Source organism: Sorex fumeus, unplaced genomic scaffold (assembly GCF_029834395.1).
Source record: "Sorex fumeus unplaced genomic scaffold, SorFum_2.1 ptg000037l, whole genome shotgun sequence".
NCBI classification, from domain to species: Eukaryota; Metazoa; Chordata; class Mammalia; order Eulipotyphla; family Soricidae; genus Sorex; species Sorex fumeus.
The window spans coordinates 58,619,326-58,691,043 of NW_026606094.1; the positions used below are offsets into that span (position 1 = coordinate 58,619,326).

At 40.6% G+C, this 71,718-nt stretch overlaps 3 protein-coding genes across 3 annotated transcripts; 2 read left to right on the forward strand and 1 right to left on the reverse strand.

Moving 5' to 3' along the window:
* The first annotated feature begins 7,435 nt into the window (after nucleotides 1-7,435).
* TSPAN13 (tetraspanin 13) lies at nucleotides 7,436-43,248 on the forward strand. The gene is made up of 6 exons (XM_056118297.1): nucleotides 7,436-7,615; nucleotides 34,892-35,059; nucleotides 35,876-35,956; nucleotides 37,430-37,543; nucleotides 39,246-39,359; nucleotides 42,183-43,248. The coding sequence occupies exons 1-6, from the start codon at nucleotides 7,553-7,555 to the stop codon at nucleotides 42,255-42,257; spliced, it is 615 nt and encodes a 204-aa protein (XP_055974272.1). The 5' UTR covers nucleotides 7,436-7,552; the 3' UTR covers nucleotides 42,258-43,248.
* Nucleotides 43,249-54,586: 11,338 nt separating this feature from the next.
* Nucleotides 54,587-54,855, forward strand: LOC130027489 (60S ribosomal protein L39-like). Its single transcript, XM_056118299.1, has one exon. It carries the CDS (start codon nucleotides 54,644-54,646, stop codon nucleotides 54,797-54,799), a length of 156 nt encoding a protein of 51 aa, XP_055974274.1. The 5' UTR covers nucleotides 54,587-54,643; the 3' UTR covers nucleotides 54,800-54,855.
* A 1,812-nt stretch (nucleotides 54,856-56,667) lies between these two features.
* AGR2 (anterior gradient 2, protein disulphide isomerase family member) lies at nucleotides 56,668-69,770 on the reverse strand. Its single transcript, XM_056118298.1, has 8 exons — nucleotides 69,750-69,770; nucleotides 65,446-65,591; nucleotides 65,176-65,239; nucleotides 65,008-65,060; nucleotides 62,818-62,891; nucleotides 60,249-60,312; nucleotides 58,636-58,719; nucleotides 56,668-56,895 (listed from the first exon to the last, which is right to left on the reverse strand). Exons 2-8 carry the CDS (start codon nucleotides 65,582-65,584, stop codon nucleotides 56,846-56,848), a joined length of 528 nt encoding a protein of 175 aa, XP_055974273.1. The 5' UTR covers nucleotides 65,585-65,591; nucleotides 69,750-69,770; the 3' UTR covers nucleotides 56,668-56,845.
* Nucleotides 69,771-71,718: the final 1,948 nt, after the last annotated feature.

A 71,718-nucleotide genomic window follows, 5' to 3' on the forward strand; every position in this document is an offset into this window, starting at 1 on the left:
GTCTTATATTCACTCAGAGATTCCTGTTGCCATTACCAAAATTTTAAAACAGCACTGCCATCTAAAAACAAGTTCTTACTTTTTTTTAAATTTTTATTAGTGAAACATTATGAGGTACAGTTGTAGACTTACAAATTTTTGTGTTTGTGTTTCAGTTATACAATGATCGAGTACCCATCCCTCCACCAGTGCCCATTCTCCACCACCACTGATCCCAGTACCCCTCCCACCCCCCATCCCCCCATCCCTCCCTGCCTCTGTGGCAGGGCATTCCCTTTTGTTCTCTCTCTCCTTTTGGGTGCTGTGGTTTGCAAAAGTGGCATTGAGTGGCAATCATGTTCGGTCTATAGTCTACTTTCATCATGCATCTTCCATCCTGGGAGGATCCTCCTAACACCCTTTATTTGGTGCTCCCTTCTCTATCTGAGCTGCCTTTTCCCCCAGCATATGAGGCTGGGCTCCAAGCCATGGAGTAAACCTCCTGGTACTTATCTCGGCTATTCTTGGGTGTTAATCTCCTATTTTGTTACTTTATGTTCCCCAGATGAATGCGATCTTTCTATGTCTGTCCCTTTCTTTCTGACTCATTTCACTTAGCATGATACTTTCCATGTAGTACCACTTGTATGTAAATTTCATGACTTCATCTTTTCTAACAGCTACATAGTACTCCATTGTGTAGATGTACCAAAGTTTCTTTAACCAGTCATCTGTTCTTGGGTACCCTCCCTCCATCCCTCCCTCCCTTCCTTCCTTCTCTTCCCTCTCTCCTTTTTCTCGTTTCTTCCTTATCTATCTCCCATTTTCCATCTTCCCAGACCTAAGTCGTGTTTCTCCCAGCCCCTGACAGCTTCCCCTATTTTCCCTCAGAGTCACTTGTACAAAATGCCTTGTACAATCATTCTGTCTTGATGTCTGCTTCTGAGAGGATGTGGACTAATGAGCATGAATTGCTACTGAACTTGCTCAAAATATATTTAAAATAGAGGACATGAGAAGGAGAAGGAGAAAGAAGTAAAGCAATCTCCTAAGTAAAGTAAAGTAAAGGCCCTCCCGTTGATCATCGATTTGCTCGAGCGGGCCCAGTAACGTCTCCATTGGAGACTTTGTTGTTACTGTATTTGGCATATTGAATACGTCACGGGGAGCTTGCCAGGCTCTGCCGTGCGGGCGAGATACTCTCGGTAGCTTGCCGGGCTCTCCTAAAGGGTTAGAAAATCATTTCACTGTAAATATTTATTCAGGGACTAAAAATTTAATATGAAACTGATTAGATTTAATTGCCCTTTGTTATTCCTTTTTGAAAATTAAAAAAAATTTACTCAGTAGATTCAGATTTAAAAAAATAATTTTTTCATATAAAACTCTCACTTCCAACCATTAAAAAGTCTCTTAGTCCTAATATAAGTTTCTAAAGAACCACAGAACAACATCTAATTTTTTTTAATAGACAAAATACTAGAGGTAGGTCTCTGTGCCCATTTTGATCCCTGGAACCGGTATGGCCCCTGGGAGCACCACTAGGAGTGACCCCTGAGTGAGTATTGTTCAGTCTGGCCCCCAAACAAAACAAAACAAATGAAAAACAAAACCCACGGAAAGTTGCTACAAGTGAGGTATTATAGAGGCATATTATGGGAAAAGAACATTATACATAACAGTTTATTTTTCAAAGATATACTATTGTAGGGCTGGAGCGATAGCACAGTGGGTAGGGCTTTTGCCTTGCATGTGGCCCACCCAGGTTTGATTCCTCCACCCCTCTTGGAGATTCTGGAAATCTACTAAGAGTATCCCGTCCACAAGGCAGAGCCTGGCAAGCTCCCCATGGCATATTCAATATGCCAAAAACAGTAACAAAAAGTATCACAATGGAGACGTTACTGGTGACGGCTGGAGCAAATCGATGAACAACGGGAGGACAGTATTACAGTGCTACAGTACTACCGCACTTCACACCTTTCTTATTCTATGGTGCTGTTGGCTAGCAACCTAGTCATCAGGAGGTGGAATTTATGTTCTCTTCACCTTAGACCAGGGCAGGCTTGCACTACTTTCCACCCTTAGAGAGTGGTGAGGGTCACCATTCTGTCATCTGAGAATTGCTTTCTCTTATTAGCTATGCAAAACTCCTGAATAATATCCAATCACATATTTCTCTGTACCATTTTCTCTTTTCTCCTCCTGGAATGCCAATCATACACTACTTGATTTTGTCTCATAAATAGCAGATATGCTGATTCATTTTTCACAGTTTTTATTTTCGTATTTTAGCTTGCATAATTTATCTTTCTAGCTTCAAGTTGATTTTCCCTTCTGTTGCAGCCAGTAAGTTGTCACATTTTAAAATTTGTGAGAGTACATTTCATTTTATTATAATAATTTTTCTAAAAATATATCTCTCTTTTGAATTTCCTCATATATTCCTTTATGTTTTTCATAAAAACCTTTAACATATATGTGTTAATATATATACCTGTATATAAATATATGTACATATATATATATATTTAGGACCTCTAACTTTGCTTCTGATGACTTTTTTTTTGACCATAAGTCAAATTTTCTTAATCATCCAAATATTTCAATTATTTAAAATTGTGTGTCAGTGTGCATAAAAAATAAAAGAGACAACTAAATAATGGGTACATTCTTTATCTGACAGACTGTTAATCATAAGTACCTCTGCAAGTATAATTTTAAGGGGCTGGAGCGATAGCACAGCGTTAGGGCATTTGCCTTGCACGCAGCCAACATGGCTGACCCGAGTTCGATTCCTCCGCCCCTCTCGGAGAGCCTGGCAAGCTACCGAGAGTATCTCGCCCGCACGGCAGAGCCTGGCAAGCTCCCCGTGACGTATTCGATATGCCAAACACAGTAACAACAAAAGTCTCCAATGGAGACGTTACTGGGCCTGCTTGAGCAAATTGATGATCAACGGGAGGGCCTTTACTTTACTTTACTTAATTTTCATTGTGGTTGAACTAGATTTGTATTCTTATCTGTAATATTAGATGTATTGTTATCTGTTCAGCATTGGCTTCAAATATCTTGGAGGTTAAAGGCTTTTCTTCTATAGAAGGAGGTCTGAAATTTTATTTTATTTGTGCTTTTTAAAAGCTCATTCACTGGTATTTCAGGCCTTGGAACTCTCTGTGTATTACAGTATTTTTAATTTTCTGGGAATTTATGTATTATATATGCTGTGTAGTGTGTGTGTGTGTGTGTGTGTGTGTGTGTGTGCGTGTGTGTGTGTGGGTGGGTGGGTGTGTGTGTGTGGGTGTGTGTGTGTGTGTGTGTGAAGCAAGGGAGTTTTTATTGACACTTATTTAGAAAGATGTAAGGTGAGAGAAAGAGAGAAGTATGTGTTTAAAAGAGAACACAGGCTTTTCCTGAGTGGAAATAGGAAAGCAAACAGATGAGCAAGCAAGATAGGTGTCCAAGGGAGAACACAGTTTTGCAAAGCAAGACTTGCTGGGGATATTCTTTGCTCTTGAGTTATGGCTTTGTGCAATCTCTCCCTATTCTAGATTTGGAGGACTCTTGCAGTACACCCTAGAGACGTTTCTCTTTTCTGTTTTTCCCTACCATTGGCAATCACCATCTTGGATTAGGTTAAGATTCAGATAGTTACTCTGGAGTGATATTATAGCAAGTAAGGCGCTGGCCTTACACGCGGTTGACCGGGGTTTGGTCTCTGGCACCCCCAGTAGACTCTTAAACCTTGCCAGGAGTGCTTTCTGAGTGCAGAGCCAGGAGGGAGCCCAGACCTCCTCTGGGTGTGGACCTCTCCCCACCCCCACACCTCCCAAACAAAAACAAACAAAACCCAAACCAAAGAAGATCCAGATAGTATTGTAGATGTTTTCTCAACTTCTTGTCCTGAACTCAGCTATCTTTAGTCACTGTCATGTACCCAGGGAAGGCATGTGAACCTTGAGATAACTGGAGAGGGAACAACCTTTTCTGACCACAATCTTTGGGACTAATGGTCCTGTACTGAGTAAAGTGCTCAGGCTTACCCCTGAATTTATGCTCAGGGATCAGACCTTATAGTCTTAGTGCACCATATGCAGTGCTGAAGATTCGAACTGAAGCCAGTCCAGTTACAAGGCAAGCGAAGACCTTACCTCCTGTACTCTCTCTGGCCTGATTTTTTGTTTTATTTCTCATTTTGTAGTCGCTCCTCTGTGACCCCCCCAGTGAAGTTCATGATTCCTTTCAGACAGCCATCATACAATTACAGTTCTTTCCTGACTCTGTAGATCCTCCTTTAAATTGCTCCTGAGACTGAAGGGAAATCATAATTGCCTGCTCTTGCTAATTCTGCACTGTGCTACCACATTTATTGGCTCTTTTCATTGAGTCCACACTTTTGAAAACAGGGTCTACTAAAGTTTTCTCATTTATGTTTTTTGAAGGTACTATCTTCCTCTGACTGGGCACACAATAGGTGATGCTTCTCAGAATAAAAGAAAAGGGGTCAAACTATAGGGAGAGTCAGTGTGTTGTTAGCAAGTAACTAATTGTAGAGTTGATATAATTGGTTGAGTAATACTGAAATAGTAACAATGTTACTACTTGAATGAGACAAGGAAGAATAGATTTTCCTATTGATTCTTAAATAATTCTCTGATTTTAAGAATATGAGCAGCCATGTATTATTTGAATGTAAGAGTAATCTTTCTTTTTTTTAATTTTTGGGTCACACCTGGCTATGCACAGGGGTTACTCCTGGCTCTGCACTCAGGAGTTACTCCTGGCAGTGCTCAGGGGACCATATGGGATGCTGGGAATCGAACCCTGGTCGGCCACGTGCAAGGCAAACGCCCTACCCGCTGTGCTCTCTCTCCAGCCCCTGTAAGGGTAATTTTCTAGATTGATTTTTTTTTTTAACACATCTGGGTGTAGATAAAAGGTTAATGTGGAATACAGAAGCTAAAGAATCAATGGGATTTTCTTGGTGACCTGAGGTGAGGTTTAGTAGGTGAGTAAATATTAGAAAAGGAAACACAGGTTTCCAAAAAGACAAATTATTTTAATTAGCTGCAATGCATTATTTAACATATATTTGGTATATGCCATCATATAATTTTTAAAATCAGCTTTATTGAGGTAAAATACAGGCTCACCGTTTTCATAGATCTAACCATTAAAAATTTACTGCTAACTCTTTTCAGCATAAATTTCTGTGATTTTTCTTTTCAGGGTCTATGACACATTTTATTTATTTATTTGTTTGAAGCACTGTAATTTTGATGTTTTTAATGATAAGTTTTTATGTATACAATACTCTAACATCTCACTCTCCATCATTTAAACACAAAGATGTGTAACCACATAATAAGAGTCACGGTCACTGTCCTCCCGTTGTTCATCGATTTGCTCGAGTGGGCCCAGTAACGTCTCCATTGTGACATTTGTTACTGTGTTTGGCATATCGAATACATCACGGGTAACTTGCCAGGCTCTGCCGTGCGGGCGAGATACTCTCAGTAGCTTGCTAGGCTCTCCAAGAGGGGCGGAGAAATCGAACTCGGGTTGGTCATGTTGGCTGTGTGCAAGGCAAATGCCCTACCATTGTGCTATCGCTCCAGCCCACCACATAATACATATTTTATAAATATATAAAATATTTTTATCACCTCAGATAATTCCCTCATGTCCCTTTGTAGTGATTCTTTCCCTCAACTTGAATAATATTTATTTTCTGTATGTTTTTGTTTGATTTATTATTTATTTCTAATGATAAATTCAGACTACCCATAACTGTTACTTTTGGATATAAACTGTTACTTATGAAATATGTTCATATTTATCTGAAGTTCTTTGAATGTGTGTGTGGGGGCAGAGGACAGATCCAGCTGTTCTCAGTCCTTACTCCTGGCTTTATACTCTGGGATCACTCCTGACCGGGTTAGGGGTGTTACATGGGGTGCCCTGTGGATCAAACCTGGATAAGCTGCATGCAAGTCAGGAGTCCTGTCCAATTGTACTATTTTTTTTTTTTTTGGTTTCTGAAATTTTCTTTCTTTCTTATTTTTTGAAAGGGTCTTTTCTGGCAGAAAATACGATGAAATAGGACTAGAGAGATAGTATAGTGGTTAAAGCTTTTGCCTTGCATTTTTCTGTCCAGGAACTGGAATCCAGGGCACCATATTTGGTACAGGAAACTTTCAAGGGTCACTCCTGTACACAGAGCCAAGAATAGCCTGAGATCACCGCAGAGTATGCCCCTCACAAAAACAAATTATGCCCCTCACAAAATGAAGGATTGGAGAAATAATAAAGGGGGTAAGATTCTTGCCTTGCAGGCAGCCAACTACAATTCAATCCCTTATACCACATATGTTCCCCTGAGCCCTACCAGAAGTGATACCTGAGCACACTGCGGTGTGACACCCCCAAACAAAACAAATAACAAAATAGTATGATGAAATTAACCAGTTCTTTATTGTCTTAACTTAGTGTCCGGTTATCAATAAGTGTTCAAAACCTGTTTGATCTACCACTAGTGACTTTTAGTGAGCTCTTACTCAGTGCCAGACAACATATAAAACATATTGACTTATTGTTACTATTTCAACTTACAGGCGAAGAATCTAATGCATTTCTGTAGTAGACACTCAGTAAAGTGATAAGTAACTGAGGTGAGCATGGACATCATTAAAAATTTTAATAGTTCTTATTTGTAAAAAGACATTTGGATTTGGGGAACAAAATACTTTCTCTTGATCTTCTTTTGCATGCTTGCATGAATACAGTTTATTAGTATTTTTCAAAACCCTATAGAGAGATCTGATTTAGACGAGAATCACAAAGACCAGGTGCTTTCCATAGTTTCTGGACTGCCTTAGGTTTCATTCTCGCCTTAACATTCTTTCACTCATTTCCTTCCTTCCCTGCTCCTCTCCACTCCGGTCACCCCATGCATGTCGTTTTCAATCTTTTACATTCACTCTATTGTTGCATTCCTTCCTTCCTTCCAACGAGGCCAGCTGCTAAATTTTAAAATCTCATGCAAAATGGTGCCACGTCATCCGCCCGGGCCAAGAGCAGAGCGATGCTGTCGTGTTTCTCTGGGCGGGCGCGGAGCTCCGCCGAGCCCCGCCCCCTTCTCACCTGCTTCCCTGGAAACCACTGAGAGGCCACGGCCTCGGGCCCACACCTCAGGCTCCCTCCCCCACATCCCCAGCTCCCCGCGCTCGCCCCCGGGCCGCCCGCCCCGCCCCGCCCCGCCCCGCCCCTCCCCGCTCCCGGCTGGCTGAGCGCATTTATTTGCATATTTCTACCTTTGTTCCCCACCGGTGGCCAATCGGCGCACGGGGCGAGCAGGGAGGCTGGGCGGGGCTCCGGCGGGTGCGCGAGCAGCGGCCGCCGCAGGTTCCAGAGAGCGGGTCCCAGTCGCCGCGGGCTGCAACCCCAGACCCGCACCCTCCCGGCCCGCGTGTGTGTGCCGGCGCCTCGCCTCGGTCAACCCCCCTGCAAAGGCAAGGACAAAGAGGCTGAGCGGAAGGCTCCGTCGGAGCCACATTCACCTGCAGCCGCCAAGATGGTTTGCGGGGGCTTCGCGTGTTCCAAGAACTGCCTGTGCGCGCTCAACCTGCTCTACACCGTGAGTATCCCGAGCCCGTTTGTTCCCGCACGAGGCTTTTGCACCTGCTCCTGTGCTCCTCGGGCGTCCCTGCCTGATCAGATGGTCTCACTTCATCTCCAGCCCTTTTCCGCTCTTCCCACGCTTCTGCACGCCCCCGGCCTCGCCTTCAGCTCCCGCTGGGGACCCGGGGTCGGTGCTGGCTTGTCGCAGTCTCTTCTTGCCTTTCCCTCATTGTTAAGCCGCCGTCTTTCTGGCTCGCCGGTCGCGTCTCTGCCACCTTGCTCCACCCCGCCCCCTCATCACCGCCTTGTTTTCTCGGTTCTGTTATCAGACCTACCCACTTTGCCATCCCCGTTCTCTCTCCAGGCTTCCAAACCCATATGGAGCGGGTTTGGTGGCAGCAGAGCCGCCTGGGGATTGAGGACAGTTATGCAAAATAGCTCGATGTGGAATTGGCCCGGGCTGCGGCAGATGGGCTGTGTGGGTCCCCGCGCTACGTGCTTTTGTGATTTTAATTGAGGTCGCGGAGTGGGTGCACAGGAAATCCGCAGCTTCCGAAGTTTGTTTAGTGGTTACATAAAGGGACGCCTCCCCTCCTTCCCGCAGCGTTTACCCTTGGCTGATGCTTTTTACATGTGTCTCCCCTCTTAATCAATAGCCCAGAGCCTTTTAAAGCGACGTGCTCGGGTAAATAAGGGAGCTTCCACTCAAGTCGCCTCTGCTGAGCATGCAGCTCGGGCCTTTTGGTTTTCACGCTGCAGCCTTGTCTTTGTGGCTTCAGAGGTGAGATTCTGGGGGAGCCGGAGGATGGAAGGGCAGGTTGCTCGTTACTGATCGCCGACTTGGTCCCCGGTTTTACCTACACGATTTTCGTTTGTCTGCCGGCTGTATACCCAAAGGGGGTGGGGGGGGGGTGGATTTTTAACAAGTTTACCTAGCTGGGAGCCCAGCGTGTCAGAAATGGCATCTCAGCCATCCAGATCTTTCCTACAGGCTTTCCTTACCAAAGGGAAGAAACTTCCTCTTCTGTCATCATTCCTCCATCCTCGTTCTTGATCCGGTCTATAAATACACCTGGCGTTTTCCAGCACCCACCCTGAAAACAAACCCAGCTTCCCCGCATTAGCAGAGGGCCAGGCCATCTGTGCAAGCTTAGGTTACACGCCTGGAACGGAGAGGCGACCGCGGCCACCAATAGAGAGGCTGGCTTATTTTACCCGTCGCTGTTCCTTTGTGTGAATGCAAGACTGAAGAGCTTTGAAAACTGGAATAAAGTCGGCTTCTCCGGCTAGTCAATAGGGATCTAATCAACATGGTCACTCATGATAGACTTAGAGCGAAAAATCTGAAAAACCTGATGACATCACTCCTTGTAATAGGAGATCCACGTCGAGTTTCAGATCAAACTCCACCTTGTCTCACCCGAAGCATGCTTATCACATTGTTTATTAAGTAAATGCTGACTATATCTCCAGGTATTTTTTCTTATTGCTGAATGCTTAGAACGTCCCAATCCCCACGTGATGATCCTGACTTCTGCCCTACTGTATCCCCACCCTCATGATTTTTAGTCACCTGTTCACCAGACACTTAATCTTAGAGTGTCAGCATCTGCACAGTAAACGCTTGCAAAACATACATAATCGACTGTATGTTCTTTATTTATGCAATTATGTTTTATGTACTTATAATGCATGCATATTTTACATACATAAAACATGCATACATGTAAATAAATCATCTACGACTAGGATTATATATGCTTATAATGTAGGCTACATATGTGAAAGGTAAGTTATTTTGCATCTAAATTTATTGTTTTAAGATGTATCATTGCTCATTACATTTGCAGTATATTAGGAAAGCAAGGAGAAAGATGATGCTAACATTAAAATATATCTATTCTCAATTATTCACCTTAAAAGCATATTCTATTGATGTTAACAGTGATACAAAGAACGTAGTTAATTTGCCTTCCACAGCATTGTAAAAATGATAAGCTATTTTAAAGGGCAGACCAAAGGATATTTCCCCAAATTAGTGACTACTTACGTATGGTGAGCAAATTTAAATATGTTCAGCAGTTTTAATTGGAGGTAAATGAAAGGCTAACATTAAAACAGGTTTTTAAATAGATAGTGTTTAGATTCTAGCCCTCTAAATTGTGGTCACTATCCCATGTGGGGTTGTGTAATTCAATATGGGGGTTACAAAAACAAATTGGCTACACTAAAAGCTTCCTGGATGTGTAACAACCAAAAATTAATTTAGAATCAACTACATAATGAATCTGAGATGATTCTGGCCCCATTTGTCCACGCTGCATTTCTCTGGTGAAAAAAAATTGCTACTGGAAAAAATTTAAGGAACCCTGACTTAAATTTATCTGGTCCCTTTCATAAGGCTTAAAACTAGATCCTATGAAGTTGTTGGGTGTGAATTGAAGATGAGGGTCTTATTTCTTTGCAGGGTCTAATCCTACCTGGGTAACTAATCATAACATGTGCCCCAAATTGCAGGATTTGTTCTGAGATCATTTCTCACTCTGAGTGAAACCAGGATTGCCTGTGGGAGTGGCGGGGGTAAAGGCCATATCCTGTGTTAAGCTGCATTGCTCTTGCATATAAGTGTTTTCTTCAGAGGAACTTGGGACTCCACATGTTCAGATGGCCTTGTAATTAATAAGCCTGAGGTTAGAGCACAATTCATGATCAGTACAGAGCTTGTTGTTAAAATAGGTTGGAGGAACATTTCCTGAACTGTCATGAATTTTTTTCTTTCCTTTTCCTGTTTTTGGGCCAAACCTAGCAATGCACAGGTGTTATTCCTAGCTCTGGTGGTGCTCTGGGGCTGGAACTAGGGCCGGTTGTGTACAAGGCCACCGCCCTACCCACTGTACTATCTCACCAGTCCCAGTCATGGACATTTGATCACCATCCAAAGGTGTAATTGGTGTTGTTATTTATGAATTGACATTAATGTTTAGGATTCCTTGTAGTGATCAACGTTGTAAGCCTAGTGAATATAAACAGTTGATAGATACATGAAAAAAAGAAGTTACAGTCTGCTTATACACCTTCATGGTGTTATAAGAAAGAGAATGATTTCACCAGAACACATTAGGTAAAGAAAATAAAAATGCCTGCTGTGTGCAAGGCATTATCTTTCATCCAGCAATATGGCATTGAATCCAACTGATTTGAAATTTATATCTTTTCTGAAGCTTCTTTTTTTTTTAAGTGTGCAAGCTGTTCTCTATGACAACTGAGTTCTTTATTCAATGAACATTTGCTTTTTATGTCTGAGAACTCTGGGAAATAATAAACTTGTAAAAGGCTAATTCCTATTCAGTGAAGACATAGCTTCATACTTCAGAAAAATTAGTTATAATATGTGGAAAGGGCTAAGTTAGGTGTTAGAAAATTTAATAAGCAGGGGAATCTTTATGGTTTGGAGAAGGTGGCAGGATGAAGCAGGTATACTTGCATTAGGAAATAGAGAAATCTCATGGGTCTTTTTGATATTATTTGGGATAGAAATATAAAGAGCCACTACTATTTATTTTTGTTTGATTTTTGTATCTTATTTTTAGATAATTTTAATATTGTTGGGGGGGGGCACACCTGGGTGATGCTCAGGCCTTATTCCTGTCTCTGGGTTCGGGGATCACTCCTGGCAGTTCTCTGGGGACCATATGTGGTGTTAGAGGCTGAATCCAGGGTGGCAGAATGCAAGGCAAGTATTTCACCTGCTATACTATCTCTTCAGCTCATTTTAAAAATAATTTTGATTGAAAATATTTTGGCAAATAAAGAGAAACAACTTAAAGAATTAAATTTAGTAAGATTTGTGAGAAATTTAGAAAGATCAGATAAGTACCATGTTAACAACTATGCATGCCACCAGTGGATGTGGCTTGGTTGTGGCTTAATAAACACAATCCGCAGTGCTGGCGCCAATGTGTTAAAATAAATTTTGTTTATTTTTTTTTAGATTGTGGATCATGGAGTTTACTTGCTAAATTCTGGGTTTTGAGTTACCAATTCTGGGGCTCCTGCATTTGCTTGCTTGAACTATCTGCCTTGCTTCCAAATATGTAACGTTTCAAAGCAAGTGTGAGGACATAGATTTGATACCTGGAGTATCCTATGTGTGCTCTCCTGTTGGGGCCCCCTGCTTCTGCAGCAGTGTGACAGTTTTTGTGCACAGCCAGGTGTGAGTGAGCACCTGGCCATTAAGTGTGGGAACAACATAGACACTCCTGGCAGACCCTGCCACCAGCACATATAGCTAGTGTGACCCCTCCCTTACAGTATGCCTCCCTGGGTTTCGAGTGCCACAGCCAGATGTGAGATCATGAGCAAAGCATCCTGTTCAGGTGTGCAAACAGGAGGTCAGGCTGGTGTGAGACCCTGGTCATTGGTTCTAGAGGAAAAGGGAAGGAGAAGAGCAAAGAATGTTGCCTAATCACCTGTCTTAAAAGGAGAAGGGTTTTCGGAAATCTTATTATTGTTTTCTTTTAAATTTTTTAATCCAAAAGTTTGCCAAGTTTGCTTTTTTGTTTTTGGTATTTTTTGTTAGTTCGTTTTTGTACCACACTCAGCGATGCTTAGGGGTAACTTCTGGCTTTGCACCTAGGAATCACTCCTGGCAGTGACTGGGGGACCATATGGGATGCTGGAGATTAAACCCAGTTTGGCCGCATGCAAGTCAAAACACTCTACCTACTGTACTATGACTCTGATCTCCAAGTTTGCTCTTGTTTTTTTTTTCTTTGAAATTTTTTCTTATACCTTTGGTTGCTTTGAGGGGGGATAATAGCATGAAGCATCAGAATTATACCAGCTTATGTGTGTTCTTAGTGGCACTGATACACTTTAATATCTCTGAAATTTGGTCATGAAGTTGGTGAAAGAAACTAATTATCAAATTTTTAAAAATCAACACTCTATGGGGAGAAAAAGATAGTTTAAATTTGAGTACCAACTTTAATACTCCATCATCATCACCTGGTATTTCACCTGGGAAATAATACATTTTTCCCAAGGTTAAAGGGTTTCCGGGTTTTTATAACATTACAGCTTTAAGTGGGGGGGGGGGGAATAAAATTATTTGAAATGCATAAATTATGAATCTTCAGGTTAAAAGGAAAAATGTTTTTAAGGTTAGTTAGTGTTTCAAATGGCAACAAGCAGACAAAATGAGAACAACAGTTCATACTCTAAAAACACTAATGTTAGTCCTTGAGTTGTAAAGAAAAATGACATATGCTAGTAAAAGTTGGAATACTGGGCCAGGGATGTGACTCAGTGATAATGCAGTCACCTTGCATGAGTGAGGCCCTGGATTCAGTATTTTGCACTGCATAAAAAAAATCCCCAAATCCAACTGAACCAATAATTTTCTTCACCCTTTGTCTGAGTGCTAATCTAGGGAAAAGGAGATTTTTTTTTTCTGGTGGGATTGCTTTTGTTCAGTCCCAACTCAGAATACATGAAAAATGTTAGTACTTCAGCCAAAGAAAAATAGATTTAGTACAGCTGCTTTTAAATGACATTTGTCGTTCTTTCAGATTCTGATTATTTTTCAAATTATTCTTTTTTTAATCTCTTAATCTCTTAATATCTTAGAGATAAGACTTCTGTTTTTCTGTCTTTCAGTGCTGCTGAAGGAATTTAAAATATTTAAGCAGTATCAAAAAGGTGCCATTATAACTTGAAAAAAATTTAAAGCTGTGTGTACTGTGTTGGAGTGTGGATCTAGGTGTCATGTATGCAGAGCCATACTTAACTGTTGAGCACCGTGCTCAGCCCCCCCCTTTTTTTTTTTTTGCTTTTTGGGTCACACCCAGTGATGTACAGGGGTTACTCCTGGCTTTGCACGCAGGAATTACTCCTGGAGGTGCTCAGGGGACCGTATGGGATGCTGGGAATCGAACACGGGTCGGCCGCATGCAAGGCAAACACCCTACCCACTGTACTTTTGCTTCAGCCCCCCCCCCCATCCCATTTCTTTTACTCAAACTGATTTACTCATTTGCACCAAGTTTATTTATGTAATAAAATACATTTCTAAGGGATCAGAGAGATAGTTCAGGGGGTTCAGGTGATTGCAATCCATACAGCTGACCCGGATTTGATCGCCAGCACCACATAATGTCTCATGTGCACCACTCTCCTAAGCACAGAGCCGGGAGTAAGCCGTGAGCACTGCTGAATATGGCACACACATCACCCAGCCATAAAAATTGATTTTTCAGAAAGAAACACATTTGAGAAAATTGTACTTAAGTCCATATTTGAATATCTTTGCGACTTAATTTTTATACAGTGTTAGGATGTATAAAAGTGGGCCACATGAATGAGAGCAGCGGTAAAATGATACAAGAAGTTTGGTGGAGGTTGGTGTGGTGTGGTATATTCATTTATCAGGGTATGAATATGGCATTGCAAACCAGTGTATCTTAACAAAAAAATTAAGAAGTGCAAATAAAAGCGCATTGTTTCACTTCAAATATGCTTGAGTTACTCTTGAATGCCTGGTAGGTATAGTGTGTTTTCCTTATTACATTTCACCCAACTTTATCCTCCAAACTCACTACTATAAAATTAATAATTTCTTTTATTCTCCCTTTCTTGGTGGTGTTGAGATTAAACACAGGAGCTCCCACATTGTATATATTTGTATATATTTCTTTACATCCTTTGAACTGAGCCATATCTGGCCATATTTTTTCTTCTTATTTTCTTGAGTTACTAAGTTATTTTTTAAAATATTTTTAAATTTTGCATTCATTTAAATTTATTTCTATTGTGGCAGGAGCCACATCTGGCCATGCTAGAGTAACATATGGGGGCAGCGGGATGCTGAGATTGAACTCAGTGCCTCCTAAATGCTAGGCATGTGCTTTTCCACTTAAGTTCTCCTACAAAATAAATAATCCAAACCCACTTGTAGTAGGAAAACCTGAAGAGGGGCCAAGGCCCCCTGACCTCCCATTTGGATGTCATGCTTACCTTTTTGGTTGTGGAGCCAGGGATCCGAACTCTGCAGGTCAGGACACCTCTAGGGCAGGTGTTACTCTTAGGAACATTGAGTTATTCTGTGGTCCTCTCAAACACTTTTTTTTTTTCAAATGTGTGGCTAATTCTAAATTACTCTGAGAATTAGCTCAGATTACTTTGTTTTCCTTTGATACTGACCATATCCTAGTTACCAGATTGTAGATAGCTTTGTGTTTGTCCCATGTCCTTCCCTTTCCCAGAGCCTTAATCATTTGTTGATAAAGATCTTTTCTTTGCTGTATTCTTCAGAGTTGTGATGGTGCTAAACTAAACACAGAATCAATAATCTCCAAAAACTTCCTTTTGTTTGGGGGTCACACTTGGTAGTGCTTGGGGGTTACTCTGGCTCTGTGCTCAAGGGCCTCTCCCATCATGTGTGGGAGCCATGGGGTACCAGAGATTGAATTTGGGTCAGCTGCATGCAATGCAAATGCCTATACTGTATCTCTGGCCCTCTAAATATTTCTTGAATTAAATTTTTAGAGTCCACTGATCTTGTTTCATGAGACATACAAAGTACCTAATGAAAACTTACATGAAAATGATTTTCTAAACCCCAAAATGCAGTCAAATATTTTAAAACATTAAAGTTAGCATTAGGTTAAAAAGTAGTAGAAGTTACTTTTGCCTCTCTACTGACAAGCTTGATGTGTTTTTTGAAATACTCTTCTACTCTTGTCCGACCTTTCATATCTTTACAAAGCTACCTGAAGCATTTCCCATAAACAAATCTACTTCCTATAAAATCATACTATAATCAGGTTTTACTAGGATTCTTTATATTACTAGTCAAACTTTTGTGTGTGTGCGGGGGTGCCTTCTGTAGCTGAAGCTGGGGGGTATATTTCTTGCTTGGTGCTCGGGTTTTGCTCTCAGCAGTACTTGGGAAACCATGAGATGCCTGGATTAAACCCAAAGCTCCAGCATGCAAAGCATGTAATCTAGTCCTTGATCCGTCTCCTGAGTCCTAACATAAATGTTTTATAAGAGGAACCCAGATAATTTTCTTTTATTCATTCCATTAATAAATATTCATTGAACATCAACAGCGGTGAAGAAAACAAACCAAAAGCTCCTGACTTCAGTGGGAAGAAAGATGATATACAAACAAATACAAATGAATAAATTATATAGTGGTATGGAGAGAAGGAGAGTAAGAAGAATGAAGAGTGATAGGGCAGTGGGGTGGAGTGGAAGGGTAAGTACCTAGTTTCCTATGTGGTGGTCAGGATTTTGGATATTGGATCAAAGACCCTTGAAACAAAAACTTGAAGATGGACACCTGTCTGGGAAAAGGGTTTTAGGTAGAAGGTTTGGCCTTTGAAAAGATCCTGGTAGAGGAATATTCTAAGCTTATGCCAGGGACAGAGGAGCATCCTATATGACATCCATCCGAGTAATAAGGGGTGACATGATCAGAATTATGAGAACAGAATTGGATAGCATTATAATGTCTTGAACTGTTACAGTGGGTGAAAGAGTAGAAGTTACTTTTACTGTTGGTGAGTTTGGTATGATTTTCTTTTCTTTTTTTTTTTTTTTTGGCTTTTCTGGGTCACACCCAGCAATGCACAGGAGTTACTCCTGTTTCATACACTCATTAATCACTCCTGGTGGTTCTCGGGGGACCATATGGGATGCTGGGAATCGAACCTGGGTCGGCCGTATGCAAGGCAAATGCCCTACCCACTGTGCTATTGCTCCAGCCCAAGCTTGCTATGATTTCATATTTAAAAAAGTGTCCAGCTGTTCAACTGAGATTAGATTATAGACAGGTGGAAGCAGTGAGACCAGTTATAAGGGTATTCTGTAATTAGGTATGTGGCAGTGATAATTTGTAGTAGTATCATAGCAATGGAAGTAAGAAGAATAATGGGATTTGGAAAATGTTTTGAAGATGTGACAAACATAATTTCCTGATGAACTGAAATCGTGTGTGAATGAAGAAATGAGCCAAGATTACTTATGATTTCTGACCTCAACAATTGATGGGACCGATTTGTTAGTAACAAGAATGGGGAAGACTTAGCAGAACAGGCACTGGAGAAACATAAGGAGTTCATGATTGGTTGTGAGGCCAGATACCAAAGTGGAGATGACAAGTGCCAACAATGGAATTGGGGAAGAAGAACAGCTGGAGTTTTAGATCCAGGAAGCCCTCAACATACAGAACGGTAGTTAAAGTTGAGACTATAAAAGCATAATAGTGAGATTAGATGGAGGAGGATGGTAGTCACCAGATAGAACCAAAAACATTCAGGAAGCAATAAGGAGCCACTGAACGAGCCTGAGAAGGAATGACTAGTGAGGTTAAGAGAAATATTTAAAGTTGTTTGTAGTCCTCAAAACTGAAGTCAGGTGCAAACTATTTAAGGACATTTAAGTTGAGTATTGCTAATGATGAAGACTAAGACTAGTCTCTTGAACTAATGAAGTCATTCAAAGAGCCATTACCCTTTATTTAATTTGCCAAATGAAATGCACCCCAACAGTAAAGAATGTGCTTTCCTGAGTACTCAGCATGCCTCTGGCATGTGGCTTTTGGTTATTTGAATGACTATTTGAAACTCCACTTTTCAACTCCTGTAACTGCTCCAAAGAAGCAAGAAATATAGCCAGCTGTAGTTGCTGCTTCAAACTTGTCTTTAGAAACTGATGTATTGGGGAGCCTTGATTTTGATTTCCTTTGTAAAATTTCTTCTGAGTAGAAATAATGAACTCTGTATCTCGTGCCTAGTACATTTAAAGTATTCTGCTTGTCACCATCGGAAATATAAAGGAAAAACATAGGCAGATGTACTCCAGCTTCCTGGTGTGATTTAAAGAATGAGAAGTAAATGGTAGAAGTTTTTGTTTTAACATGAAATGTGGATATTTGACAATATCTAAATCATCGAAAAGAGTTTTCAATTTTTTATTCAAATTTTTGGCTTCCTGAAAACACATACTTGATCATCTCTTATATTCTTCACTTTCCCACAATCAGCAGAAGTCCAGAAAGGAGTTTGATATTCTAATGTAAATCCTCATTGTGATGTTGAAGCGTGTAGAAATGTCCAGAAAGTGTCTAGACATTTGCTTGCTTCTCGATGTTTGTGGATATTGTAGTAGATTTTGTTGTAGTGCTTCTAAGTCTATTTGCCATTTTAAACTTTTTACCAGCTTCATTGTTCACAAAACAATTTTGAATAATTAACAAAGTTGAGTTTAGTGTTTTTATAAAAAACCAGAGTAACTTAAGCTCCATTTTTAAAAAGGTATATGTAAAAAACCTGTACTTGTCCCAGAGTTGAGTTCATCAACCAAAATGCAGATATCTCTACGATTCCATCTGAAATGCACATTCTGACAGACTTAAATTCAAGAAACCTTATGAAAAACTAACAACACTCAAAAGTCTATGAAAGAACACAATCTTAAGAACCACACACATCGGTATGTACCTGCAGCCCTAGGAGCAGACTTTGCTCACAGTATTTGATGTCACTCAATTATCTCTGGCCACAGAACATGAAAGCTCACACTGTCTCATGTCACTCTGACATGTCACATTATTTCCTATCACCCTGGCACTGACTTAGAATTCAGTGTTTTGTTTTGTGGTCCACGCCAAGCTGTGCTCAGGGCTTCCTCCTGGCTCTGTGTTTAGGGATCACTCCTGGTGAGATTTGGGGGGATCATATGGTGTGCTGGGGATTGAACCTAAGTCAGCCACATGCAAAGCAAATGCTCTATGATGAATTCAGTTCTTTTTTCCCCTTCAGATGTGCAGTGAGCTGTCATCTTGAAGACAGTTCACTTGCCCTTGCTCAAACTTGCTCAAATTTACTTGCTCTGTAGCACTGTAGCATTGTCGGCCTGTTGTTCATTGATTTGCTCGAGTGGCCACCAGTAATGTTTCCATTATGAGACTTGTTGTTACTGTTTTATTTTTTATTTATTTTTGGCATATTGAATACGCCACAGTCACTTGCCAGGCCCTGCCGTGCGGGCGGGATGCTCTGGGTAGCTTGCTGGGCTCTCAAATAAGATAAAATTAAGAGACAATTACATTAGAAATAATACCAATTTCTCTTCACTTTATTTTTTAAATGTATATATTTGATGAAAGAATAGAAATCTCAGAGAATCAAAAGAGAAAGGATCATCTGGAATATAATTCAGTTGGCTTATTTCCCTCACATATTGTATATGTAAAGGAATAAACATTTGTCTGCCCTTAAAAGTAAGGAGCACTTTTATGATCTCTTCTGTTTGCTAATATGTTCCAAGTACCTGTCTGTACTAAACACTTGTCCAGGTACTGGGAATATCACATTAAATAATGCCTTGGTTGTAAGACACTTACAGGTAGAAGGCTCTTAGGAGGGTTTTAAGTATGCATGAAGTAGGGAATTATCTTCAAAGATGATACAGTTCCTTCACATCCTGGAATTTGTTAGCTTAGGGGTTTGAACCCTCAGGTTAAAAACAAGAGACATTTGGAATAGGAGTACTGTAATTTTATAGTTTTGTTTGTTTTGATTTTGTTTGTTTAAGGGTAATACCCAGCTACTTAGGGCTTAACTCTTGGCAATGCTCAGGAGATCATATGTGGTGCTAAAGTCAGGTTAGCTGTAATGTAAAAGATCAGAGCCTTTTTTCTACTTTTGCTTAAATGCCTCTACTTAGAGTCTATTTTTGTTGGTTATTTTGGGGGCCATTGTAGTGCTCAGGGGCTCTGTGCTCAGGAATCACTCCTGGCATTTCTCAGGAAACCTATGCAGTACCAGGGATTGAACCCAGGTGGACTCTGTGTAAGGCTAGCACCTTACCTGGCATACTATCTCTCTATCCCCTTAGATTCTTATTAATCAGTTAATTAATTGGTTTTTGGAGGGGGGGTTCTTGGGTCACACCTAGCTATGTTTAGGACTTTTTTCCTGGCTCTGTGCTCAGAGATCACTTTGTGGACTTAAAAAGCCATATGGGGTCCTGGCTGTCAAACCTAGGTCAGTCAAATGTAAAGGCAAACACCGTCCCCACAGTACTATCTTTTCAGCCCCATATGTTTTATGCTTGTTTTTGTTTTGATTTTGGGGCCACATCCAGCAGTGCTCAGGGGTTGCTCCTGGCTTTACAATTAGGAATTATTTCTAACAGTGTTCTGGAGATTATATGGGATGCCTGACCCATATGACCTGGACTGAACCCAGGTCTGCTGTGTGCAAGGCAAGTGCCCTATTCATTGTACTTTCTCCCCGGTCCCCCACCTTAGGAACCTTTTGAAGCTAATTATTTTCTTTCTGCAAGATCATTCCTGGAGGAGTCCATTTTGACTCTCTAGATAGGAACCTATTTCTCCCACCCCCACTAACACTCACATTCCTATACGATCTCACAGGACAGAACAATTGATTCTATTGGCAAATGGACCCATTCCTTGGACCAGTTGCTGTGGACAAAATAATGATCAACAATGATTGATGGACCTGAATCTCATCTGTCACTGCTGCTGGTTGGACAGAGCCAGTGAGGCTCCATTATCAATTTTTATAAGAAATGTGCATGCTGGGCTGTAAAAGCAACTCATCAGCACAATAGATCTCATTCTTCTTGGAAGTTTCTACTCTTAATCGAGAACATTCTAACAATATCTTTATTTTCTAAAGGACTTGAAGTAGTGGTTGCACTTCTAGATTAAAAAAGCAACATTAAGCAAACAACATGTTTTTTTTCTTTATTCTCAAATGATTAAATCAATCCAAAAGGTTCATAAATATATAGTAGCTTTATTATTATTTTGGTTTTGCTTTTTGGTGTTTCCAGTAGTTCTTAGGACCTTCTCCCAGCTAGGTGCTCTGGGGTCAAGCCTAGTGGTACTGGGGATCAAATTTGGGCCTCCTATATGCAGACCATGTGCTCTAGCCCTGTGGGTATCCCCCTGCCCATCATTGAATTTGTTTTTGAGTTTTGCATCGCAAGCAGAGGTGTTCAGGGAATCCTTTCAGTTCTGAGTTTGGAGTCAGTCTGGTGATGCTCAGGGACTATGTGGTGCCTGGGATTAACCAGGATTCCTGCATGCAAAACTTGCACTTAGCCCACTCAGCACTCTTTCTCTCTGGCCCTGGCTCATTAATTTAATTATTTTGGAGGGGCACACCTGACACCTGGCAAGGCTCAGGAGCTACCCTCAAAATGCTGAGCACCATAGGTAGTTCCAGGAATCAAGTCTGCTCAGTCTATTGAACCATCTCTCTGGCTCCCTGACTCATTTTTAAAAAATAATTATAATTTGTTTTTTACTTTATTGAATCACTGTGAGATAGACCCTTTCAAAGCTATTCATGATTAGATTTTCAGTCATACAGTATTCCAACACCCATCCCTTCATCAGTGTACATTTCCCAGCACCGGTGTCCCCAGGTTTCCTCCCATCTGCCCCCATCCCTCCACCCCCTGCCTCTTCTATGGCAGGTGCTTTCCCTCCTCCTCCTCCTCCTCCTCCTCCTCCTCCTCCTCCTCCTCCTCCTCCTCCTCCTCCTTCCCCCTCCCCCTCTTTCTCTTCCTCTTCCTCTTCTTCTTCTTCTTCTCCTTCTCTTTCTCCTCCCACCTCCTCCTCCTCCCCCTCCCCCTCCCCTCCCCTTCCCCCTCTTTCTCTTCCTCTTCCTCTTCTTCTCCTCCTTCTCCTCCCTCCTCCTCCTCCCTCCTCCCTCTCCCTCCTCCTCCCCCTCCTCCTCCCTCCTCCCTCTCCCTCCTCCTCCCCCTCCTCCTCCCTCCTCCCTCTCCCTCCTCCTCCCCCTCCTCCTCCCTCCTCTTCCTCCCTCCTCCTCTTCCCTTCTCCCTTCTTCTTCTCCCTTATCCCTTCTTTTCTTCTCCTCCTCCTCCTCCTCCTCCTCGGCCTCCTCCTCCTCCTCCTCCTCTTTGTGCTTTGCAATATTGATACTGAAAGCCTATTAAGAATATCCCTTATCTACTTTTAACTCTCAGCTCTTGTCCAGCGTGATCATTCCCTGTTGCTTTTGTCATACTGGTCTCTTCTCTATCTTACCTACTCTTTGCCCCACACACACTTGTAGTTAGTTCCAGCCACTGACCAGTCCTCCTACCTCCTAGCCCCAGTTTTCCTTGGTCGTGGATGTTAGTCTACATATATATGTTTATATACACACGAATGCAGTCATTCTACATCTGTTCCTCTCCTTTGGACTCTTTTCACAAATCAGCATGGTACACTTCATGTCCATCCATTTATAGGCAAATTTTGTGACTTCATTCTTCCCAACGGCTGCATAGGATTCTGTTGTGTAGATGTGTCATAGTTTCTTTATTCACTCATCTGTTCTTGGACTGGCACATTATTTTAAAGAATTCCATTAGCTAGAGTCATCTCAAAGACTTTTCTTCCCAATTAGATTTTCTTGTATCCCTACTTTAGGCAATGCACCATGGAATTTGCTCTTATATATGCATGTAGGCACACGTGACAAAATTTCTTAGACAAAAGAAAAGGAAAAAGGAAAAAAAGAAAAAAGAAAAGTAAAAGGCATGAAATGAATAAGCTATTATTTTATAGTTAACTGGTAGAAAAATTGTGTGAGTAAAGGACTTAGTTGCCTCTTGATGCAATATGCACAGCCAGATGCTACAGGTGCTACATTAAAAAAAATGCTTTTCTTGGGCCGTAGGAATAGTACAGGGTAAAGGACACTTGCCTTGTGCTCAGCAACCCAGGTTCAATTCCTGGCATCCCGGATAGTCCCCCTTAGTACTGCCAGTGGTAATTCCTGAGTGCAGAGCCCAGAAACCCTTGAACATTGCCAGGTATGGCCCAAACACAAAAAGCAATTCAAACACTTCTGATCTGACTATAAAGCCAGAGTTACGTTAAAAAAATTTTTTCTAATATTCTCCTTGGCATTTTAATTTCCAGTGTCCCAAAGCATCTAAAAAGGGCTGAGGAGGTAGCTCAAAGGGTTGGCGGACTCACCTTGCATACAGGAGGCCTGACCACCCCTAGCACCACAGGGTCCGCCAAGCACAGCTGGAAATGACTCCTCAGTAGGAGTCAGGAGTCTGAGCGCCACTGGGCACATTGCACTCACCCACCCCCTGACCTAAAAAAAGACTGACATATATTGCTTAGCACATTCGCATAATTTGACATGGAAGGAAAAAATACAGCAGCCCAAAAGCCACATCCGCCCTTGCTTCATGAGGCGTGCCATTTTATCGCCTATACAGTGTAGGGGCCAGATTAGGATCACTAGGCCAGTGGTATTCTATGAATTTGAGCTACTCGAGAGCCAGGGTGGAGGATTGCTGGGTGCCCGCTGCTGTGCTCTTCCGCTTCCTCACCTGCATCCGTCTGTCTGGGTGCACACAGACCAGTGTTGCTGGCACCACCTTGTCTGCTCAGTATTTGCTCCGGGAAAGCTATAGCAGTCGTCGAGACTTTGATGATCTTGCTTTGGTGTGCCTTTTCCGTCACAGCTCTTGTAATCACTCTGTTTCAAAGTTCTTTTTATGTGATTTCAGATTCTTTGTTGGGAAGAGAAAACAGGAAAGGTTGGCGCTTCCTGCCCATAAAGACCTTGCTATCAACAAGTTAACAGATTCATAATCTGTTTTTATCACTGTTCTGTCTCCCAGAGGAAGGAAACTATTTGTCATAGGTCTAAATTTGCCTTCTGTTACAATTGGTCTCATAAGGAAACTGTTGTTATTGAACAAAGGATTCTTGCAGCCCTTTTGTCTGCCAAGTTCTGGTGACAACCTTGGGATTTTTTTAGTGGACTTTTAGAATTCATTTTATTGGCATCAGTCAGTTTCAGATCACTAGTGTGGAAGACCTTATGTAAACCCATTCTCTTCAAAAGTGTATACCAACTCTAATGGACAATTATTAGCAGATTTCTGAAATAAATTGTTTTATGATTATTTTTCAGGTTTCCTCTTTGGTAACAATGCAAGAAACACTGATAATTGTTATAATTAGAAGTGTGTCATAAATATTTAGATGTTATTCTAACTTGAAAACAATATATATGTGGGGACTTTTGTTATACTATATTAGCCAGTCATATAGAAAGCATTTGTTTTCCAATTTTTAAATTAAAAACATTTAGGTTTTTAATCAGAAAATGGATAAGCTCAAATCAGTATATTTGGATGCTTTTACTATTGTAGTAATAAGTAAAAGATTTGTTTTGGATTGGCCCATTCAGCCTGTTCTCTTCCACCTTCATGAATCCCCATCACAAACAGGAAGATGTACTGTGTGTGTGTGTGTGTGTGTGTGTGTGTGTGTGTGTGTGTGTGTGTGATGTTAGAGCTGGACGTTTGAAGGACAAATGAGAATATTTTGGTTTAAGTGACTGTCTCTGGGGAATCATTGAAGCCAATGCTGGGTGAGGAAAATTGGGCCAATTTACAGAGGAAAGCAAAGCAGAGGAACTTTGTGCCCTAATAAGATAGGAACTGATAAAATATTAAAGGAAATATTTGAAGAAATATTTCTTTGTGTAGGAGAACACTGGAACTATTAACCAGAAAATATTTAGTAGACACAAAAAATAATATGACAGGGTCTTTTGAATCTAGCTGCCTGATTTCACACATACTAGTGTTTTGCCGTGTTTCTTTCTCTTTAGGAAATGTGACAACACAACTCATGGTCCACTATTAGCTCTCTCCCTCAAAACTAGCTGTCTTTCATTTAACATTTGTCATCGCCATGCGTGTTTATAGATTTATGGTAGTTTGAATTATTAAACAGCCACAAAGAATATATAGTATTGTTTTTTGTATTCGGAAATTTATACAAATGATATGTTTTTGTATTTGGAATATACTATTATACAAATTTTTTATCTGGATTATACCATTATACAAATGGTATATTTTTTAATTTGGATTTTGGGTCACACTCAGTGATACTCAGGTTCTACACTGACTTTACAATCAGGAATTAATCTTAGCAGTGCTCTAGGGACCATATGGGGTGCCAAGGATTGAACCCGCATGCAAAGTAAATCCCTACCTGTTATACTATTGCTCTGACCCCTAATGGTATATTTTTAATATTTATACAATTTATTTCTTTTATGTTGAAACTTCTCAGGTAACAAATAGATTAAAAGAAAAACCACTTGTATTCTACTGTGTAATCTTATATTCACACAAGACATGAATCCCTAGTCCAGATGATTTTAAGGGCTTTAAAAGTTTTTTTTTTTCTTAAAAGTGCTACAGTGGGCCTGGAGTGATAGCACAGTGGGTAGGGCGTTTGCCTTGAACATGGCTGGGTTTGATTCCCAACATCCCATATGGTCCCTGAGCACCACCAGGGATAATTCCTGAGTGCAAAGTCAGGAGTAACCCCTGTGCATCACTGGGTGTGACTCCCCCTTCCCCCCCCCCCCCCCCCCAGAGTGCTATCAACAAAGCTGCAAGAAAATCCTTAAAAAAGTCCAGTTGGAGCATGGCTGTTTATCTTCGGTGTTAACCCAGAAGTGGAGTTGTTTTGTAAGGCATACCGTTCAGTTTTCATATGTGCTGTCAGATAGCTTTGTCAAGTGACTCTGACAATTCATATTCCTCCTTGTCTAAGATTTCTGAATTATCCATAGTTGTGTCATCAAACTTGATGACACCAAGAGTATGGATAGGTAGAACATGTGAAAGGATACCTTAATATTCTTGTCTTTGTTTTCCTGATTTTTAAATGAGGGTTAAAACTTTGATTTGTACCTTATTGTCTTTTGGTTACTTTCTAGTGTCCATTTTAGTCCTTTGAAATTGATCTGTAGGCAAGTATACTGAAAATATCTCCTGGAAAATAAATCCTTTTATTTGGATTTTTTTTTTATCTTATAGAATTTAAGGTATTTTTTTTAAGTGGGTATTGTTGAGGGGGGAGGTGAGCAGTGTAGTGTATTCCACCATTGAGTTACATTCCTGCCTCTAGAATTAGAAGTTTTTTGCCATGTTTTGGTTTTTGGGATATACTCAGGAATGGTCAGGGTCTACTCCTGGCTCTGTGCTTAGGTGAGACTCCTGGTGGGGCTTTGAGATGCTGGGGATCCAGCCCAGCTGGGCAAACATCTTACCAGCTGTACTGTCTCCCCAACCCCTAAAATTACAATTTTTTAACTTGAAGTGTATAGTGTGGCTTGATAGGAAGAATACACGCTCTATAACCAGACACCCTGGGTTTATGTCCCAGTTTTACTTCTTCCTTACTGTGTAACATTGAACAAGTTGTTATTATTTATGTGCATGACTTCCCCCTATGGAAAATAGTTGTTATATCTACCTCCCTCCTGGCTGTATTAATGTACTATTTCTGCAATTCATACTTTTTTTTTTATGGGGGTTGAGGCACAGGGCACACTCGGTGGTGTTCAGGACTTGTTCTTTATTCAGGGATCACTCTTGGTGAGGCTTTGGGGGCCATATGTGGTACTTGAGATTAAACAGGGGGTTAGCTATTTGCAAAGAAGTCACCCTATTCATTGTATTATCATTCTGGCCCCTAACTTTTTAAAATGACAAAGCAGTTGCAGTTCTTTGTATCATCCAGCTCACACTATTGACTTAGTGGTCAATTGGTTTTAATTGCTTAACTGGTACAGTAAATTCTGATATTTTCAGTATAATTTTTAATGTGCACGGTAAAGCCTCGCAAGCTCTCCGTGACGTATTTGATATGCCAAAAACAGTGACAACAAGACATTACTGGTGCCCGCTCGAGCAACTCTATGAACAATGGGGGAACAGGGCTACAGGGCTACAATTTATAATGCGGTTTGTTCTTCTTGTTTTATTTGTATTTTTATTGACTAGAAAATAAAACCCCCAAATGCACATGACAAAAGGCTAGCTGACAATCTCAGGTTTTACAGGCCACGGTGAAAGCAAAAATAGATTTTAGAGAGATGTGTCATTGACAAGGACTGATTCATCCTCACAGGCTTTTCAGCTGCTTATTGCTAGGGACAGTGTAGCAAGAGGCAAAAAAGCCTGACTGATTTTTAATTTTCTTAAAAATGCATCGGGCTCTTTGGTGATATTTATTTTTCCTTGTAAATAAATAAACCATAGCATATAGTTTCACCCAGAACCCTATTCAGACTTTGATTTGAAAACTGTTGAATTAGTAGTTTCAATGAGAGGTGAATTGGAGGCTTTTGGTAAGGTGCGTCCTCACTTATGAATGTATTCCTTTTTTTTTAATTTTGATGTTTCTATGGTCTTCATTTCATATTTTTTCCCCAAGGGCCTATCATATATTGTTTGGTTTGTTTATAGATACTGTGTATATTTACGGGTATACTCCAAATTTCATCCTCCAAACACACATTTTTGGAGCATTAACGCACTTGATATTTGTTTTTATTTGTTTTTATTATTTTTTTGCTTTTGGGGTCACACATGGCGATGCTCAGGGGTTACTCCTGGCTCTGCACTCAGGAATTGCTCCTGGTGGTGCTCAGGGGGCCATATAGGATGCTGAGAATTGAACCCGGGTCAGCTGCGTGTGGTGTGAGGCAAACGTCCTACCCGCTATGCTTTCGCTCCGGCCCCATGGTTGATGTTTGTAGAGTGATTCTATTTCTAGCAATTTTGTTGGTACATAAACAATTTTAATATTTGCATTGTCTTGGGTTTCCTATAGAGATTCCTGTTTGTGTAGAACAGCAGCTGTGTTTCCCTTTCCCTTTGCTCCAAATTCACTCCCAGGCCTCCTTGATAGTGCTGAGTAGAAGAGGTGATAGCAACACTCTGACCTTAATCTTGAATTTCATACAAAACGTTCCTCATGTTTTATCATTGACCTTGATTTTTACTCTGAATTTCCAATAGGGATTCTTTTCATCGGGTAAAAATATTTCGGGTGGGGGGTGAGAGTGATAGCAACCGCCTTGCATGCAGCTGACCTGGGTTGGATCCTCGGCATCCCATATGGTACCCTGAGCACTGCCAGGAGTGATTTCTAAGTGCAGAGCCAGGAATAACCCCTGAGCATCATTGGTTATGACACAAAAGGAAAAGAAAAACACCAGAAAATAAAGACATTTGGAGAGTTCACTTTTCTTTCTCTAAGTTTGTTGAGGGCCAGTGATGTAGATCAGTGATGGAACAACACTTGCTTTGCATGTTTGAGGTCCTGGGTCCAATCCCTGACACTGCCTCCCTGTTGTGCTGAAGGTTTTAGTATCTTTTTTTTTTTGCTTTTTGGGTCACACCCAGCAATGCTCGGGTTATTCCTGGCTCTGCATTCAGGAATTACTCCTGGCGGTGTTGGGGGACCATAAGGGATGCCGGGCATCGAACCCAGGTCAGCCGCATGCAAGGCAAACGCCCTACCCACTGTGCTATTGCTCCAGCCCAAGTGTCATAGTTTTTTCTCTTTTAATGAGCCTTTTTATTTTCTATTATGCAAATTTGTCCTAATTTTGCTGTATTTGGTCTGTTTGAGTTTTTTGTTTGCATAAAAAATACATGGTTTTTGGGGGTCGGAGAAATAGTACAACTAGGGTGTTTGTGTTATACAAGGTGGACTCAGGCTCAATTCCTGACATCCTGTATGGTCCCCTGAGAACCACCAGGAGTAATTCCTGAATGCAGAGCCAGGAGTAAACCCTGAGCATCACTGGATGTGGCTCCAAAACAAAACAGACAAACCCCCAAATATGGTTCATTTCTTTGTGGTGGTGCCAGTAATCAAATCAAACCCAGGCCTCACACACGTGTGCTCTACTCTTGTGCCACATCCCTACCCCAGAGTTTTTATTTTTCACTGGAGGAATATGTGAGGGTTGTTTCATAATGAGTGTTCATTCTGAGTCATCTTGGATTACGTTTTCTTCTGCCAAATGCTATCACACTGCCTGTGATAACTTCTGTCTGATTACTTGGCTTGAAGATTTTCAAAGCCTGAGCTTGGGAGGTGTGTGCTGAGACTTCATTCACAGCCATGGTCAGTACACAGGCCCCCTCATTTGCACAGGCTTTTCTGGGGGGTTTTGGGGGCTTTTTTTTCTTTGCTCTTTGGGTCACACCTGGCAATGCACAGGGGTTACTTCTGGCTCATGTGATCAGGTATTACTCCTGGTGATTCTCGGGGGACCATGCTGGGAACTGAACTCGGATCAGCCACATGTAAGGCAAAGCCCTACCCACTGTCTATCATTCCAGCCCCCCCCCCCTTTTTTTGTTTTCTGCTTTTTGGGCTACACCCAGTGATGGCGTAGGGTTTACTCCTAGCTCTGCACTCTGGGATCACTCCTGGCTTACTTGTGAGGGGGACTATATGGGATGCTGGGGATTGAAACTGGGTCAGCCACAGGCAAACACTCTACCGTATGTACTATTGCTCAGGGCCCCAAAAGGAAGGAATCTGTTTTTTTGTTTTGTTTAATTTTTGGGGGGGCCACACGTAGCATTATTCAGGGCTTACTTCTGGCTCTGTGATCAGGGATCACTCCAGGCAGGCTTAGAGGACCATATGGGTGCCTGGGATCAAACTTGGGTCAGCTGTGTGTAAGGCAAGTACCTGCTGTGCTATCTCTCTAGCACACAAAGGTTTTTTGTTTTTTGAAGACACTAAGATGTTGTTGCTGTTGCCTGTGGTAGTGTGGAGGTTTTATCATGTCTCATAGTGAAAATATAGTTACTAGTTTTCTGAGAGCCTAGCTAGAGAAGGATCTTAGTTCTACTTCCCAGTTCTGCCTGCATCCTTCAACCTCCCCAGCATGGCCCCTATGGCCAACTGCTAGTTTACAGTTTCCACTTTGACTTCTCTTCCTTTCCTATCTGTGGACTTTTCTCTTAAATTTTCTGTGCTTTGGGGGCTGGAGCAATAGCACAGAGAGTAGGGTGTTTGCCTTGCATGCGGCCGACCCAGGTTCGATACCCAGCATCCCATATGGTCCCCTGAGCACCGCCAGGGGTAACTCCTGAGTGTAGAGCCAGGACTAATCCCTGTGCATTGCCAGGTATGACTAAAAAAAAAGCAAAAAAATAAAAATAAATAAAAAATAAATAAATTTTCTGTGCTTTGCTGTATTTAAGAACAGCACATAAATACAGTTATTGTAAGACTTGAAAAAAAATATTTATATGCATTTGCAGGAGAAAGAAACTTAAAGTAATTCAGTTACCCATACTTCCCCGGTGACTGAGAGAATAATAATCTTGTAACACTAGATATACTATCCTCAGAACCAATGTGACTCCGTCATCTTGCATAGTAAAGGAGACTCAGAAAATGTGTTTAAGTGTTAAATGGGAAAATATTTTAGAGGGTTTTTTTTTTTTTTAGGGATGCCTCAGTGTTTCCCAAATTGGGTGATACACCCCCACTCCCATGCTGAAATGATGGTAGGCAGCTGGGATGACACTTTCTGTTTATTTCCCAAAAGCGGTAGATTCCTGGGAGCAATTAGGCCAAGTAAGTTTAGGGGTCTCTGACATATGAAGGTCCTTATAAGAGGGTTGTCAGACAGGTGAGATGAGCTTAGGAAGCATGTGGTGGTCTGAGAGATTTGGAAACATTCAGCAGCTTGCTCTGAAATGGGAGAATCTGCTTTGAGGCAGGGCCGAGGTGGCTTTTAGAAGCTGGAGCAGAGGGAGAGTCAGGCTTTCTCACAGTTTCTGAAAGTAGCTGCCTTACTGTGTGTAATGTGGGCCTGCTCAGGTCTGGGCAGCACATCTGTCTGCCAGAATTGCAAGATCATGCATGCGTGCATGGGTACAGTTTTAAGTCACAGTAAGCCTGTGGCAGTTTCTAAAAATCACTATGACAAGCACTAGACAATCACTGCAGTGTGTTTCAGCAGGGATGCCAAGTAGTTATAATAGGATAGAGTGGAATTTTGCTGGGGCACTGTAGGTGAACTTGCTGAGGAATAGGCTAGGTCAGCAGCTCTCGATGGGGGCTGCCTTGTGCAGGGGTTGGGGGGCCAGGATATTCCAAGAGATCAATCAGTAGGATGGGGCACTCAGGAAGGAAATGGTGGAAGGGGCCATGGGAAAAAAAAAAAAAGGAAAGAAAAGAAAGAAAAAGGAACATTTCCCACAGTAGATTGGTAGATAGATGTAGCCCTTTTCTTACCCTATTCTGGGAGAAAAACATCAGAACAGAGAATGCCCTAGATAAATGTTTCCAATAGTAGCATAATGCCCAGTTGTCCAGTCTCAGAGTTGAAATATCTGTTTGAAATGATAAAGTTCCTCCCTGATCCCTTTTGTTTGTAGAAATGATTTTATAGAAATTATGAAAGTTACAGAAATTACTCAGAGGAAAGAAGTGGCTCATAATTAATGAGACTATACACATTGACAGCTGGGTGAACAGAGACCTTTTTGAAACACTTTTGCTGAAAAACTGTTTCTATTAAGAGAGAATCTAGTTTTTTGGGAGGATGCTAACAAGGACACCTGAACGCTTCTTCCTGCTGTGTGGTGGGAAGAGATCAGGCAGCTTTATGCAATTAGAAAACTCCTGATTTATCCCAGATGTGTCATTTGTTTCGTGTCAGTTTCCGGGGTTGGTGCTATCTTCGTTGACCTTAGTGGGAAATGTGCTCCTTGCCTTTTCTGTCTTGGTGGCTGCTGAAATTTCTTGGCTTGTGGCTGTGTCAGTCTTGATTCTGTCATGTTGCTGTCTTCTCTGTCCCCTCTATCTTTCCATGTAAGGATGCTTGTGTTTAGGGCCCAACTGGTAATCCACGACAAGCTGCTTCTTTCAAGTCCTTAATTTAGTTAACATTTCTTTCTACCCACACCATGCCCGTTTTTTTTTTTCTGGGGGGGCCACATCCAGTGGTGCACAGAGACCACTCCTGGTGGACTTGGGGACCATCTGGGTTGCTGGGGATAGAACCTGAGTTGGCTGCACACAAGGCAAGCGACCTTCCTGCCGTACTATTTTCCTCTGGCCCTTGCTCCTTTACTGTTTATCTGCAGTCTCTGGCTCTTCTGTTGACCTAGATTTGAGAGGTTGTTTTTCTGTTCTCTGACCCACCTAATACAGATCTCTACTATTTCCATTATTTGTCCGGTTGTAATTTTTTCCTCATTTCCTATACTGACTTCTCAGAGCAAGGGTCAGTAAGCCTCGAGGGCTCAGGTTGGTCTGATGTGTTTTAAGTGGTTTGAAAAAAAAAATCAATGATTTTTTTTTTTTTTGCTACACACAGAAAAATGTATGAATGTAAACTTTGTCACTGTCACTGTCCTCCCGTTGTTCATCGATTTTCTCGAGCGGGCACCAGTAACATCTGCATTGTGAGACTTCTTGTGACTGTTTTTGGCATATCAAATACGTCATGGGTAGCTTTGCCATGCAGGAGGAATACTCTTGGTAGCTTGCTGGGCTGTAAATGGTGTTACTGGAACTATTGTTAATATTAGTAAGTATTACATATCAGTAAGACACATTAGTGGAATTCTGTTCCTTTATGTATTAGCCTTTGCTGTTTTCATGCTGTAAGGGCAGAGGTGAATAACCTCTGGTAACAGAGACCATGTGGAACACAAACAAAGCCAGATGGTAGATATCTAATCCTTTGCAGAGAAAGTTTAACAACCTTTGTTCTAGAAGATATGTCTGGTCTCTAACAAAAGGTGCTTGGTAGTTTCCAGGTTTTGTTGATTTTGACTTGTAAGAATTTCATTAATATCCTAAGACTATGATACTCAAAAAGAGTCTTTAAAGCTATAGGATTAGGATTATTATTATTTTTTGCATCATATGATTCCCGCTTTTCCTCTTTGGAATTATTCTTGCTTTTCATTTAAGAACAAAAGGATAGAGTGATAACTTTATCTCTGAATTTAATTGGTTTAGGAAATAGGCATTGTACCCAGGACTTGAAGTTGGCAATGTAATGGTTCATCTTAAGGATCAGTTTGACTAAACTACAGTGCCTACATGTAAAACAGCCGCTGAGTTGTTGCTGTCAAGGTTTTCTTCAGATGTGGTTAATAGCCACACCTCACAGACTTGGAGTTCAGCATACTCTGTATTTTCTTGGGTCTCCTCTAATGAGTTGAACACTTAAAGAGCAAAGACTGAATTCCTCAGTCACAAGGAATTCTCCCTCCAGATGCATCATAGGATTTCTGCTTGAATTTTGATCTGCTAGCCAGCCACCTGCGTTTCAGATTTGCTGGTATCTTTACTTGTGTAGTTCCACAGTTCAGTGAGGATGCACAGTTTAGCCCTCTCCCTTGCCGGCTGATGCCTGCCCCTGCCCCCGTACCCTTCTTTTCACACCTCTGGTAAGCTTTTTGCCCTTCCTGTCTTGTGAAAGAAAATGTGCTATATTTGGATTCCACAGAGTCTGAAATAAGTTCACTTGTGAGAGAGAGTGAAGGACTTCTTCCTCACTCCCAGATTAAAGCTGTGAGGAGATTTTGAGATGGAAAACAAGAGACAGAAATGCATAGATGTGCTGATAAGGAAGAATTGACAAAACAAGAAGGACTAGGTGAATTTCTGGGTGGCAGTGTCATTTAGAATATCCTCCTTTTTATTTGCCTCTCCAAAATTCAGAGCATTCTGTGTATGCAAACTGCAGTGTCCATGTTCAGCTTAGTTCTGTCATGCTCAAGAATGTTTCTTTCACTCTCGTTTTCCTTTTTTTTTTATAATAAATGGATAAAGATACCAAGAAATCTTGTACTTATTATTTAGCTATTTGATATGTATCTGTAATTGTGAAGGAGTTTTGTATGCCAAGACCCTTAAATTTGAGGGGCTACTAAACTCTCATTAAAAAAAAAAGACATATAAGTTAAACAATACATTTGTATAAGTGATAATTTATTTTGTATTTCAATGTTCTAGACCCTTGAAATGATATTATAAAAGTCTGTTCCATATGTGTTAAATGCTCCAAACTGGGAAGTATACTATCATCTTATTCTAGGAAATGGTTGATTTTGGATTGATTTGAGGATATTTCCTCTTTGTACTCAGTAGACACTTTCCTCTCCCTCATCCCTGTTTGCTATATCTTCTGTAAATTATTTTTATATGATATTCAGTTAGTTTAAAAAGGTAACTATATTATATATAGCATATGACAGATATTTATTTTTGTAATGCATATTTACAATGCATTTTATAAATGCAATTTTATAGGGAATGACCGTGAGTTCTTCCTCTTCCCTTAGTTTTGTTAAATAGGCATATAAGTGAAAGTATAAAATAATTCCTTGTTTAGAATTTTCTTTTTCATTTTCCCTAAGAAGCTAATCTGATAACACTTTCATACTAAAAGTTTTAATGGTTTCTCAGTGGATATTATGCAGATAAGTATGAAACCTGTGTAACTATCTGAATTCTTAGAGAATAGCGACATTTAAAGCAACAATTTTGTGAGAAACTTTTGATTATTCTTGAATATTCCCAGGGCTTGATTTTGTGGCAGTCTCTGGGTTGCCAGTAGGTGAAAAGGTAGGATCTTAATAGTCAAGCTCCATCCAGTTTTCTCAGAGCAAATGAATATGATGGAGAACTAGTAGAACCATCTTCAAGGAATCCAGGTTGTCCAGAGAAGGAAGGGGTTATTTTAGTAAGAAGTTCTGGGTGTAAGAAGGTGCCAAAGAGAAAAACCTTACAATTTGGTTTTGAAGGAAATGTAAATTTGTTGTTGTTTGTTTGTTTGGGGTTTTTTTTTGCATTTTGGGTCATACCTGGCAATGCACAGGGGTTACTCCTGGCTCTGCACTCAGAAATTACTCCTGGCAGTGCTTGGGGGACCATATGGGATGCTGGGAATCAAACCCAGGTCAGCTGCGTGCAAGGCAAATGCCCTACCTGCTGTGCTATCACTCCAGTCCCCAGTAAATGGTTTTTATGTGAAGGGCTCAATATATTTGGATTGAGATGTTGTGGCCTCTAGTGAAAGTTTTGTATGATGCTAACATCTTAGAAATGTACCTGCTGTTATTTGAACTTAACCAGATGACCTCAGAGACACATGTCTGTCATGTGTGAGACCCCCAGCACCACCAAAAGAACATACAAATATAAGAAAATAGGATAAGTATTAGCAAGAGCCTTATACCTTGCTACAACAGTGCTGTCTCCTGCAGACATAGGTATTCTCCAGTGTTGAGCATAAACCATTGCCTTTAAAATCTTTTGAGCAAATATTTTGAAATTGTATAAACTAATGTTTTTCCTCTCTCCCCGGTGTCTCCCAACATCTGCCCTTTTCTGTTGTTCTTGCAGTTGGTTAGTCTGCTGCTGATTGGGATTGCTGCATGGGGCATTGGCTTCGGGCTGATTTCCAGTCTCCGGGTGGTCGGCGTGGTCATCGCAGTGGGCATCTTCCTGTTCCTGATTGCACTCGTCGGGCTAATTGGGGCCGTGAAGCACCATCAAGTGTTGCTGTTTTTTGTATCCTTTTTTTTTTAAATCACAGAAATTTTGTCTCAGTTGGGTTTATTATTGTCATTGATTGCACTTTTGCTCAGAACAACTAGCCAAAAACATTGAACAATTTCCTGTTAGCCCAGCTCCATGTTATCTGTTCAGCCAACATCAGGAACATTTTTTGTTTGCTTGTTTTTGCTTTGGGGCCAGACCTGGCCGTGCTCAGGGTTTGCTCATGACTCTACTCAGAAATCACTCCTGGCGATGCTTGGGGGACCATAATGGATGCTGGGGGTAGAATGAGGGTCTGCTCTGTGCAAAGCAAGAGCCTTATTCTACTGTACTTTCCCTCTGGTCCAACATCAGGAACATTTTTACAGAGTGAAGCTGTTGTATGTTTACATATTCCCACACTGTCCTTTCACACCGCAAAGAATGAGTCTCTGAGTTCCCTTTATTATAAATTTAGAGTTTCACTGAACTGATTTAATAACATGTGGACTCCTTCCCAGAGTCATTAACACTAGATTGATAATGTCAGAGTGATTCTTTTTAGACTTAATATTAAGAAAGCTTAATTTCTATCTTGTATATGTAAAATTTTTAGTTTTATCAATGTACTTTTAATCGATCAGTTTTTTAGTTAAGAAATTCACATTATCATTTTCCTATACAAGTGTAGGAGTATATAGGAGTATATTATCAAAATAATAGTACTTACTTTTTTGGGAACTTTAAGTGCTATTTATTGTTTTTCTGGTGCATTTTCTAGGACATTCTAATGTTGCCAGCACCACTGCTTTATGTCATTTTAAGAGCGTCCTTAACTTTAATTCTCAGTACATGATTATTCTCTTACTTGTATTTATTGTTCAGTTTTCTGTATCTTGTGCTTGTTTAGCCCTGAATGAGGAGCAACAGGTAAGCAAGAACATTTCCCTTATACTTTATTATACCACATTGAATGTGTGCATTTGTTTAGTAGGGGGTGTTTGGGTGATGACTTGTGAAGGTGACAAATGATTGGAATATAAAATATTCCTGTTGCCATGTCATTCTTCACAGCTAATTTCTTCTGCTCCAGCTGCTCTAGTGGACAGATTTAAATCCTAAAATTCCATCAGGGGTTGTTATTTTGGGTATCCTTTAAAAGCAGTTGTGAAGAACATCTGACCTAAAGATCACATGAACCTGCTAAAAATGATGTAATCTTATCCTTGTGCATGATGAGACTGACATATACTTCTCATTGGCTGTCCACAGTCTATCTGCCTGTGTTGTATTGTATGACCCTCAAATGATGTTATAGGTATCCAAATGGTCCTTAGCAGAAAATAGCATCCCACCCATGCTTTTTTTTTTTTTCCTTTTTGGGTCACACCCGGCGATGCACAGGCCTTATTCCTGGCTCTGCACTCAGGAATCACCCCTGGTGATACTCAGGGGACCATATGGGATTCTGGGAATCGAAACGGGTTGGCCACGCGCAAGCAAACGCCCTACCTGCTGTGCTAGCTGTGCTATCTCTCCAGCCCCCCACCCATGCTTTTAAGATTTTTTCTTTCACTAGATAAAAAGTGCTGCTGCTGAACATACCCCACCCATTTTTTTAATGTCTTTTTTGTTTGTTTTTGTTTTGGGGCCACACCTGATAGTGCTCAGAGCTTATTCCTAGTTCTGTTCTCAAAGATCTCTCCTGGCAGTGCTTGGGAACTATATGGGGTGCCAGGCATTGAACCTGTTTAGGGTGTGTGCAAGGCAAGCACCTTCATGCAGAACTCTCTCCAACCTGCAACCCCCAACATACAATGAAACATTTGCTCCGTAGTATTTGTGGCTTCAGTCTAGAAATTACTGTTTTCAAGCTCTAATTTGTGGAGCATTATGATTCTCACGGGCGGGCTGGAGCGATAGCACAGCGGGTAGGGCGTTTGCCTTACAAGCGGCCAACATGGCCGACCCGAGTTCGATTCCTCCGCCCCTCTCGGAGAGCCCGGCAAGCTACCGAGAGTATTCGATATGCCAGACACAGTAACAACAAAGTTTCCAATGGAGACGTTACTGGGCCCGCTCGAGCAAATCGACGATCAACAGGAGGGCCTTTACCTTTTACCTTTACCATGATTCTCAGTGTTGGAATAATGGAACTGTTGTTACACTCAGAAATCTGCCCTTGAGCCAAGTCCTTCTTTTAAAAGCATGAATTGGTAAAGAGTTTTCCCTTATAGGTTAAAAGCATTACTTTGATTTTTCATAGCAAATTGAGATATAATCCTTCCAAAAGTTTTAATGTCTTATAAAGAATGCACTCACTACTAAAAGTTGCCGGCTCCCACATTATATGTTTTATTTGGGGTGGCATATTTTAATGTACATGTTAAACATATTTGTTAGGGTCAGCTTCTGGAGGTTGGATGGAACAATACAGCGAGTGCTCAAGATGATCTCCAGAGAAATTTGAACTGCTGCGGATTTCGAAGTTTTAACCCGAATGACACCTGCCCAGCTGTAAGTACAAAGTGTAAATCATTATTTGAAGATATATGGCTTCAAATGAGAAATTATGAACCTGGAGGAAATTGACTTTTAGTTTCATTGACAATGTGCTCTATTATCATATTGGCTTGTTCTCAAATAGCTACATCTTCCAAATATTCCAGGACACAGCTCTGGACCGAAAAATGATTTTGTTTCTTTTCCCTTAATTCCTCCTCATTGAACTCCTGAAAATATTGTATCAGAACAGAGTCTGTCTTGTGTGTGTGTGTGTGTGTGCGCGCACGTGCCAGGGAAGCAGATCAATTTAATTTAATTTATTTATTTATTTGCTTTTTGGGTCACACCCGGTGAAGCACAAGGGTTACTCCTGGTTTGGCACTCAGGAATTACCCCTAGCGGTGCTCAGGGGACCATATAGGATGCTGGGAATTGAACCCTGAGTTGGCTGCGTGCAAGGCAAATACCCTACCTGCTGTGCTATTGCTCCAGTCCCCAGCAGATCAATTTTAGCGATTCAAAGGATGTGAATATGAATATTTTGCCTTTTGGTAGATGAGGGCAGTCTGTACTGACGTGGGTTTCTTAACCGGTAATTACCCCCTGATGGAGGGCATAAGGAACTAACCACATTCTGCTTCCCCATCACTACATTATGTCCCTCTTGTTTGGGACTCCGAATCATTTTCTTGCTCCTGGACTTATAAATAATTTCCAGTTCCAGTCATTCCCTCTGAAAAGATGAATTTGAAGCTTTACTCCCCTAGAGAGTTCGCCTGTCTCTGTATGTGGGGGAAACTCCTATTGCTGTCTCTATCTTTGAGCCCTGAGCTAGATGTCCCAGCATGAGACCTCTTGTGTGGGATTCTTTCCTCAAAGGGGGTCTAAATTAGTTTTGGAGTAATTTTGTGCGTTAAAGCAGTAACCATTTATGGTGCATTATCAGTCTTTGTGGATCAGGAGTATGATTGTGACTTTGCTGGATCCTCTGCTCAGGAATTCACCAAGATGAAATCACGGTGTTGACCAGGGCTATAGTTTCAGCTAAGGAGTCTTCTTTGAGCTTACTGGTTGTTGATAAAAGTGAGTTTCTTGTAGGAGGGAAGTCCTGTGTTTTTTGCACATGTCTCAGCACCAAGAGGCTGCTCGCAAATTATATGAATCATTTCATTATGTAATAGTATCAAAGTGAGCATAAGAATTTCTCCATTCTGCTAGAGTGTTACTTAATGTATTTTATTTATTTATTTATTTTGGGGTCACCCCTCGTGATGCACAGGGGTTAACTCCTAGCTCTTCAATCAGGAATTACTCCTGGAGGTATGGGATGCTGGGAATCGAACCTGGGTCAGCTGCGTGCAAGGCAAACGCCCTACCCACTGTGCTATCACTCCAGCCCCCTAGAGTGTTACTTAATGTAACTTGGGAGTGATCATCTCATCATGTTCATGAACCCCATCTGCACTCAAATGGCATTATTCAGACCAGAGAATCAGGAGTCAGATTACCAGGGGCAGAGGGAGAAAGAAATGAGTGGAAAGTTAGTGTGTTTTCTTCTAGGGTGCCAGGATTTGAACCCATAAATGCCCAGCATACGCGTGCACAGTGGGTCTCATCCCTGACGAGTGAAGACTAATTTCTATGTGGGTGCAGTTTTTATCTTTGCTTTCTGAATATACTTTGAAGTGACATTTGTTTTCTTTGATTGATGCAGAGTTGTTTTAAAAGCAGCCAGCAATGCTCTCCGTGTGCTCCAATAATAGGAAAATACGCTGGGGAAGTTTTGAGATTTGTTGGTGGCATTGGCCTCTTCTTTAGCTTCACAGAGGTAAGTGCAGCTATCACAGCAGTATATCCCCTTGTCATAGGAATTCCTATTTAATATCGCAAGAAGGCATGATATTTTATTTTAGGATGGCATCTTATATGGCATCTAATGTATTTAATTGTATAATTGCCATATATAAATATATATTTTATATCTATAATGTATATGATGATGCAGTAAAATAAGGTGATATAACCATATAGTACTGTTTAGTGAGATTTTATACAAGAGACTTCAGATCAGTAATAGAAACTCAGAAACATTGTAGTATTTGTTTTTGTTTGCTTTTTTCTTTTTGGGTCACATCCAGTGGTGCTCAGGGGTTACTCCTGTTTCTGCACTCAGGAATTATACTCCTGGTGGTGTGAGCGTATGGAAATCGAACCTAGGTTGGCCCATACAAGGCAAACACCCTACCTGCTGTACTATTGCTCCAGCCCTTGTAGTATTTATATATCTGAAGTCAGCATGATCATTTAATCTCTTTGACATTTAACTTTGCCATCAGTATGTTATAATAATCTCATGGTCTTCCTTGCATGTGTTTTTTTTGATTTCTATCCTTTTATCCATTTTCTCTAGAATATATCTATAGAAGTAACATGGATGGTTTTTATTGTTGTTGGAGTACATGCAGTTCGTGCAGGTTTGCAGGAGGACCTGGGTTGCAGACTCATGCATTGGTGCCCTTAGAACTGCCAGGAGTAACTCTACTGTACCACTGGGTGTGGCCCGAAATAACAACTATATATAAACTCAGGGACCAGGGATATAGCTCACTGATAAAACACAGACCTTTTTTGTGCCTGAGGCCCTGGGCCCAGCCTCCAGTGTTACAAAGAGAGAAGAAAGAGAGGAAGAGAAAATGGGAGGATGGTGAAGAGAATGTCCTTATCTTCAGTTTCCAAAGTGTTCTTTCATGCAAACATTCTCCATATTTTATGTATTGTCTCCTTTTGGAACTTAGCTAGAGAGTTTATCTAGCCTGATATATTGGGGACAGTAATTTTTTAATTAATTTTTTTGTTTTTTTAATGAATCACTGTGAGGTACAGTTACAGACTTACAAACTTTCATGCTTACGTTTCAGTCATAAAATGATCGAATACCCATCCCTCCACCAGTGCCCATTCTCTACCACCAATGTTCCCAGTATACCTCCCACCTCCCCTCCCCCCCAACTCTGTTGCAGGTGCATTCCCTTTTACTCTCTCTCTCCTTTAGGGTGTTGTACTCTGCAATGCAAGTATTGAATGGCTGTCATGTTCGGTCTATAGTCTGCTTTTAGCATGCATCTCCCATCCTGAGTGGGCCCTCTAAACACCCTTTACTTGGTGGTACCTTCTCTATCTGTGCTGCCTTTTCCCCAGCATGTGAGGCCAGCTTCCAAGCCATGGTGCAAACCTCCTGGTACTTATGTCTACTATTCTTGGGCGTTAGTCTCCCATTCTGTTACTTCATATTCCACAAATGAGTGCAATCTTTCTATGTCTGGGGGACAGTAATTTTCATAAGTTCTCTTATTTAACTCGAAATGTCAAGGGTTTTTTTTTCAAAACTCAGAATTTTGAAGGGATGAGTTTAGCAGGGATGGTTTCTTAACAAAGGTAAAATGGAAAGACTACTACTTATCGTACTAAAAAATAAATGAAAAACATCAAAAAAACATCAATTTAAAATCTAAAAGAAAATTCTAGTAGGGGCTGGAGACATAGTACTGAGGGTTGGACATTTGCCTAGTATGCAGCCAACCCGGGTTCAATCCACAGCATCCCATATGGTCCCCCAAGTACCGCCAAGAAAAAAAAGAGAGAGAAAGATGATGAAATGTAAAATCTTAACACACCGAAGGTTGTGTGTTCACGGGCTCACTGGATGGCTCTTTCTCACCGCCTGCATTCAGTGCTCTTGAGTCCTGTGTGTGGCCTGGATCAGGAGGGCTGTTCTTTCTCTCAAGCTTGAGTCCCTCTCGTTCTGACTCTCCCCTGCCCGAGCTTATAGTCTTAGTTTATATACCAGTCACATAAGGCGGTGACATAAAGGTGGGTTGAATATTGATGAATCAACAAAGAGAGGTAAGACCACTCCTCCAGGAGATTAACTCAAGGATAAAATCTCATCTACAGAGATTACTAGGAGATCTGCTCAAGGGTGGGATCCAAACAAGGATGTGTTCTTCCCTCAGTTAGTAATCTACTTAAATAGTTGTAATAAATCTACTTCTAATATTTCTAGCAATGTCATTCTGTGTGAGCACAGTAAGAGATATAAATTTAGTTTGGTTCTTCCTGAGAACATCTCACTATACATTCCGCAGTCCTCAGGCCAGGTTAATCTTCCTAGCTCCAGCAGGGTCCTAGTCTCGTCATTACTTACTTTTGGATCATGACAGCATTTGTCCATGATCATGCCCTCAACTTATAGTTGAGTATCGTGGTTCTTTGGCCTGCCCCATTTCGATGCCAGGGTAGCTCACCACTTTCCCTGGGTCTATTCAGTCCCTCTTCAGGACCCTGCTTTTTGGGTGCTAGAAACTAAGGGCAACTGAGTCAAGAAATCAGATGCCCAGGAGTAAATATGATTCGGAGTCAATCAACTCCCAAGTTACAAAGCATAATATTAACTGTCTTCCTGTGTCCACACAGAAAGGACATTGCTTACAAGTTCAGTGTCCTTTGATGGGTGTAATCTGACAAACCTAAGCTACCTGAGGAAGAACAAAAGAATGTTATCCTACAATGAAAGACTAAGTATATCTACTAACTCAAATTCCTCCTCGGATATAACTGTTACTTTATTTTCCTTTTTCTCCTTCTATTTCAGATCCTGGGTGTTTGGCTGACTTACAGATACAGGAACCAGAAAGATCCTCGCGCTAACCCTAGTGCTTTCCTTTGATGTGCAAACAAGGAAAATCTTTCCTATTTGGATCTTGTTCACTTCCTCTAACTTTAAGTTAAAGCTGATTTGGCTGTTTGAGGAAACAGTGTCTGAAAAAAATTTTCATTGTCAACAGTGGGAGTCTATTTTTACTGTTATGTTTCTCTTTAAATGTTTTCCTTTTTTTCATTGCTGAAAAAATTTGAAACGTGTGGTCTTCTCTGAACCTCAGTGGTACCTTGTAACCTACTGTATTCACAGTGTCTGGCGCTGTCCACTGTGGCCTTTCTTAGCATTTTTACCTGCAGAAAAACTTTGTATGGCACTATCGTGTTAATCACATTGTGAATCTAATTATACATCTCACTGGAATACTTAATTGTATGTAGCACTGTGTCCTGTAGATAGTTCCTACTGGAGAAGAAAGTGTATGTTTATTACACCCAGAAAGTAGAAGATTCTATTATGTTAAGTTCTATGAGGGAAATGCAAATTCCCAATATTTGAAAATCTTTTTTGCAAAGATGCATTGTGGTGAAAGTTGTTCCACTAAAAGTGGTAATTTAGCTCTAGTAGACTTTCATGATTACACTAATATGTTTAGAAATAGTTATGTCATTGGGAAAAGTGGGGTTTAGTTGTGACTTTCCAGATAATTTCAAAAGAGAAATGAATTCATGAAATGTTCTGGTGTACATAATGTTTGCCTTCAAGCTTTCAAACTGGAATGTTTGAGAAATTCAGAAAGTTTATGTAACTGATATTCTTTTTTAATAATTTGAAGTTCAAAAGACTGTGTTTTTAAATGAGTTATTAATGCATTGGTCCATGTAGCAAAAAGATATTTGATTATCTTATAAATTGTTAAATACCTTTTTCAAAAAATTTCTCAGTATTGTAATAGCAACTTGTCAAATCTAATGTACTTGAATGTGATTTCCCTTAATTTGAAATTGAAATAGTATTGTGGTTCTGTATATTATGCTAAAAATTAAAGAATGGAGCCTTTCTTTGTGTAAGATTGCTTGAATTAAAAGAAATTACTGGAGTCTAGGAAATAGCTCAAAGGAATGAAGAACATGCCTTGCATGCACGAGACCTTGAGTTTGATCTCCAGCACCAAATGGTGGTACCCAGTAAATGTTGGATGTGGCCTTGTGACCCCTAAGTATTGCTCTTAGTGACCCCTGGGAATACCCCAGTACCACTGGAAAGAGCCCTATTCAAGAAAAAAAAAGAAATAAAAGGATTGGAAAACTGATTAAGAATAAAGTGGAGTGCTTTCTTTTTAGGTTTTCTATTATCAACTTGGAGCCAACTAAAACTATTTTAGAAAATCAAGCTGCAGAAATAAATGCTAATATATATTGATAGTCATCCCCAAATTCTTAAAATGATTTATGTTCAGTATTTTCTTCATATTAAGAAATGTTTTCAAAAGAAAGTGTTTCATATTTATTTAGCAAAAAACAAATTGTAGGTGTCGTGAGACAGTTCAGCAGGTAGGGCACTTGCCTTGAACCCAGCAAATGCTGGTTTGATCTCCAGCACTACCTGGAGTAATACATAATTACAGAGCAGGAGTAAGTGCTGAGCACTTCTGGGTGTAGCCCCCCCAAAACAAATAACATTTTTACTGAAAAACATTGATTGTTTGCATTCTGTAGAATATGGTATTTTATTGGTATTTATATTGATGCATTTTAGACCTCAAAAGATGGAAAATTGTTTATAGAATTTGAGAATTTTTCTTTTTTGGTATATTACTTCCTATGTTATACCCACAAAAGTCTGGAGGACTGAGTAATTTTCTTGAAACCTAAAATCCTGTAGTGCAGTTTTCATGATGTAGGGAAAAAAGACGAAGTACTCTTTTGAGTTCCTTTTTTTTTTTTCAATTTTATTGAATCACCATGAGAAAGTTACAAGCTTTCATGTTTGGTTTACAATCACACAATGATCAAACACCCATCCCTCCACCTGTGTACATTCCCCACCACCAATCTCCCCAGTATACCTCCCCCAACATTCCCCTGCCTCCATGGCAGACAATATTTCCCATACTCTCTCTCAGTCAAGGTCAGACCCGAACACCTGAAGAACCTGCTGTCAGTACTCATCAATACACTGGTTTGGCTCTTCACACGCTACCTGTCTGAATGCAAGTTTCCGTCCCAATGGAAAACCAGCAGGACTGTACTACTGTACAAGAAGGGAGACATCCATGACATTGGCAACTATCGCCTGATCTGCCTGTTGTCTGTCATCTATATTCTATTCACTCAAGTCATCCTGAATAGGATTAGTAGAACACTAGATGAAGAACAACCATGCGAGCAAGCCGGTTTCCGAAAAGGATTTAGCACAATCGACCATATCCACACGATAACCAAGCTCATTGAGGTTTCTCGGGAGTTCAAGTTGCCACTCTGTCTAATGTTCATTGATTTAAAGAAGGCCTTTGATTCTGTTGAGACTGAAGCAGTCATCGAGGCCCTAACCAAACAGGGCATTCAAGTCAATATATCAGGATACTCCATGAGCTGTATTGTGGATTCACTACCAGGATCTCACCATTCTACAGGGAGGTGATCATTGATGTCAAGAGAGGGGTTCGGCAGGGTGATACTATTTCACCAAAACTCCTCAGTGCCACCATCGAGAACACCGTGCGATGACTGGAATGGAAAGTAATGGGAGTGAAGATAGATTGGCAACTACACCACCTCCGCTTTGCCGATGACATCGTTCTTACAACACCGAACATCAGCCAAGTGGCACAAATGCTAGCCAACATCTTTGTGGAAAGGTCTGACTACAGCTGAATCTAACGAAGACAATGTTTATGAGAAATGGTCTTGTTCCTGATGTTCCGTTCACTCTCAATGGGACAAACATCTCCGAAAGCAATAGTTATGTGTAGTTAGATCAAGAAGTCAGCATGACCAATGACCTGGCACCTGAGTTGTGCAGGAGAAAGAGCGGCTTGGAACACCTTCAAGAATGTCGAAGAAATAGCTAAGAGGACAAAGAACCTCTGGCTCTGGGCACATCTCTTTGATGCCACTGTTCTTCCTGCATTAACATACTCTTCAGAGACCTGGGCCCTACGGAAACAGGATGAGAATGCTATTTGGGTTTCCCAAAGAGGAATCGAAAGAGCTATGCTTGGAGTATCACCCTTCACTCAAATGAGAGAAAGAATCCGAAGTTCCGACCTTCATCGATGGTCAAGAATGAGGGACGGTGTCTCATTTGCCAAGGCGTCGAAAATCAGATGGGCTGGACACATAATGAGATTTGGAGGTCACTGCTGGACTAGAGCCACTACCAACTGGATTCACAAGATGTCAAAAGACCACATGGCCGCCCACCTATGAGATGGTCAGACTTCGTCAAGACCCTGAACGATCGATTTGAGGCTCTTCGTGTTTCTTGACATTGGGCTATATTAGCACGTGACAGGGATGAATGGAGACATTACTAGCGCCCTCTTGAGCAAATTGATGAATAATAGGATGTCAAGTGATTAAGTGACTCTCTACTTTTGGGCATTATGGTTTGCAATACAGACACTGAGATGTCATCATGTTTGGTCCATTATCTACTTTCAGCACACATCTCCCATCCCGATTGATTCCTCCAGCCACTCCTTGTAATCAAAGAGAGATTAGCAGGCTAGAGAGATAGCACAGGGGTTAAGGTGCTACATAAGATCCCCTGATAACCACAAGAAGTGACTTGTGAGCACAGAACCAGGAATAAGCCCTGACTAGAGAGACAGGAAAAAAAAAACATTAACATGTGTACTGAGGCTAGGCCTCCTCCAGCACTCCAGGATGGATTTTGCCAAAACATGTCACATTGGCATGTGGGCTATTTTGCAGGTGAGATCAGTCAAGGACTTGCAGGTTTAGAAGATACATGTATTATACTACTTACAGTGTATTAGCTACCTACAGCAATGAAAATTAGATTTATTACCTACATTTAGCTTTGTTTCCAGAAGTACTGTTTCTATCTGAGCTCCATTCAGGGCAAACATGCCATCACAGGGCTTGTGCTCTTCTGTCATGTGAAGTCCCTTCTACTCTCCGAAGCCCAGGCCCCATCCCATTCTTTGGCCCATTATAAATACATTTATTTTCTCCTACTTACTTTAGAATTTATATCCTTGTATAGTCTCAATACTTACTAACTTTTTTTAAACAAGGTAATTTATTTTGAGTCATCATGAGCTATAGTTATAAAAATTTCTTGTTTGAGTTTCAATATAATTATTGGACACTCATTCCTGTCATTAACTCTTAATCTTCTGAATTTTTGTTAATCTGCTGTATGTTTGATAGTTTAGCAAGCCTGAGAAGAATACAGAAGGGTAGTGAGGAATTTCTGCTCTCCCTACACCTGTTCATTTTATCTGAGCTCCTGGCAGCCTCATAGGTGTCATAAGATGAGATGTTAGTGAAGTGAAAATGAGATTTCTGAACTGTCTTCATTTTAAAGTATTTTTATTTTTCCTGCTTGCTTTGTTATATTTTTGAAGGGCCCTGCAAGGTTCTGAAATACCCTATCAGATTACTTGATACAAAGGATTATGGAAAGGACTGCTTCAAAGAGAACCAACCCATTGCCTAGATTTGAGCTCTTCTTGCAGTGACCCTATTTGGGTCAATCCAATTACAGATTATGTCCTGGAAAGCATATCTTTTAAGGTCGCCAAACTATAGGAGGATGAGAGTAGGTGATAAAATGACACACCACTGAAAGATAGGGAATATACTTTCAGGTACTGAAGCAGACTCTATCAGATCAGTATAGACTCTCTCTCTCTCTCTCTCTCTCTCTCTCTCTCTCTCTCTCTCTCTCTCTTTCTGATATGAAGGCCATAGATTACCCAGTTGATTCTAGGAGGTCTCCTGTGTTTTGTTTTGTTTTGTTTTGTTTTAGCTTTTTGGGTCACACCCAGCGATGCACGGGGGTTACTCCTGGCTCTGCTCTCAGTAATTACTCCTGGTGGTGCTCAGGAAACCATATGGGATGCTGGGAATTGAATGAGGGTTAGCTGCGTGCAACGAAAACATCCTACCCGCTGTGCTGTCACTCCAGCCCCTCTCCTGTGATTTTAGTGTTTGGATGTGGAGATGAGCTTCTATTCTACTAGGTATTATTACAATACCCACCAAAAAGTCTTTAGGTAGATTTGCTCTCAATTCTGAATGGTTGCTAATGAGCCTGTAAAAGGTTGATCCCAGCATTACAGAGGCCATTGGTTGAATGTATGTGCAAATGCATCCAGTGAATTGGACAGCCTAGGCCCACTCCAGGGATGGTCAGTGATGGATACTATTGTGGGCCTCATGACTTGTTTCAGTGCTGGGTACTGAACCCAGGGTTTCACACATGCAAAGCAAGAACTCTACCACTGAACCCTATCCCAATCCCAGTTTACCTTTTTTTTTCAATTTTTATATATTTTATTTTCATAAAAGTAGTTCACAATAGTTCATTATAGATAATCAAAACCAATCCCATCACCGAGCACCTTCCCACCACAAAAGAGGGAAGTGTGTGAAGGTTATTGTATTTCATTCTGGAGCCATTTAAGCCCGAATATAAGAGAATACAAGCAAGTGTGTTAAAACCAAAGAAATGTGTGCTACTCTTGGTAAGTAAATTGCTTAGATTATAAGAGGTTGTGGGGCTGCAAATTCAGCTGGGTGCTCCAGGAAATTCTGTGTTGCTCCCTTCTGGGAGCTTTGGTTCATAGTCTGGATCTTGGCCGTTGATGAGATTACATGGTGTTTGTGTGGGGGTGGGGAGGGGGGTGACGTTTGTGGGTGTGACTGCCAAGCTACTGGGAAACTGGGGAGCTGGGTAGAGGAGGCCAAGTCCCAATTTGAGCAGGCTTGGAGATCTCAGCCACGGGTCCCCCATACCTGGGTTACTCTGCTAGTTCCTTCATGGGGGTGGTTCGTCTGAGCGTGTGGAGAGTGGCCTTGAGCATGAGGCGGTTGGGTTCTGAAAGTTTTCCGCTGTTGGAGTTCTGCTTGGGCTAGGAGGAAAACTCAACATTCCCCCCTCCGAGTACCCTGGTGAAAACAGCCTGGCGCGGGGTCAGGACATTCTGCAGTGCTCTCTTCTGGGAGCTTTGGTTCATAGTCTCTGGATCTTGGCCATTGATGAGATTATATCCAGCCTTACCTTTCATGTATTTATTTTTAAATGGGGTTTCCTTTATACGTAAGTTCCATTTTTGTTCTTGCTCCTTTCAGTATTCTGTCTCTATCTTTGGCTTTCATCATTCTTATATGTGTTGGAGGTTTGTTTTTTATTTTTGGTGGTTTTTTTTTTTTTTTGGTGGGGGGGGGGTTGAGTCTTTTCGCTGGGACTTTGTCGGCCACTTGGATTTCTGTGCCTGCACTCCTCAACTCCAGGAAATTCTTGTTTGTTTGTTTGTTTGTTTTTGTTTTCCCACCCAGTGATGTGCTTTGGAATTACTCCTGACAGGGCTTGGGAGACCATATGGGATACTGAGAATTGAACCCCCCTGTGCTATCTCTCTGTTCCCCATCTCCTTTAAAAATATTATTTTTAATTTTATGAAAGCATCATGGTAACGCTAAGGAAATTCCTACCTAACATTCTCTAGTGGTTTTACATTGAACTTGGGTTCCTATTCTTTCGGGACTCTGACGGATTTATTACTGTTCATCCTTAACTTATTCTATAGTTCTCTGCTGTGATGTTCATTTTTTCAGACTTTTCCCCCTCCATCTTTGTTTTTTGGCCGTTTCTTGTATCTCATCTTGGAACTCATCAATCTTTTCCTGAGTCTGTTCTGCTGCTCAAAACTTCTATTAAGTTTTTGTATCATATTCTTCATTTCTGTCATATCTCTGCAGTTTTCTCATATTGTGCTTTGCTGTCTACCATTATTTCTTTAAACTTGTCATCACTGTATCACTGTCATCCCGTTGTTCATCCCGATGTATGTATAAAATCTTGGAGGTTGGCCAGGGGGTGGCCCCAAAGGCTCTTCCCCTGGCCGCCCAGGTTCTGGGGGGCCCAGGCCGCTCCTCCAGCCAGGGCAGGCAGGGCCATGGGGCAGACAGTGGAGGAACTGAGTGCCAAGCCGGTTGATTGATCAGATGCCATTTATTTCATTCTCATCCCCATTCTCTTCTTCTTCTTCTTCTTCTTCTTCTTCTTCTTCTTCTTCTTCTTCTTCTTCTTCTTCTTCTTCTTCTTCTTCTTCTTCTTCTTCTTCCTCCTCCTCTTCCTCCTCCTCCTCCTCCTCCTCCTCCTCCTCTTCCTCCTTCTCCTCCTCCTCCTCCTCCTCCTCCTCCTCCTCCTCCTCTTCCTCCTCTTTCTCTGTCCCCGATATGGAACCCCCTTCTCCTCTGGATCTGGATCTGGATCCCAATCCCCCAGCCCACTCTTAGAATCTAGTTAAATCCCCAAAACCTTGAGGGGCTGGGCTTACATATAGGTGTGGTCACAATCAATAGGGTTAAAGTTCCCCTCAGGGGATGCTGCTTCTAGGACAGATTGTCTTTCAGCAGGATGACCCACCCAAGGGCGGAATCCTATGGGTCTGTTTCTCCTCTCCTTGTCCAACAAACATATAAGGATTCATAATATTAATCATTTTGTATGGACACAGTAAGAGATGCATTAAGCTTATAGAATTGCTCTCCTGGGGTCATCCTGATCTCAGACTACAGTGCTCAGGCCAGATTAGTCTTTCCTATTCCTAGCAGGGTTCTAATCTTATTGTTACTTTTGGATAATGACAAGCATTTGTCCAGGATCAAGCTCTTAACTTACAGTTAAGAATTGTGGCACTTTGGCCAGGCCCATCTCGATGCCAGGGTGGCATATAGCTTACCGCTTGCCCTGGTTCCATCCAGTCCCTTGTTGTGATCCTGCTTTTGGGGGCGCTAGGAAGTGAGGGCAACTGAGGCTTAAGTTGAGAAAGCAGATCCCCGAGAATGAATAATATTCGAAGCCAGTTAAATCCCAAGTTACAAAAGCATAATATTGTCTTCTTGTGTCTATATAAAAGGACATTGCTTTAAAGTAAACTATTAAAAAGACATAAGGAGAGGAGAAAGCCAATATTAACTTACAATACAAGTTCATTGTTCTATAAAGATCTGACCTTACAAATTAATAGAATCTGATTAGGGGGAAAAGCTGATTAACTGGTTGGGGAAGAGAGCACAGAGAAGTTGTTACAGATAAACAAAAGAATGGGAGTGACTCAGGAGCACTTTGATGGGTGTGATCCAATAAACCTAAGCTCCTTGTGGCAAAGGAAAAAGGACAAAGCAATGTTATCCTACAGATTTACTCGAGTGGGCACCAGTAACGCTCCATTCATCCCAGCCCTGAGATTTTAACAGCCTCTCCTTACTCGTCTTTCCCAATGCTGCCATATTGGTGGCTCTTTCAGGGTCAGGGGAGTGAGACCCATTACTGTTACTGTTTTTGGCATATTGAATATGTCACGGGTTGCTTGTCAAGCTCTGCTGTGAGGGTAAGTTCATTAAACAACTTCAGTATGGTTTCAGTAAAGTCATTCTCTAAATGTTTACAGAGCTGGTTGGTACTGATAGAGCCTTCTGTGTTATTACTTTTCACTCATGGGGCCTTCTATATGTCTTCCCCATTCTTGTCTGTTTTTATTTTCTGCTGTGCAGAGTCTAAGTCTTTGTGGTTAGCCCATGGTGGGAATCTCTGAGGGATTAAACTTGGGTGTTGTTCTTTTCCTTCCCAATTCAGTGATAGGAAGTACAAGTGTAAGCTGTGATAAGTGAGCAATCACACAGTCATGTATGTGACTCTATTTATTGTGATTTGGAGGTGGACCTGGTGAGACTGAGGACAGAGGTATAAAGACTGTGGGGACCCAGCAGGAGGCATTTAGAAATGTTTTCCATTTCTAAAAGGTCACTGGGACGTCAGCTGGGTGGTCACATCCCCTGAAAGGTTAGAGGAGCAAACAAAGGGACTGAGATAATGGAAGTGGGTCTTTAAATATAAAACTTTAATATTTTCTCTTACTTTCTGATTGCAAATTCCACTTAGAGGCATGTCTCTTAAAATGTCTGCCGAGTCTGTCATTCTTGGTGCAATAAAGCTAAAACCTTAGAGAATATAATATTATGCAAACGGAAAATATGTCAGGCTACCATGTCAAGAATCTGAGAGTATGTGGCACAAAATCATCTTAGACACTCTGTAATCTGAACAGTTTAGTACAAAAACCATTCCTTTATGTTCAACCTAAGTCATATGTTGTTGAATGAAACCTTTCAGAGTGAAAAAGAAGCTGGAAGTGTGTCTCTTAGTTTTTCATTTCCTTAAACCAGAAACCTCCTAGAATTTTTATAAATATTTGTTTAACCCCATTTAAGTTAGACATACTGTTGAAAATACACAGAAGCTATTTCACTTTTTAGCAGGTACTAAAAGTTAAAGCCACATTTCCACATAGTAGTTCAGAGAGAAAAAACCATTGCAATAACTATGACTACACAAATATGATCATTCACAAGTCAGTAATGTTTTGTTAGAGATGATAATAAGCATATAACTCCCAAATTTCCAGGTTTATGGATGAAAAGCTGTTCTCTATGTCATTGTTTTTGGAACCAGCAGTTAATCTGTACATCTGACTGTCTGTGCCACTTGCAATTATTTTGCTTTGTTGGTAATATTTCCTAAACATTGGTAAAAATCGATAGAGGGGTAGAGAGCGAAATTTTCTTCTACTTATCTGGGTTGTCCAGGGCAAGTTGAATAGTTAACACCAGGCAGATTAGTATAAAAGAAGAAATCTAATTTTCTGCATGTAGAAAATTGACATGGATGTGGGTAGTAAATTTATACCCTCATGAGGGATAAAATGAGGATACCCCGAGTCAAAAAATGGAGTAAAGGCCTGGGGCTTCAAGGAGAGAAGCAGAGGACTCATGAAAGAGAAAGAAGCTCATAATTATATTTTCTCTGTAATTTCTCTAAAAGAAAGGTTAATGTTGGCAATGCCTCTAATTTTGAATATGTTGCCCAATGTTCATTCTTTGAGGCAGTTCAAAGAAGGCAGTCCTCATAAATTCATAGGATCGTCATTGACTTTGGCTTTTAATTTGCATGCCATTGTGATGCATCTTGGGAAGACTTGTTCCAAACCTTGGACTATCTGAACATCTTGGTGAGCTTTTTCTCCTCCACTCCCTTCCCCTCCCTTCCCTCCCCTCCCCTCCCCTCCGTTCCCTCCCCCTCCCCTCCCCTCCCCTCCCCTCCCCTCCCTTTCCATTCTTCTGGTGTATCTTTTAATAACCAGCCATGCCCTTCACCCCACCTTGGAAAGAAATAGAAAAGAGAACATGCAGAAATATTTCTGGAATGTCAGCTCACAGCCAAGTCATAGCAGTCATTGAAATACCTGAGATAGTGGAAATGGGGAAAATTTGATTTTCTCCCAAGTAACAAGTCTCTTCCCATCATTATACTTAGAAAAATCAGTGTTGGAATTGATTTTTCAGATCAAGGCTTGAAGGACTTGTGTCTGAGTCAAACAAATAATGGACATTGTTATCCTTTGGAAGAAGGGCTCACCTGGGCTTATTTTAGAATGTTGCTTTTTACAGATAGATGCTGCCTCAGCTTGACAAGTGTCCTTTAAATAAATCTGACTCGGCTTTGAAATCTGGATCCTTAGTAAGGCCCTAAAAAAAGTTTTATTCTTGTCCTAGAGCTTTTTCTATTCTGTGTTACAACTAGAGATTGCTAAATATAAGGACTTCATTAGCTACAAAATGTTACTAAGTTCATAAAAATATCAACCCCTTCCCCCCTGCCGCCAAATAAGTCAAAACAGGTGTAAAAAAAGGTTTTAAAAAAATTTTGTTCTTCTTTAGCATGCATAAGAAAAGAGATAGCTCCAATAAAAATTGAGATTTCAAAAAAAAAAACAGGTGTTGGATATTTGAAGACTACATTTCTAAAGCAGGTAAAAATGGTATGGAAGGTATGTTGAATTATGCATGTTACTTTTACAGATGACTGATGAGCAAAAGTTTTAGAAGTTCCTCTTATTTTTTTTCCCTTAGCTCTGGGGCCTCTGATAAAATTTAATTTAAAAAAATTAAGACTAGTCAGATAAATAGGATACATTATAAATAGATTAAAGATACCATTTTTGACTCTTGAAGAATAATATATATATTTATATTGTTTACAACCATAATCACAATTCATTCCTAGAACTTGTTCTTCCCAAACTGAAATTCCATTCCTGTTCATTTCTTCCTATTCCTTCCTTCCTTAAGCTCCTGGAAATCATTCTGATTTCTGTGTTTATGAATTTGTCTACTCCTATCCAAATAGACTTCTGGGCACATGTAGGTTACATTTTTATGAGGAGAGTACATTACCTGTGATATTTTTTTGCTGAGGATCAAATTTGTAAATAAATATTTATTATTTTGATTCCACAAGTTCTGTGTAGGAGAATCATGTAGCACTGTAGCACTGTCCTCCCATTATTCATCGATTTGCTCGAGTGGGCCCTGTAACATTGTGAGACTTGTTACTGTGTTTGGCATATTGAATACGTCACAGGTAGATTACCAGGCTTTGCTGTGCGGGTGAGATACTCTTGGTAGCTTGCCAGCCTCTCCGAGAGGGGCAGAGGAATTGAACTCGGGTCTGCCGGGTCAGCCAAATGCAAGGCAAATGCCCTACCTACTGTGCTCTCGCTCCAGTCCAGGAGAATCATATTTAAAATAATATTATCTGCCTTGAAAGTGGATGCTAAAGATGATATTAAATCTAGTTGTCTTAAGGTTGGTCTTAATTCCAAACACCCCAAAATGTGGATCCCAATTTGGATTATAGATGGACCTGGGGCAAGCTTTGTGTCAGTCTGGGGGTACACTGGTACAAGGGCAGTGGCTTCATTTTTATTTTTTTTTTATTTTTATTTTTTTTTATTTGCTTTTTGGCTCACACCTGGCAAGGCACAGGGGTTACTCCTGGCTCTGCACTCAGGAATTACCCCTGTCAGTGCTAGTGGACCATATGGGATGCTGGGAATGGAATCCGGGTTGGCCGTGTGCAAGGCAAATGCCCTACCTACAGTGCTATCCACTCCAGCCCCTATAGAATAATTTTTTTTAAAGTTGTTTTAATCTATCATTTCTTTTCAGGTTGACAATTTCCTTATATAGTCAGGTCTTTGCCCCATTTATCAGCATGAAGAAATTACAGAAGACAGACCACCAATGTGACCCCTTAAAATGTAAGGGATGAGTTTCTAAACACATTCTTCCACCCACTTCCCCCTTTCTTTCCTTTCCTCCGCCATCGTCGAGGTGTGAACGTGGCTCTTCGCCATGTCTTCCCATAAGACTTTCAGGATCAAGTGGTTCCTGGCCAAGAAACAAAAGCAGAATCGGCCTATTCCTCAATGGATTTGGATGAAAACTGGTAACAAGATCAGGTACAACTCCAAGAGGAGGCACTGGAGAAGGACCAAGCTGGGCCTGTAAGGAGAGTCACAAGAGAGGCATGCGCATTTGCTGTGATAGGCTGCTAGTATCTTGAACACAGCAGGCGGAAAGGCACAACAAGTCTCAAGTCAATGTTTCTTGGATTAGGGAATCTCTAGCTTCTGTACCTTGTTGCTAACTTGGTAATAAATCTTGTGATACCGCGTTTTGCCCCCCCCACCCCCCCAAAAATGTAAGGGATGAAATCTTGGGGGTGGGAGTGAAATGGAGACAGATTGGTGGAACCCTGGGAATATACTTTTGGGGAATAGAAAAATTAAGAGATTTTTCTAGCTGTGCAGTAGCCAAGGGCATGAAGACCACATCCCTTTCAAATACAAATTCTGAGGTCTTTGAAGAGATACTGAGGTACCACCCAGAGAAAGGTGGGTGACCTCAGGAAAGAAGAAGTTAAAGAAGAATCTGTAAGATTATGAAAAGAACATCAAAATTAAAGGCTTTCCTGTGACAACACCCAGATTAATGTTTACATATGCAAATCTACAAAAAAAGTTTAGTCAATTTGCAAAGCATTGTATAGCCACCACAGCTACTCAAGGTCAAGAAATCAGTGGAACTGGGTAAGGACAGAATCCCAAATCCCAAACCAACAGACCCAGTCAGCTGCCGTAGCTGCTGTCCTACAGTGATCAGTGTTTCTGAGGGTGAGCTCTGAACTCTCCTCTGGGGTCTCTGCAAACCAAAGGTGCACAGGGGTTACTCCTGGCTTTGTACTCAGGGTTACTCCTGGCGGTGCTCAGGGGACCATATTGGATGCTGGGAACCATAAGGGATGTTGGGAATCGAACCCGGGTCAGCCGCATGCAAGGCAAACACCCTACCCACTGTACTATTGCTCCAGCCCCTACTCTTGGCGTTTCTCCCAATCAGTTACATGTAGGTGAAGAAGTTGGAAACAGTTGCACTGAATTTATTCAACATCAAAATGTTTAAACCCTTTGAGAAAAATTTGTTGTAATGTCATTTCTCAGGATTTCTTGAGGGTGTTTTCAGGGAGTGACTCCAAGGACAAAGCAGTCTGCCAGAGACTTGTCCAGAGTTTGGATAAAACCAAGCTAAGATAGACTGAATGAATGCTGTGTTTCTAGTCAGAGGGTTTTTATGTCAAGTTGCCGGCTATTCTTGGGAGGCCATTCTCCACATAACACTAACCTATAGTCTGTCCCATTTTCTGTGGGTGGAGCTTTTGTCTGCTAGAGGTAAGATAACTATCTTAGGACTTCTTTTCTTGAACTATTTGCTGGTTTGTTTTTTTAAAAATTTGTTTGTTTGCATTTGTGTTTTGGGGCCACACCCACTAGTGTTCAGGGCTAACTTCTGGCTATGCATTTGGAGATCAATCCTGGCAGGTATGGGGGGACCACTTTGGGTACAAGGGATTGAACCTGTATTGTGTAAATGTAAGGCAAGCACCCTAAACACTGTGCTATATCTCTGGCCCAGCTGCTGTTCTTATGGACCACCCCAATGTACTGGGACAGCAGGCAGCCTGAAATATCTTTGATTCTTAGTCAGATGAATTCACATGGACAGTTCAATGCTATGGTCCAGTAAGGTTATGCTGTTTAAGTGGGGACAGGGGGCGAGTGATGTATATGTCATGTGATCCTGTGGGTTGTACTCAGGGCTATAGATCTGCAAGCCATGTGCTCCAGTTCTTCATACTTTCCCCCAGTTCCTTGAACTAGCTGTGTCTTGTCTCCTCTGAGTAATTTGTGTATTCAAATGTCATAGTTAGCAAAGGGACCAAAGAACCTATCAGTGAAAGACCAAGTTTGAACACCCCACCAAAGGATTTATTTGTTTTTTTTACAAAATCATGGCTCACTATGGTAGTATGCAATAATGTTTTTATACATGTATACTTGAAAATGAAAATCTTAAAAAAGTTGCTGCTGTAACATTAAACCATAGTCTAATCATTATGTCCACCAGTGCTTCTGCATTCTTCAGCATTTTCTAAAATCTCTGGTTCCATGTTTCATGGCTTAACAAGAGAGAAGTGCTTGCAGATTTTATTTTTCTCTACAATTCAGTCTTCAGCAGCTTTAGAGCTTTCTTCATGTTGTCAATCACTAAAGAAGGAAAAAAAGAGGGTTACGGTGCCACCAGATAATGTATAAAGAGATTTAGTAATCCCTAAACTCAAGAACATTATTCATGGTTAAACAGTCTCAAGTTTTATCATGGAATGATAATTAGCATGAAGGAACCGGCAGAGGAACCCAGGTGTGCAGGCCCCCACGGCTGAGATCTCCAAGCCTACTCAGATGAGGACTGGGCCTCCTGCACCCAGATCCCGCATCTTCCAGTAGTTAGGCATTACACCCACCAACTTCCCCCAGCGCCATATTATCGCATCAATGGCCAAGACCCAGGGACTATAAAACCCAGCTCCTGGAAGTGACCTCTTATTGTCTAGTCCTCACTCTTAGAGAACCCAACAGGTTACCTAGTGTATCCTGCCTGCATGGCAGAGTCTGGCAAACTCCCCCTGGCATATTCGATATGCCAAAACCCGGTAACAATGATGGGTCTCATTCCCCTGACCCTGAAGGAGCCTCCAATGTGGCACTTGCTAAAATCTAGGGCTAGGACGAATGGAGACGTTACTGGGGACTGCTCAAGGAAATCAATGAACAGCAGGATGATAGTGATACAATAATAATTATCATAAGATGATACTCAGTTATTTTAAAATCTTTTTCTTAAATTGCTTTTATTATAATGCAGTTTTTTCCAATATTTATTAAAAGCCATTTATGTAAGGCACTGTGGTGTTATCTTTAGGGGACACCTCCCTTTTGAGGTCCACAATCCACAAGATATGGACTTGTTTGTTTAAGAATACCACTCCTTAGAGTGTTTGCCCGGCCTGCCTAGCACCCGCTGCAGGCATTACTAATAGGCCACGACCATCTTTCTCAACATACACTTTTACATTTGTGCCCAAATGAAATTTCTATGATGATGAAAAAAGAATTTGTGATTGGGCATTGATTATTTGGAATGCAATTATTGTGACTGAGGAACTATGGCTAATGGCTATAACTGGCAGTGAAGAAGCCAGCTGCTGAACAGGATTTGTTTTCGGGACAGAACCTATTTTGTTTCTTCCAAGAAGGATCAATTGGAATTGATCCTTCCAATTGATCACAGCTAGATAAGTCTCCCTTGAAGTATTTCATGTCTTGAGTAATCTTTTCTTGGTTATGTTTAATTTTATTGCAACCTTCAGAGATAGAAAATTACTTAGAATCATCTTTTCTACTAATCTTTAAATGTGGAACTTGAATTCTGTTTCAATAACTTGGGTTACTTTGTGTTAGTTGTGTAAAAAAATTTAACAAAGTTAGCAGCTGGTGCTACTAATGGGACCCCTTCATCATTGTAAGAGGCCAATTTTCATCACACTAGATTCTGTGATGGAGTCATTAGTGTGTCTAAGATAATACTTGAAAACTAGGTCTATGATCAGATTCCTAGAGAAATAGATATCTAAAATAAAGTAAAAATCATTACTTAAATCTTTGTTGTTTTATGGGATGCCAGGGATTGAGCCCAGGGCCTCACTTATACAAGTCATGGGATTGAGCCCAGGGCCTCACTATACAAGTCATGTTCACTGAGTCACATCCCTGGGCCCCAGTTGAAATCTTTAGAAATTAGATCAAAGTGATTGTGAGATGATTTGAGACATGAGGCATGTTATGATTCATGGTCTCTGTTCTGAGCAAGGCATTCTCCCCACTCATCCCAAGGCCTTTGCTCTGAGCCGAATGCACTAAAGATGCTCCCCAGCGTCTCACACTTACAGAGAGCTGCATCAGAAGGTTCATAGGCATAAAGACGATTTGAGTATCTTCCAGTGATGTCAGCTCTGACTGTCAGGGATGGGTCTACAAAGAAAAAACAAAAGGAAATGGAGACTGTTCCCATCTATTGTGCGATGAAGCCCGTGTATTTACCACATCCTAGGAAAGGAATGCTATATGTTCTACTAGATCTGGTTCCACTTTCTTCTCTACATTTACTCTGAAACCAACCTTTGGTGATCAGTATCCAAGCAGGGCTGGGAGCTCTCAACAGTTACCCAGTGCTATTTGTGGAAAGCGTTATGAACCCTGCTGTCCTATCTATAGCAGTTTAGGAGGATGCTCTGTGTGTGTGTGTGTGTGTGTGTGTGTGTGTGTGAGAGAGAGAGAGAGAGAGAGAGAGAGAGTGAGAGACAGAGGCAGAGATAGTATGAGGTAGTATTTTGTTTCTTTTGAAAACATGGGTGCTCTAAAACATGGTTTTGTTGTTGTTGAAATGATTTTCTTAAAGCAACCTAGATAATTAAAAGTTCACATTCAATGTTACTTCTCAAAATCAGGTGATTTTTTTTGGGGGGGGTCATTTTTTTTGGCCACACCCAAACAACATAAATTACAGGATCTTTCCTTTGCCAACAGTCTTGAATGCTTGCCAGGATGAAGGGATGGGTATTAGAACATTTTATGACTGAATCACCAACAACTTTGTAAGTTTGTATCTCACGTTGATTCAATTAAAGAAAAGCAAGCAAGCTTGCCAGGCACAGAGAGTGTGAACACGGAATCTCCTCTTTGTTACACATTAATGTAAGAAAGGGTTGAAGAGAAAGTACAGGAGTTATGGTGCAGGCCTTGCATGCAGCCCAATCCAATTCTTTTCCCAGCGCCACATGGTCTCACAGGGCTGATGCTCCTGAGCACCTCTGGGGTGACTCAGATGATCCCCAACACAACCCTGGGCACTTGCATCAAACTATTGGCACAGCTGGCTAAGAATTTCAGGAGGTGTTCCTGAGCACAGCTTGGGAGCTTTCAGAGCCCTGGTTTGTGCTCTGGAATCACCTGGAGAGCTTTTTTTTTTTTTTTTTTTTTTTAAGTACTGACACCTGTGTTCCACCTGCAATGGTTCAAATTTAATTGGTTTGAGCTGTGGCTCAAGCCATCTCATTTAAATACAATTCCACAGGCAGATTCACTGCTAGAATTAGGTGAGCAGCCAGAGGGGAGAAGCACACGTTGGAAGAACAAGCTGCCCTGAGCAGCTTTTTAGGACTAAAGGTATGAAAAATGGGTTACTATGTCTAGTGATGGGGATACTGTGAGGAAATTGTGCCAGATTAGTACAATTTAGAGAATTAATGGAGCACTTTTTTCTCTAGAACCTTTGAAAGAAGATGAAAGAGTAAAGTTACCATATGAAAGAAAAGTTTCATCCATGGATATGGGAAGCAGAGCACTTTTTGTAATGCAGATATGAGACTTAAAGGTCTGTTGTACCATGGAATTCACTTCTTGGTGAAATTAGCCAGGGTGGAGCAGCAGAGGGAACTGAGGAAGTGGACAGCACTTGTATGATGTTGAATCTGTTTTTTTCCCTTGTTCCCTTTACTTACCAACAAACATAATTCTGGGGACATACTGGCCATCAGGAGAAAGGTGTTTGTCTGTGGTTTCATACTAAGGTTAAAAAAAAATCAGCATTTAGTTGTTGTGTTCTTTGGCTATTTTCACTCTTGTTAATACAACAAAAATGTGTTCATTACTGGATTAGACTCCAAAAGACACTGTTCAGTCACATCTCTTCCACAAAGAGTTTATGATCCAGTGTTAATGACCAGTAACGTGTGAAAAGTAAGAGAGCAGAAAGGGATGTAGAACATGAGGTAAAGAGCTGAATGTGGTTGAGTGATGAAATAGTAAGAATAATAAAAAGGGAAGATATGGAAGGAGATAGAGTACATGGAATTTCCCCTTGGATGTTTGAGGAAGAAATAAATTTTACAACCAGCAAGACATCCTAAAGAAGATTTATCTTGATTCAGGACTCTCTTGATTCATCTTTTTGTCGATTTTTAATTTAGGACATTCTTTATCAAATAACCAGGTATGCATATCTTGAGTCAATATAATCTATTGGGTGATGTAAATAGGAAACTGAGTGTTCTGAATCTGGTGATAAAGGATGAGCTTTAGCAGTTCAGAGTTGGAAAGTGATAAAAGCTTGGTACAAGGAGAAACTGGTTTGTCTTTGCTAAGAATAATCTGAGTTTCTGCATTCAAGTAATTCATGTACTCCTTGGTATAGGGAAGTAAAATCAACTTTCAGAGTTCAGCTTGGTCACATAATTTTTTTTTTATGTGCAGAGCAAGAATCTCCTAGCTGGAAAATTGTCCTGCTAACAGAGGAATATTTAGAAAAGGTATCATGATCCTTAGTCTAGAGTGATTATCTTGGTTGCCATGAGAGATTAGATGAGATTTATCTTGCCCAGCAGGGAGCCATTTAGCAATTCTGCAATAATCTAGAAAAAGTGAAAAAAAATGTGTACTCTAATGTGGTGGGCCTCTGTGTGGAAGAAAATAATAAGAAGGATATTTAAAACTTAGGACCATAAAACTTCTTGACTTCTGGAAGTCATAGAAGAGGACAGTTTTTTTGTTGTTGACTTTTTGTGTCACACCTGGCAATGTTCAGGGGGTACTCCTGGCTCTGCACTCAGGAATTACTCCTAGTAATGCACAGGGGACCATATGGAATGCCGGAGATTGAAACAGAGTTGGCCATATGCAAGGCAATGCCCTTACCTGCTGTTCTATCTCCCAGGTCCCCAATGAGGGGGTAATCTTGAATAAACAACACTTTCAATAAAATAATGGGAATAAAGAAAAAACAGCTACCTGGACCAAGATGATACAGTTGAAGTTCAACACGGTGAGTTTAGTTAGGAATAAATGGGAATAAATGGTGTTCGAGTTTCATGTGGCTACAGGTTTGCATCAGATATGGAAATTGTTAGTGTGAAATTGTAGAGCAAAGGTTACTAAAATTGTCCATGGAGGATATTAAATACATACAGACAAGTAGGTCAGGTCAAGTAGAGCCTCCTCAAGTCACTAACATTAAGAGGTTGAAGGAGGAAAGGGATGTGTGGATGAGAAAAGAAGAAAGATATAAGAGTGCTGCATAGCGTCCATCAAACTGTGAAGAGGGGGGTGCATATTCATTTGAGGGGACTTTATTTTAGTTATATATATATATATATTTGACTTTTGGGCTACACTAGGCTATATTCAGGGTTTGCTCCTGGCTCTGTACTCAGGGATCAGTCTTGGCAGGGCTCTGGGGACCCTTAGTGGTCTGGGGATAAACTCAGGTTGACTGTATGCCAGGCAAGTGCCTTACCCACTGTATTATTGCTTCGAAGGGGCTTTTATTTAGTATAGCAAGGCAGACAGCTTGAAAATGAGAAGGGTGGTGATGATGAAGTAGGTGGTAATGCACCAAGATAAAGAGCGAATTACATAATTAGATTTGAACTGCCAGGAAGAGGGGAGAAAAAAGTACAAACAGGTATAGAAGAGCCAAGTCAGTAAAAGAGGTACAGGAAGTAATTAGAAGAATGCAACTGTCTCTTAATTATGACAGTAACAGAGAAATCTCAATCATTGACTATTTTTCAGACAACCAGCATTCTAAATAAAAGCACAGTCATGAAAGACAGATCATTAATAAAATGTCATTCCTCCTCTTTTCAATCTCTGAAAGGAGGTCTTTGGAATTGATCCCAAATCAGATCTTTGGAATGAACCCCAGTTCATACAGTATTTAACTAAGGAAAAATGAATAATTCATTTCAAAATATGAGCCAAGAGAAACGTTATTGGTAATAAAAAGTAAACTTAGAGGGCTGGAGCAATAGTACAACTGGTAGGGTGTTTGCCTTGCACATGGCCAACCTAGGTTTGATCCCTGGCAACACATATGGTTTCCTGAGAGCTACCAGGTGTAATTCCTGAGTGCAGAATAATCCCTGAGTATCACTGGGGGGCAGCCAAAATGGGAAAGAAAGAAAGAAAGAAAGAAAGAAAGAAAGAAAGAAAGAAAGAAAGAAAGAAAGAGGAAGGAAGGGGAGGAAAGGGAAGGAAGGAAGAGGACAGAAGGAAGGGAAAAAGAAAACTTACAACTAAATTGAGGAGGACAAACTGATCAGCCAACTTCTGGATTTCTTTATTTTCAGCAAACACTTTCTTTAAAGCTATAAAATAAACAAGCATAATTTAGTATACAACTCATCAATGGTTAAAAAGTTATTCTCTGTTAGATTTCAACCCTTTTGGAAAACAGTATGGACGACTCTCAAAAAATTAGAATTTGATCTGCCATTTGACCCAGCTATAGCACTCCTGGGAATATATCCCAGAGAGGCAAAAAGGTATAGTCCAAGTGACATCTGCAATTGTTTGTTCATTGCAGCACTCTTTAAAATAGCCAGAATCTGGAAAAAACCTGAGTGCCCAAGAACAGATCACTGGTTAAAGAAACTTTGGTACATTTACACAATGGAGTACTATGTAGCTGTTAGAAAAGATGAAGTTATGAAATTTACATACAAGTGGTACTACATGGAAAGTATCATGTAAGCGAAATGAGTCAGAAAGAGCGGGATAGACACAGAAAGATTGCATTCATCTGGGGAACATAAAGCAACAAAAAGGGAGATTAACACCCAGGAATGGCTGAGATTAGTACCAGGAATTTTGCTCCATGAATGGAAGGCCAGCCACAGGCTCTAGGTGAAAAGGAAGCTCAGATAGAGAAGAGAGTACCAAATGAAGGATGTTGTGAGGGCCCTCCCAGGGTGGGAGAAGCATGCTAAAAGTAGTCTATAGACCAAACATGATTGCCACTCAAAGCCTGTCTTGCAAAACACAGTACCCAAAAGAAGAGAGAGAGAACAAGGGGGAATACCCTGCAACAGAGGCAGGATGGGACGGGGGGGGGGATTAGGGGTGGGGAGGGATGCTGGGACCTGTGGGGATGGATGACAGGCACTGGTGGAGGGATGGGCACTTGATCATTGTATAACTGAAACCCAAGCACAAAATTTGTAAGCCTATAACTGTACCTCATGGTTTTTCACTAATAAAAAAAGAAAAAATAGATTTTAAATTAAACTATACAATGTTCAACTTTGCCATTTCAGCAGATGGTTAGTGAAGTACTATTCACCACCTTTGCAGCTTGTTACCCACTCATTAATATTTTCCAACTCATATTTAGTGAGTCGGCATGCTTATGCTCTGTGAATAGATCCTTGGGGATAAAAAGTATGTGTACTTTCTTCATAGGATTCCAATGACTTTGTAGGGAGGAAACACTTCATAAACAAATAGCTAATGACCCAAAGTGAAATGTATACTTGAAAGAAAGATAAAGCAAAGCAAAGGCTGAAAAGAAAGTGATGAGGTAGATATCTCTACAAGGAGATGATATAAAGGTTGGAATATGAGCCATTATGAAATTTGTGGGGTTAAATTGAGGCAGAGGGGACTGAAAGAGTAATAACAAAGGTAGGAATAGGCTAAATTGTTTGAGGAAATGCCCAAAATTCAAGCTAAATGTAATAGAGAGTAAGGGGAGAGTGGAAAGAAAGAACAGAGCCAGAGACCAGATCAGGAATTTGACTTAATTCTGAAGAGAAGCCAGTTGAGAATCTAAATGACAGGATTCACTTTATATTTATTCTCTGTCCTTTGAGTCCTTTGTGTCACACTAGCCTCTGCGTGGGCGACAACTATATGTAGCGTGACCACCTGACTACTGGCAGCTGTCACACATAGTCTAGACAAGAAGATGTACTCTTAGCTTGGATCTTAGTTTGGATCACAGTAGTGGCAGAGAGGAGTACGAAATAACTGGATATGGGCAGGACCTACATACAGTATAGTCCAGTGCAAGGTAAATTCATACAGCTCCTTGCTCAAAAATGATTAATGATTAATAATTTCTGATGGAGACCACAACTTTAAACCAAGCAACAAAGCCTTCTAAATACTGACTGTGTGCCTACACGGGCTGAAACTTGTGCCAGTGTTTAGGAGTTATTTTAAAGGTAAAATCAGAATTATTTGCTGATGTAGTAGATGTGAAACAGTAAAGAAAGACAAAAAGCCAAGGAGGAACCTGAAATTTTGTCTTTTCAAAATAATGCGTGGGGTTCCCACAAACTGTAAAAATATTTGAAGAGACTCGAAATTTTTATTGTTTTATTCAATTGGACAAGGTATTCCAAATATAAAGATAAATGCTCTGAACCCTAGCTTTAAAACTACAAATATATACAGGAAATTATATTTAGAAGAAGAAATTACCTTGGCTGTGGGGGCATTCATCCAAGTGATGGATGATCATCAAGGGTTTGTTGCTTTAAGAGACAAAAGAAATTGGATGAGTTTTAACATGTAGGATTTCATATATATTTAAATATCACTAGATGGTGCTGTTGAGTGCCTTGAAAAGACTCCTAGTTTAGTCTTTACCTTGTCTTGGATTTGTATAAAGCTTCTTCATAAGTCTGAGTCCAGATGAGTTGATCACCCCAACCTAGAACAAAATGAACCAATACATTTAAACTATTATCATTTCAGGCCCAAAGCAGTAGAAAAGCAATAACAAAGATGAGGATAACTAAACACTTGCTAGTATAGAAGGAAAACCTCTGACGAGGATAAATATCATTGTAAATGGAAATCTAGAAGGAAACGATATGTGATTGTGTTCAGCAAACAAGTGTCAAGAAGCTGAACTACCTCTAGAGAGGGTCTGGGGCAGTTTGGGCCGAGAGTCCTTTGTGTCCTTTTTAGCTCCTGGTTTGACGATGGTATCTTTGGCCAGAGTGTAGGAGAGAGCCACAAGCAGCAAGAAGGCTGATACTGAAATCTTCTCCATGGCAAATCTGAGAGAGATGATAAAACAAGCAAAAAGTCAGTAAAACAAAAGGAAATTAGCAGTCTCCAATCTCATCAGGTGGCATCACAACTGACTGCAAGGCAGCCTCCTCTGAGGAGGGCCTGTGGTACAGTGATAAACTGCCTCCTAAGAATGTCCTTTAGAACATGGTATTGACTCATCTCTCTATAAATTCATGTGAATATTAATATACTGGTATAGATCACCACAGAAACTAATGGAAATACACACTTTAAGAAGTTAAATATAAGTGGATGCATACACTCTTATGGCTAAAGATGTTTACATTAAAATGCATATTTAAACCCATTGAGGTACTGAATGGCACTTGAGCGGTTGTCCTTTCAGCACCCTGCCTCATTTTAGAGAGGGAAAATCTGTAGTCCAGAGTGGTGAAGGACATATGAGATGGATGTGGACTCAAGTTTTTGGTCTTATCATTTTGCAGTGCTAACTCCCATCTTCCTATTCTGAAATGGTTATCTTAAGCATACATGGTTCTTTTGCCTTCGGTTGAAATGGGGACAGTGCTGTTAAATAGAATCTGAGTAAAATTATTCCTGATTTCACGTAGAATTTGCTAAATTTGTCAATTTTCTTAAGACTCTCACCCACACATTTGTTTTCCTAGTGTAACATTTACTTAGACTACGTGTTCTAAATTTACTGAAATATGTCAGTGCAAGTTCCAGTAAAACAATTCTTTGACTCTGAGTTGGTCTACTTAGGTAGGTAGATTGTTGGTGTGCTCTTCAGTGCAGAAATATTTCATATGGCTCATAGAAGAGAAAACTCCACTGAGTGTCTCCTGTTTTTTTTTTTTTTTTTTTTTTTTTTTACTTTTCCAGTATTCAACAGCAATTGGGAAAGTCATGCTTCCAAGGAGGAGACTGCCTTGGAAAGCAAATGGCAAAATGAGATCATGAGTGTGGAGATGAATTTGCTAATGAGTTGCACCAGCAAATCTTAGGTCTATCCAGGAACTATTACATACAAAGCTGGAGATTTGGGATTCTGGTAAATCCAAAGACTAAAATTTATCAAGATATCCATCTATTTATCTACCAACATACTCACTCATCTTCCTACTGACCATTAATGTTGTAGGTTTTTAATTACATCAGATTCTACCAATAAAGCAGGATGAGCTATCAAGGGTTAATAGGAAAAGTTTTTCATGTTCTGATAACTTAGTCAAGAATCTTTGATAAACTTTATCTATTATCAAGCTGCACTGTAGCACTGTTCTCCTGTCAGTCATTGATTTTCTCGAGTGGGCACCAGTAATGTCTCACAACAAATTGCAAGATTTATTGTTTTTGGCATATCAAATATGTCACGGGTAGCTTGCCAGGCTTTGCCGTGTGGGCAGGATACTCTTGGTAGCTTGCCAGGCTCTCCGAGGGGGGCGGAGAAATCGAACCTGGGTTGGCCTTGTGCAAGGCAAACATCCTACCAGCTGTGCTATTGCTCCCAGCCCAATTATCAAAAAATAATTAAAAATTTTTTACCCAGATGATCATGGTATCACTGTCCCATTGTTCATCAATTTGCTTGAGCGGGCACCAGTAACATCTCCATTCGTCTCAGCCCTGAGATTTTAGCAGCCTCTCCTTACTCATCCTTCCCAATGGTGGCATATTGGAGGCTCTTTCAGGGTCAGGGGAATGAGACCCACATTGTTACTGTTTTTGGCACATCGAATACTCCACGGGGAGCTTGCTAGTCTCTGCCGTGCAGGCGGGATAGTCTCGGTAGCTTGCCGGGCTCTCCGAGAGGGACAGAAAATGTATATAAGAGAATATAAGCAAGTATGTTTCTGGGTCCTTCTGCACAACAGGAAGCACCCCTTATCTCAGAGTACTCCCTGTTGGGGAGCTTTTGTTGGATCAGTTTTTCAGATGGATGAGTTAAATAGAGAGCATTTGGGGTGAGACTTCAAAGGAGTTGAATAGTTTTTGTTTCATAGTCAAATGATTTCAGCACCCTTATGATTCTTATCAGAATCATTCATACTGCAGCTTGCAAATTGGTGATTTTCTGAGTTGATGCACAATTAATTAGTGCTAATTCTGGTGGGGAAGGGAGGGAATTTGGATCACACTGAGTTATGCTCAGGACTTACTCCCTGACTCAGGGGTCACCCCTGGGTCATGCTCAGAAAACCGCCGTTGGTACTGGGGAGGGAACTAGGATTGCTCCTTGCAAGGCAGGTATCTGCCATACTATCTCCTGCTGGACACCAGCTCTTTTTAAAATGGGCCCAGGTATTTTTGGTAGTGGTGGCATGTGAGAGAGCCCTTGACTGGCGTTTGCTCCTTTTGAGTTTGAATTGTCGAGGGTGCTTCATGCAGTAGCACCCTCTGCATCCTTGCCTATAATGTGTCTCATCACTTCTGAACATGCCTTTACTTTCTGACCTCACAGAAGCATCCTTTTCTCCCAGGAGCCAGGCTCAGTGCATACTCAGAACCCAAGATGTGGACACTAAATGTGTTTGTTCTCTCTGCATTTGCAGCATGTTAATTTGGTATTTAACACAGCACACATGTGTCTGGTTTTAACCCAGGTGATACCTTGTATAAAACATTGGATTAATTATTATCCAAGTCACAGTATATAGTCATAAAACTTTTCACAAACATACACAGACAAAAACCTAGATATACTTTCATTTTATATGCCCATAAAGATATATAATGCCAATAAAATGTTTTGTATCCTGGCATTCTATAGAAGGAACTCGGAGTACTATTGTTTAACAATTCCCACTTTTTAAGTACCAAGAGAACTCTTTTATTTCTTTCCCCCTCTTTTCCATTCCTGGGGATTAAGCCAAGGATTCACATGCAAAACAAGAAACCTTTTTTTTTTTTTGGCTTTTTGGGTCACACCTGGCGATGCACAGGGGTTACTCCTGGCTCTGCACTCAGAACTTACCCCTAGCGGTGCTCAGGGGACCATATAGGATGCTGGGAATCGAAACTGGCTTGGCCGTGTGCAAGGCAAACGCCCTACCCACTGTGCTATTGCTCCAGCCCCAAAACAAGGAACTTTAAAGCATAACAAAAAACAACTTTGTATGTAAGAATCATTATATATTTTTTAACATTAGTTGATCCAAAAACATAACATGCTAGGTAATTTCATGAAATTTATCAAAGAGCATTTGATTTTGTATTTTTATTTCTAGCAATAACATCTATTTTTTTAGAAGAAAATGGAAACTCTGTGAGAAATTCACATAGCTTTTGTTGTGCAAGTTTCTGTTAGAGCATCTTGTAATAGCTTCACAATTTAAAGCTTGGAACTGTTGAACTACTACACATGCTTTATGATAGAATGTCTCCAGGGAGCCAAATATAACTCCTGTTGCTATTTCCAAGCTTCCTACTTTGTACTAACTTTTAGAGTTGCTCTACTGAGTTTTCGTAATAGGAGTGGAATTTATAATGCAGATTCCATTCAGCACAAGCCACCCTTATAACATAAGTCAATAATTTGATAATTTGGACTGCTTACTCTGAAGTCAGTAGGACTTTTCAACCTGTTCCACTTTTCACCTGTTCTCTTTAGCAAGGAAGTGACTTGTCTTCAAATTTCATAAATGAAGCTAACACTTCAGTGTTTATCAAAGGAACACACTCTTTTATGACCTTTTCTACGAACCAAAAGATTGAAGAAACAGCAAGCATATCTTAAAACATACATCCTTTGTATGTTTTAAGAAATAAAACTATTTTTTGAATAATATTATGAATTGACTATCATGTGGGAGGGAAGTCACGTACAGATAGGGACACGGGCACAGTGATTTATGCAGAAGAGCCAGCGCCCTATCCCAGGCTTGAAATCCCCTACAATTCAGCTAGTCCATACTTTCTATTTTCCACTGGAGAAAGAAAGCATTACCTTCAACCCACACAGGAGCTCAGAACTCTGGCAGCTCCAACCAAAGAAATGTGTCAGTAGACATTGTTAGACACGCTATCATTCTTTCTCAATCCCATTTTCTTGTCCTGGAACTCACTAGCACTGTCCTAATTACTGGCATCATTACACAATGATCTGAGCCCAAAGGTTGACACAAATAAGTGCTGTATTACTTCCAGCAAGTAAGTAATACCATTGTCAGGAAACTTACCTGGATTTCTCCACCCACCTGTCTGGAGAGCCAGTCAGCCTCAATGAGCTCCAAGCTTCCTAGTGCGCTAGATGAACTGTGCCTCTATTTATGCACCTGAGTTCGCTTCAATCCCACCCCCTCATCTGTATTTGCATGTTGTTCATTCAGAGAGGAACTTCTCTTTTTCCTAGCTTTCCCCTACACTGAAAATGATTCTTGTTTTTAAAATTATGCTGCAAAAGGTGTGTTTCTTAAGATGAACATTTTAACCTGTTTATGAAATGCATGGTTAAGAGATTTGGAAAAGATGGGCAGAGTGCCAATTCCAGGTAAGCTTTAAATGAAGACATTTGATTTGCTCAAAGGCTGATTTGTCTTTAGGTGATTGGATGGAGTTCGTGGTTTGTAGTTTTTTTTTTCTCTCTCTCTCTCCCCTGTGGGCAGACTGCCTTTAGCTGAAAATACACAAGTGATGATTCACAATTTTAAATGCTACCACCATATAACCTGCTATTCATTATGGGACAAATGGTTTTCGGTAATGCCCTTCTCTCTTTTTGTCAAATAAAATGTACTTTGACTATGTGCATGAGAAGTACAAATCATCCACTCACACAGTATTTAAAAACTGAGGAAGACACTGGGGGGGGGGGGAGGATAAAATAAGATATTCTAAAAAAAATAAATAAAAGATATTCTAGTAGCATGAGGTTTTGATAGCCTTGTAGTTAAATATATGCAAGAGCTTCTTTCTAGTGAATTAAAGGGTATTTAATATGTATTTGCTCATAACAAATTTTTCATCTTATACTTTATTGCTAGGCAATCAGGAAATTGATAGTCAACTTTCTTTTCAGATTTAAAAAACAAACTTTGCCACTACTTTTTCCCCCATTCGAAATTATGCTGTTATTCATTAAAGATTTCAAAACCAAATTCAGAGATTTTTTTTGTAAAAAAATTTTTTTAATCCTGAGTTTGTTTTTGAAATTATGTACAGTTGTTTGAAAGTTTAGGATAGAGAAACCTTTAATAACAGAAAATAAATGAATACTAGTTCTATAAAAGTAGTTTTTTGAAATAACTGAAGATAATGATTTAAAACATTTTCAGGTGTATTTATAAGTACGTATATTTTAATAAAATGTTTTTAAGTCATATTTTTTTTCCTTTTTTTATTTTTATTATTTTTTTTTACAGTTGTAAATTTACAATTTTTTTGTGCTTTGGTTTCAATTATACAATGATCAGATACCCATCCCTCCACCAGTGCCCATTTTCCACCACCATGGATAATATCCCTCCCACCCCCATCCCCCCATCCCCCCTGTCTCTGTGGCAGGGCAATCCCCTGTGTTCTCTCTCTCCTTTTGGGTGTTGTGGTCTGCAAAAGAGGCATTGAGTGGCAAACATGTTCAGTCCATAGACTACTTTCGATATGCATCTCCCCTCCTGGGAGGATCCTCCAAACATCCTTTATTTGGTGCTCCCTTCTCTATCTGAACTGCCCTTTCCTCTAGGATACCCGGCTGGCCTCTAAGTTATGGAGTAAACCTCCTGGTGCTGATCTCAGCTATTCTTGGGTATTAATCTCATACTTTGTTACTTTATATCCCCCAGATGAATGCAATCTTTCTATGTCTATCCCTCTCTTTCTGACTCATTTCGCTTAGCATGATACTTTCCATATTGTACCACTTGTATGTAAATTTCATGACTTCATCTTTTCTAACAGCTACATAGTACTCCATTGTGTAGATGTACCAAAGTTTCTTTAACCAGTCATCTGTTCTTGGGCATTCAGGTTTTTTCCAGTTTCTGGCTATTGTAAAGAGTGCTGCAATGAACAAACAAGTGCAGATGTCACTTCGACTATACATTTTTGCCTGTCTGGGATATATTCCCAGGAGTGGTATTGCTGGGTCAAATGGGAGCTCAATTTCTAATTTTTTGAGAATCGTCCATACTGTTTTCCAGAAGGGCTGAA

Excerpts from the sequence above, each read along its gene's own strand:
- LOC130027489 (XM_056118299.1), top strand. The coding sequence starts at position 54,644 with ATGTCTTCCCATAAGACTTTCAGGATCAAGTGGTTCCTGGCCAAGAAA.
- AGR2 (XM_056118298.1), bottom strand. The coding sequence starts at position 65,584 with ATGGAGAAGATTTCAGTATCAGCCTTCTTGCTGCTTGTGGCTCTCTCC. Across the intron at positions 62,892-65,007 it reads TGAATGCCCCCACAGCCAAG|CTTTAAAGAAAGTGTTTGCT; the intron begins GTAATTTCTTCT and ends TTTATTTTATAG. Across the intron at positions 58,720-60,248 it reads CCCCAGAATTATGTTTGTTG|ACCCATCCCTGACAGTCAGA; the intron begins GTAAGTAAAGGG and ends TTTTCTTTGTAG.
- TSPAN13 (XM_056118297.1), top strand. The coding sequence starts at position 7,553 with ATGGTTTGCGGGGGCTTCGCGTGTTCCAAGAACTGCCTGTGCGCGCTC. Across the intron at positions 35,060-35,875 it reads ATCAAGTGTTGCTGTTTTTT|TACATGATTATTCTCTTACT; the intron begins GTATCCTTTTTT and ends TTTAATTCTCAG. Across the intron at positions 37,544-39,245 it reads CGAATGACACCTGCCCAGCT|AGTTGTTTTAAAAGCAGCCA; the intron begins GTAAGTACAAAG and ends TGATTGATGCAG.